The 72,089-nt window shown below is 40.3% G+C and overlaps 1 long non-coding RNA gene across 1 annotated transcript; it reads right to left on the reverse strand.

Annotated features, from left to right (window-relative positions):
- Positions 1–4,579: 4,579 nt before the first annotated feature.
- LOC142828956 (uncharacterized) lies at positions 4,580–54,258 on the reverse strand. The gene is made up of 3 exons (XR_012903141.1): positions 54,106–54,258; positions 45,603–45,753; positions 4,580–4,923 (listed from the first exon to the last, which is right to left on the reverse strand). It is a non-coding gene; the product is annotated as an uncharacterized LOC142828956 (long non-coding RNA).
- Between the last annotated feature and the right edge of the window lie 17,831 nt (positions 54,259–72,089).

Consider the following 72,089-nt stretch of genomic DNA (forward strand, 5'->3'; position numbering starts at 1 on the left):
ATAGAACTGGGTCCTAGTGTACAAAAGTTGTAATCATCAAGTCAAATGCAGGTACATTGGAATAATGTAGTTTTGTATAAATAAACCCCTATCCTTTGTCTTTCCCATACTGGAGTGTTACTGATTTAATTAAGCATGGGAAGGAGGTGCGTGGGGGAGCATGCCTAAGTAATGTGATTACTGTGTTATATTTTATACAGCAATGCCAGGGCAATTTGCCAACTTGTTCTATTAGGTAGTCATACTGGGCTAACACTCTCAGGCCCCCTTGTCTATATGCTCATATGCTGCTTATTGCCTTAAAGACATCATCAATTTAATTTAAATTAACCTACAAACATAAATGAACTAACTGTTTTTCTTGCTGAAAATAAAGAAAAGAGAATTTAGTTTTACTGATCAATTAAAGATTTATTAAAGTTAATTTGAAAAAAAAGGGGTGATATTTATTGCACAGCTGTGAACTGGTTGTTATTTGTTTTATCTTGGAAGGGTCATGTTCCATGCCTAATGATGTTTAAATACAAAGAATTGTATTATTTAGCTTTTATAGTTATTTATTACAAAACTTACTGGTTATAGTGAAGGGCAGGGAGCAAGTTTGTAAAACACCATAAAAAAGAGGCAAAAATAAATGGAATGGAAAATTAATTTTACAAGTGTATTTTTCAATTTATTTTATGCATTATTTACACTAACAGTAAAACATATTGATTGTAGCAAACTGGAAGTGTTGATACACCAGTAATGACATTCAATAAAGATAAAGGTATTAATTATCAATTAGGAGATTTTGCAGCTACTAAGCCTGGGGTGGGACAGCAACTTACTGGTCAGGAATAGAGTTGTGTAAATTATCATTAATTTTTTTATATGTCTGCCTCATACGAAATAAAAAAAAAGTATCAGGAATTTAATTACTAAATACATCTAAGATATTGTTCTTTTAATCATTTGAGGGAAGAATATTGATCCCTTAGAAGATTTTTGCCCTTTTCTATAGATAACAAATAAAATTAACTAACAAAGCTCAATTATTCTATTAATGAGGAATCTTCCCTCCCCACCAGCATGAATTCAGTTTAAATGTTTTGTTTCCCCATCAAACATCTTGTATTCTATTATCAACCAAATATCTTTTCACTGCATAATCAAGAAATCTTGGTAGAAGGAAAGACAGGTTGGAACTGATGTCAAATACAGTGGTTTTCTGATAACCACTGCCTGTCATGCATATAGCCGTACTAATGACTAAGGAAATAGGGAGGTATGTACCTTTTCTAGGAAAGGCAACAATACACCGCCAAGTTAAGGACATTTAAGGATAACTTAATCATATATCCTATGCAGTTAACTGTATGTCAGTCAAAGTGCAAGATAAATATGTAGCTTTGTTGCTTTAGCCCAGTGGTGTGTCTTTAAACATTACTACTTTATAACTTTGAAAACCAGGTAAGATTTTCAACAATAAGTGCCCAAACTTAAGCTTCTCAGTCTCTATTTAAGAAGCCTCAATGGCCTTTCGATTTATTTCAAGGAAAAGAAGCAATGCCATCAGACTTACATGAACAAGCAATTAGCAAGAGTAACAGTTCTGAAGCAACTAATAGTCTGAAATTTGCAGCTAATAGTCTGAAATTTGTTTTTGTACATGATTTCATGAATACTTACAAATAATGTATACATTTTTAAGAAATAGTGACCAGTGCACAAATGATTCATGAATAATCTACAGAACTAAATTTGATAACATTTTAATCACCCCAAATATTTGGATTGTCTTGACCTAATCTCAACACCTTGAATAGCATTTGAGAATGAATTGTGTCCTGAACAAGGATTTATATTGGATTCAAAATTAAGTAAGCCAGCAACTGCATTCTGTACCAGCTGAAGTTTCTGAGAAATGTACAAATGTAGTTCTAAGAAAAATGGATTGGAATAATCCGTCTTGGATGTGGTATATGCATAGATGACGTTAGGGTATCAAGAAAGAACTGAAGATTTAAAAGGACCCCTGAAATCCAGAAAAGACAGGCGAATCTCTAGATACTCGTTTCTTGGTTCCCTGCACTATATCTATCTACCAAATTTAAGCTTGAGTAAGACAATTCTTATCTAAGCCTGCTTCAAAGATATTTTAACACCAGACTTGAAAGAGAATCCTCTGATTGTCATTCATGCTTAAATTTGACACTTTACACCTAGGTCTGAACAAATACATTATTTACCTTACCCATTACAAAGATAGCTTCCCCAATTATCACCTCTAATATCATTAGCTCACAGACATTTACCTCCCCTCTCCCCCCATCTCCCTTCTGTTCTGAAATTTGATTTGTCTTTTTCATATGTGTTCATTTTTTTGATTGTATCCTTTGGTATATATGGTCATGCCAATTTTCTTCCACTATTTGATCTGAGGAAGTGGGTCCACGAAAGCTCATCACCTAATAAACCATCTTGTTAGTCAAATAGTTCTGCAGCACCTTAGAGACTAACATCAAATGTAAATGATATCATGAGCTTTCATAGGCAAAACCCACTTCTTTAGATGAATGGAGTTAAGGAGTCCAGGTTCCAAAAAAAATTAGCTTGAAGTTCTCCAATCATGTTGTATTATAAAATGAATATATAATAAAAATGTGTTTATATGGTATATGTTTTCTTTATGGGTTAAAGATAGGAACTTTTATGGTAGCCAGAGTGAAAACAGGCAGAACTTTCAGAGACACAACCTCAATCCTGGATATTATGAGATCTGCCTCTGCACTGTACTTTAGTGCCAAAGAAATGGAACAAATTGACACCCCCAGAAAAAATATTTTTTCTCAGTAAAGTAGATACAGCATAAGAAGCAGTGGGGAATCACGGTTAGCCACATTACCTTATCAAAATATCTTACTCCTGACTTGGAAGGAAAATCTCTAGATGTAAAAGAATAATTCACTCTCTATGGTCCAGTCACATTTTTGGTAAGTGTAGCAACAAGGGGGCTAATTATAGTGTGTGTATATGTACATGTACATGTGCATGTACTTATGTGTTGGGAGCTGGACCTAAACATTTAATCTAGGCCTCACAACAAGAAATTGCCTGCTTGTGAGAAGGTATAGAAGAAGAAAAGTTATTTTTTATGGTGAAAAGCTAGAAAGATGAAATTCACAGGAAGAGTAATGTCCCTGGAGACTTGAATCATATTTGATACTTCACTTGACGTCTGACTGAGTCAATACAAAACTGAATTAATATAATAAAAATAGTATTGATTTATTTTTGGAATACACACTGACCCAGTTCTCATTGGTAGAAGATCTGTGAACAAGTGCAACACTAGTTACTGCATAATATTGCTTATTATAGCTAGAACAAGACAGGTTTCCTGGATATGTAGATTTGCTAACATGGTTTATGCAATTCAGTAGTAATGCCAGGAATGGAAAACAATATGTCAAAAATAACTAGAATTACATTTTTTGCATGATTCAGTAACCATAAATAAGCCATTATTACTAAAGAAATGAATCAGCCAGCCTCTGGCCACAGAGACATATCGGCAGATAAAATTCACCCTAGCTATCATGAAGGTTCCTATCTTTCACCCATAAAGAAAACATATACAACATGAAAAGGATGTTTCTGGGCCTCTCGCTGGTGGGACTTGACTTGTGATGAACCTCTAACCTAAACATTAAAATCTTAAGAAGAAATCATAACTTATTTCTGAGAATGTGAACAAGGTTATTCAAAACACTAAAACACGTTTTTATTATGAGTTCATTGTGAAAAAAATGTGGAAACTTTTAGCTCATCCCTGAACTTTGTTTCAATAGAGGTTTTTTCCCCTCAGTGCATATTTTTTTAAATAAAAGGGCTTAAGAAAATTCATGACCCAACACTAGGCAAAAGGTGCAGGTATCCTGAGAGGGAGGTAAAGATAACTAAGGATAAGGAGACTTGTTTTGCCTAACTTGGAAAGCATGTAAACATAGTAGCTCACACTAAAAAGTCATGGCCAGTTGCCACTGATTTAAAAAGAATGCGCAGCAGCCTAATTCTTAGGACAGCTCTAAGCAGCCATACATTGGAGCAGTTGGGAGGAAACTTGCAAATATTTTAATGAACCCACCCTGAGTTTCAGGTTTGTGATAAAAAGACTAAATCAGACAAATGTTGTTTGTCTAGGGTTTTGTTGGTTAATCTTAGGTTTTCTTGCTAACATTTCACCCAGCTCTACCAATGACCTGTGAATAATGTTTTATTAAAGGGTAATGGCCATTTAACAACAGGTGGGGATTTTACATTGGCTTTTATTAATGCTAGGTCTGTAGCTGGCTGTGAGAGAGAGAGAGAGATTCATCATTCTTCCTTGCACTCCCAACTCTGTATAGTATTGGGATAGAGCAGCAAAAATAGGGCCAGGAAGAAGTGCTTTTAGGTAAATAATATAACTCTCTCTCTCTCTCTCTCTCTCTCTCTCTCTCTCTCTCTCTCTCTCTATATATATATATATATATATATATATATATATAAAACTAAACAATGTAGCTAAATATAGAGGTCCAAATTATTTCCAGGTGTAAATGGTGTAAACAGTTGATTTACACTTGAAGGGAATTGGGCCCATTTCCTACAGAGTATATGAATGACCTTGTTTGGTACATCTAAACACAAAAAAACCTTTTTTTCTACATATGAAAAAAATCAGCAGTATGATTTTATCTTTTTTTCCCCTTTGCTTTATGAAAAATAGTGGAAAGAGGAAAGGCTCCTTCACATAAACAAGAAATAACGTAAGGTTAGGTGCAGATACGCAGGGCTAGAATGTTAATAATGTGGAGCTATGGACTCTGGAGAATAGTCATTCCTCTCTTGATTGAAGATGAGGTGCCAGAGGTGGTTTGTTATGGTGCACTCTCATAGCTGTAATGAAAGAGAGAGATAAAAATATATATACATTAGTAGGAGCAACGACCGGAATACATTAATGAAGAAGAGGTGATAGCCCTAAGAGGTGTAATAGATAGTCTCTGTTTTCTCTAAAAGAGGCTGGATTTTGATAGCTTAGTAAAATGTTGTCTAGGTAAAATTATATTCAAAACCTATATGCCCTTAAGTGCTTCATTAATATATTCATAGGGGTTGTGAAAACATATAGGGATAGAGAGAAGCCAAAAATGAGGCATACCTGACCCTTTAGTATTTATCATACCAGTATGGCTTCAAAACTGTGAGATTACACAAGTGTCTAATGTAAAGCCTTACCTTTTTTGAGCAATAAAGGAAATACATTGTTAAATAGCAAGTAATATTGAGCATTTGTGATGAGCCACACAGTTTTTGGGTCAAACCCAGATATTTTGGCCGAGTTCTAAAAGGGCTCACAGACACTTTATATTACTACTTCATCCGACTTTGATATGATAGTGAATGAAAACAATTTCTAAATATTAGGTTTTGAATGAATTGGGATATCAGTGATTTAGGGCACATTTTATACAGACCAGTAGGCTCAAGGGTTGTTGAGAGCCATAAGTTCATTAGCTAAAAGTTTGGCCCACAAAATAAGCACTGGACCGTAGCTCAGTAGACTGGTCCAGGAACAACTTTCTCATGGGATTTGTGGGAGTAAATAATTTAGTTCATCTTAACAGAGTAAGGCAAATGTAGAAGTATAGTGGTATGACTGACTGGCTTGGGAAGGTGGGGAATTGCTCTTTGTGGTTTATATCTTATGTTCCAAATAACCTCATGCTTCAGGGTTTCCTTCTGCCACTGGTTAGGGTCAGGAAGGAATTTCTTCTCTCTCCCACCCTCCGCCCCATATTTTCAGAAGAGGGTTTTTTTTATTAATGTCCTTCCCCTGAAGCTTCAGGGATGCCCAGGTATGGAAACAAGGCCGGGTGGACTGCCAAGGATGGAATATTGGGAGAGTGGGGGAGACAGCAGCTGTGCTCCCTGGGACATGACTTGCTTTTCATCCCATTCCCCAGATGCTAAAGGAGTGAAGGGAAAGTACTTGAATTCTGTGCATGCCTCTCACATCTGGCTGGTGAGCTCCCTTCACTGGCCAGGTGTGAGAGGCATACAAGAACTTTCCCCTAACTCCCTTAGCATCTGGGAAACCAGATGAGAAGCAAGCCGTGTCCTAGAGCACATGGCTGCTGCCCCCCCCCCCACCCTCCCAAAATTCTGCCCTTGCGCATGTAATTATTTCTGTCCCATTGCAGGGGGTTCAAGCACCAGTGAACCTTGATTCTTCCTATTGTCTACTTGTGGCACATAATCTAGTCTTCTTGGGTCTCATTTATTTTGGTCTCATTTCCATGCTGGGGTAAAATGCAGGGACTGTATGGCTGAGGCAAGAATGTAGGGGATATATGGTGTTGGTGGCCAGTGGTAGGCAAGTTCAGAGCAAATGATCTGGTGGTTCCTTTTGGCCTTATACTCTATGACTATGAATCCTTTAACTCTGTTACATACTTCCTGTGTAATTTTGGGCAACAAGTATAATTTCTCTGTGTTTTAGTTCCCCATCTATTAAAAAAATGGAAATAATAATACTTCCATTCTCCCATGTTTTGTCAATAGTGCTTGTAGTAGGCACCAACCCTAGAGCCTCTAGAAGAGAAGTTGTTGTTTCTGCAGTTAACCATAAAAAAGGCTGTTCTGAAATTCATCTGAAAACTAGGGATAACAATTCTGAAGGCCCTGTTCTATATGTGGGACTCAGCAGGCACTGAATGCTGTTGAGTTATTCAGGATTAGACAATGTGCAACCTCAGTAAGAAACTGATCATCAGAGGATAGAATTGAACCTGTAACTTCTGGAGCTTAAGACATGAACCTGTACTGTATGAGCTAAAAGCCAGCTGTGTATTAACTAAGGCTTTGTGTAAACTCATCAGTCTCTCTGTAAATGATCCCAGTGCCACTTATTGAGACTATACAACACCCAGAAGGTGTGTGGGTTACAAAAGAACAATGGAAACAATGAGGAAATTATTCTTTTTTACTTGGACTTCTCTTGCCAGATCTAGGTGCCTTTCAATGTAGACCAGAATGCTATGGTATAGACATGGACAACATCCCTTCTCAATATAAATTCATTGACCTCAGCCACTTTCTTCTCCACCTATATATCTTCATTTAAATAACTGCAAATACTCTCCTTCCTAGTACAAGTGACTCTGCTTTAGGCTACCAAATGCCTTCTTACGTAGGATATATTCTCCACCTATCCAGCTCCAACAACCCTCTCTAAAGTAGTGATGTTCTTAGTCAGACTATCCCTTCCTCTTCACATCCTCCCAGTTTGTGGCTCTTATCCATTTTAGGATATGTCTAACACATCAAAGTTATTTTGAAATAACAGCCCTTATTTCGAAATAACTTTCCTAGCGTCTACACAGCCAAACCGCTATTTTGAAATAAATTTGAAATAGCGGATACTGACAGCCCCCCGATGGACCTCCCAGATGGCAGCCTGCAGAAAGTGCAGTCAGGCTCTCAGTAACGCATCCAAGAGAAGCACCAGAGTGCCCAGGGGCAGCTCTGTCTCCATGTTGCAGAGTGCTGTGGTGTCCCGAGTGAGGGCAATCAGAGCACGCAGAGACAAAATGCTTTGCTGTCCCTCATCAAGGGAGACAAGAAAGCAGGGAAACCTGTAAACTGGCTGTCTGGGAGAGTCCCTTTAAGCACAGACCTCAGATCGCCTCAGGCATCAGCCCCACACAGTAAGTCCTGACCTGGTGCCCTGCCAGAACTGGTTCCAGCCAGCCTTAAATGCAAATCAGAGCCCACTCAGTGTGGATGTGCTATTTCGAAATAGCAAAATGCTATTTCGAAATGCATTTTCTGTGTAGATGCATTATTTTGAAATAAGCTATTTCGAAATAAGTATTTTGAAATAAGATATTTCAAAATAACACTGTATTGTAGACATAACCTTAGCGTGAGGAGGCACACTCCTACTCCTCCCCTTCAGATGTCTGCAGGTAGATACATAGTGTCATTGTCTACAAATGCTGGTCTTTGGTGGTCAGTGTGGGAGAACAAGGAAATGGTAGCAGGGAGTAGCACTTTCCCTTCTGTGTGTCTCAAAGCCGAACTTACAAATTCATCCTTCGTCCTACAAAGTTAGTATGTGTGTTTCTGCTTACTTTTCCAAGAAACATACAACACCATCCTAGTAAAAGGCCTTTCTTTTTTCCTGGCCAAGCATGATTATTATGCCCAGCCCCACAAAACTATCAGGTTTATCAGATAGTTCAAAATGTTTTCAGCATCTAAAACATTGTGAGCCAGTCTATTCCTAGTTACAATACAAAGGACTTCAGTTCCAGGCTCCCCAGGGAGAATGGAGATATTTATTGTGGGAGGCCTTTGTGCAGTCTTAGGGTATGTCTACACTACAGTGCTAATTCGAACTAACTTAGTTCGAATTAGTTAATTTGAACTAAGCTAATTCAAATTAGCGCAGCTAGACTTAAAAACTAGTTCGAATTAGCGTTTTGCTAATTTGAACTAGAATGTCCACACAGAGTGGACCCTGAACAGAGGTTAAGGATGGCCGGAAGCAGTGCCGGCAGGGCATCAGATAAGGACTTAGAGCGTGGAGCTACTGTCTCAGGTTAGCCGAGGGCTGTGCTTAAAGGGACCCGACCCCCACCCCAGACAGGCAGTTCTCAGGGTTCCCCGCTTGCAAAGCAGTCCTGGCTTGGAGTGCCCTAGGTGCCCACACGTGGAACATCACAGCACTCGACCATCACCCCGGCTGCACTTGCCACAGGCTGCCATCCGGGGGGAGGGGGCAATTGGGGGGCTGCAGGAGAACTTCCACCCTGAGAAGCCTGCAGAGCCAGCCCAGTCCTCCCCATCGGGGGCGCGTACCCCATTCCTCCCTCACCTCCTTCCACTTACCCTTCCCTAGCCCCCCTTCCTGATGTACAAAATAAAGGACACGTGTGTTCAAAAATAGAATCTCTCTTTATTGAACAAAACTGGGGGAGACTGGGAAAAAGAGGTGGGAGAGGGGAAGAGAGAGGCTGGGAGAGGGGAGGGCAACTAAAATGATCAGGGGTTTGGAACAGGTCCCATATGAAGAGAGGCTAAAGAGACTGGGACTTTTCAGCTTAGAGAAGAGGAGACGGAGGGGGGATATGATAGAGGTCTATAAAAGCAAGAGTGGTGTGGAGAGGGTGCATAAAGAAAAGTTCTACATTAGTTCCCATAACAGAAGGACTAGAGGACACCAAAGGAAAGGAATGGGTAGCAGGCTTCAAACTAGTAACAGAAAGTTGTTCTTCACAAAGCAAAGAGTCAACCTGTGGAACTCCTTGCTGCAGGAGGCTGTGAAGGCTAGAACTAGAACAGAGATTAAAGAGAAGTTAGATCAAGTCATGGAGGTTGGGTCCATGGAGTGGTATTAGCCAGGGGGTAGAAATGGTGTCCCTGCCCAAAGTTTGTGGAAGGCTGGAGATGGATGGCACGAGACAAATGGCTTGGTCACTGTCTTAGGTCCATCCCCTCCAGGGTACCTAGGGTTGGCTGCTGTCAGCAGACAGGCTACTGGACTAGATGGACCTTTGGCTGACCCAGTATGGCCATTCTAAGCTCAGGGCTCAGGGTCGGGGGGGTCTCAGTGGACCACCTTGATTTTCATGCATACCTGCTCCTGGGTGGCCAGGCTGGCAGCTCTCCTGCCCTAGACGGCCACTTTCCTGTGCCTAGTGCGGAGTTCGTGGACGAGGTCCACGATGTCTTCACTAGACCAGGCGGGTGACCGCCTCTTGCGGTCCTGGCCAGGCTCCCGAGAGCCTCCAGCCTGGTCCCGGGAAGAGGCGGAGGGCTGGGGGGCATCGGGTGGCTGGCTCATGGCGTGCCAGGTGCAGGGTCTGCTGGCTGGGTGCTGGCAGGCTTGCACCTGGCACGGGCACCGTAGCCAGCCCGTGCCCCTTTAAGGGCTCCAGGGCCGGGAGGGGGGCATACGAGTTTCCCTGGTGGTGCCCAGAGTGGCCACCAGGGAAAGCTGGGGAGGGCTAGCCTCCCACTAATTCGAATTAAGGGGCTACACAGCTCTTAATTCGAACTAGTAAGTTCGAACTAGGCTTAGTCCTCGTGAAATGAGGTTTACCTAGTTCGAACTAAGTGCTCTGCTAGTTCGAATTAAGTTCGAACTAGCGGAGCGCTAGTGTAGCGCCTATGAAAGTTAATTCGAACTAACGTCCGTTAGTTCGAATTAACTTTGTAGTGTAGACATACCCTTATGGAGGAGAGAGGTGAGGTCTTCTTCTTGATCCATGCATACCCCTTTTCAGGGCCCCTCACAATCTGTTAGATAGAGAAAGGGAGTAAGGTCTTTTATTGGACCAAATTCTGCTTTCTCTATTACCATCAGAAGTTGGTCCAATAAAAGGTATTACCTGACCCATCTTCTGTCTCCAATATTCTAGGACTGATACCGCTACAACAGCTCTGCATACAGTCTGACTGTTGAAATGCTCACTCTTGCTATTTGTCACAAGCACTGGCTATTGAATATAACCCGTGATTTGACTTTTCTGTTAGGGCCTGATTCTCCTCATATATTTCCTTGTTTTATACTCATGGAATACCTTTCACTTATCTGGAGTTACTCCTGATTTAGACTCGAATAAGCCAGAGCAGAATTAAGTTCCCTGATTTAACTGGACTTATTTTTATCAATCAGGCAATCTTACCGGACTGGTGATGGGGGAGAATATTTATTTTACCATTGCAGTGCAGTAATATTGTTCATTTATACCATTATGCAGCAGTAGAATTATTTAACAGAACTATTTAAGAGAGGGCCACACATTTCGTATGACAGTTACAATGCTTTAATGCTTTCTTCACATTATTTTAGTGCAGGGGTTACAAATTCCTAGCCAATAGGCCAATCCCAGCCAGAATGATTGTGTAATCCAGTCCAGGACTTCCAGCGGTCTATGGGGTCCTGTCTGTTACTGACCCACAAACTCCACCCCTTTCCTGCCATCACCCCATCCTCTCTCCCCGCTCCCCCCCATGGCACCCTATCCCCCCAAGAATGCAACTTTGGGAATCACTGTGTGGGACTTAGTCCCATCTGGTGGCCGCAGTTGTGACCCTTCACCTCCACACTTCCAAAGGAGGCAAGAGCCGCAGGGGAAGCAGAACACACTGTGGGGAAGCACTCACTCTTCTGCACTCCACTTCCCTGCAGCTCCTACTGCTGTGGGGAGTGCAAGAGAGCACAACTACTGCCACCACAAGGCATTAGGCCCCACCCCCTCCCCCCCGACAACTTCCAAAGCAGTATGCTCAGGGATGCAATGCCATGGGGGGAGAGGACGGGGCGATGGTGGTGAGGGGCAAGACTTGTGGGCTTGAAATAGACAGATCCCCCCACTGGGTCTGCTGAGAGTCCCAGCTACAATTGCTCTGGCTGGGACTGGCCAGTGGGCCAGGAGTTTGAAACTCCTATTTTAATGCATTGAGATGCCATGCATTATTTTATAATCAAATGCAACACTACAGTGCACTGGAGTACTTGTGTTTTTACTGTTATCAGCTGGTACATAAGCTGACAACATTCAAGAACTGTTTTCAAACTATGGGGGGCAAGGGAGCCTGGCAGTCATGTTTTCTCGTGGCTCTGTCTGAGGCTGATGAAGTATTTTACTGTCATCCACAGAGCTGACATGCTCTCGATCCCAGTGCATTAAATAAATCTCATTGTGACATGTTAATAAATGATGTTAAAGGCATTTATTTGAGGCCAAAGTCTGGAAGAAATACAGAACATGTTCCAACAGTACTGCTTGTACACCTGGATAGTAACCTCTTTAATGCCCTATGGACATATGGCACCTGTCCAGAATAACAGCACCTGTAGTTCCCTGTGGATGTCTATCATACATCCATCCTCATTTTGCAGAAAACTTTTATATGACATGTTAAGCATAGTTGGAAGCATTGTGACTCCAGTCACGGAGTTTATCAGTTCTCCTGGAGAAAGTGGGCTAATCAAGGTAGTTAGGGCAAAAAACCCTGTTCATTTAAAGTTTGCCTGATTAATAAATTAGGTTTCAATTTAGCCTGTTCATATCCTTTATTAGTCATTGCTCCCGAACACTGGTATATTCCTACAAACATTCACAAACAGCAGATTTGGGTCATAGCCAAGATGAATGCAATCAGAAAACAAAATCTGTTTCCTGACAAAACAAAATTCATTTGGGGAGAAAGCAGTAGTTACAAAGAATAGATCATCTAATCAGCAAACAGAAATAATGCCATGTGACCAGTTACAAAGCTCAGATAGAAAATTCAAACTATCAAATATTCAGCTGAATATTTACAAGAACTACCCAGTGCTGGCCAAGGTGAAAATTAACGATTTGGAAATCAAGAGAAAAGCAAAATTCTGGTGCTGTGCAGATTAACAGATTAAATCTACTAAAGAGAGGGGTATTTCACATTCAAACATCACAGAAATTATTAGTAAATAACTGGTGCTTTTTAGGGGGGAGTGTTACAATTTACCAAAAGCCATTTAATTTTTCTCTCTCTTTTTCTCTATTTGTAAGAAAAAAAAACATCTCTGGGGTTATTTTTTCAGTCTTTCATGGTTCAGTGTTTTCTTTTGCTGCTACTTCAGATGGACATTGCTGTCCCTTTAAGTAATATATATATATATATTTTTCTCCACAAAAAATGTGAAGCCTTGTTTGCAATCAATGCATATTCCCCTTTTGTGTAACAATAACAGATGTTGATAGAAATAGCCATTGGGTTTGTAAAGAACCCATTTCATGTGTCAGAATAGTTGTGCCTCTTCTAGATGAAATGTCAAAAGCAGGCAGATATCTCAATGTGAAATGACCTTAAGAAAAACCCGACCTCGCCAAAGATGACCTTTTTCCAGCAAGAAACATTAAAATTACAACCATATTCATGCTTCAGCTTCAAAAACAATATGTATATCTTTTTCTGTACTTTTCTGTCTTGGCATCCTACGTATTTTAAATAAAGATGTGCAGTGGCCCTCTATATAACACATTCTACTGGGATGATATATTTCTATGTGTGTGTGTATCCATATGTACATGAGTGTTCATGAATATGTTTCTATAAATATATATTATTCACATATGTTCATATACATAACTATACATATTCAAAGAGAATCAAGCACAATTGTTCTAATTCCTCAAGAGGCTTAATTTTTGTTGTAGTTGTCCTTGTTACATTAATAGAATGTATTAGTTACTGTAACTGAAATAATCCTTTCACAGTGTCTTCCTTTTATAAATTTTAACAAATCCTCATAGCCTTCCTTTCTGCAGGTAACGTATATGTCTTTTCAGTGTGTTAATCAAACTGAAGCATCTAAGGTTCTTATAAAGTCGTAGGAGAGTAGTAGTCATGTATAACACTGCATGTGCATGCATGTGCCATGGCTTATTAGTGCCAGGCAGTGTCTCCTTTTTTTGCCAGGAAAAAAAAATCAATGTTATACACTGAAAATGTAGAATTTCTTTTTGGTGGTGATGCTGAAAGTCCACCCCATTTCTCTTCTTAGTAGAGGTCATAGTTAAAGTCCTTCACATTGAAGATTTTAAGAGGTTCTGGAAGATTTTTCCCCCCTGTGGATATGATGATTATAAAGTACACAAGAGTATATGAAGTCTGGAATGTCAAGTGTTTGTCCAAAGCATGCCCATATTAGTAAAAACTTTTTTGAGTGCCCATTTTGCATCTTCAGCAGACCGTAGCTCCCTCTATCTTACAGAATCCCTCCACTTCCCATCCCACGATACATTTTCTTCCATTAATCTTCGAAGTTGTGTCACTAGAGCTGCTCTGCCCCCACTTTCCTTCAGTATCTGTTCTGTGACGAGCCATCTCCTTCTCAGCAGGTCTCCTTTTAGAAGAGTGTTACAAGATGCTTTAGTCCCCATCACCTCCTGGCAGAGATTTCTGTACAGATGAGGTTGGGATGCTTCCATTTGTGAAAATATAAGGGTGACATTTTTTAAACCATTTTTTTCTTTCAGACACCTCTTGACTTCTTGGTTCCAGCCAGGACCAGAAACATATCAAGTACTGAAAATCAGTGAGAAAGGCTTTCTTCTGATATCATCTGCCCTGACTGCAGTGCAAATTACCAGGTATCTGATACTCATGAGATTTTCATCCCAATCATGCAGAACCATCAGGTTCAGGGAGCTTAAATAAATCTCTGCAGTTTGGGGTGACCATCTGAACTATCAATAAGCCTCCTTCACCACAGGCGGCAAGTTAATAGGCGCATGGTGCCCGTGCTCCACCAATATTCAGGAAAGTGAGCCTCGTTCCACCTCCAATGTTTGGCCTAATATTTTCAGAGCTCTTTTGTGGATTCCTGTGTTTCATAGGGCCATGGGATTCAAGGTGGCCTGGGAGGTTACCAAAGGGTCTGGCACTGGCAGCAGCAAGTGATCTGACCCTAGGCCACTCAGCCTGCCCTGCCCTGTTCCACTCTGCCCTGCCCACACTCTACCTCTTCCCCCAAATCCCTGCTCTGCCTCCTCCTGCCTCTGCTTTGCCGTTGCCCTGCCTTCCCTCTCCCAAGTGACATCAGGAGCCAGCAGAGTGGGTGGCTGCTGCTGGTGCCAGGCCCTCATTCATCCCTCAGGCCACCCTGATCCCAGTGTTCCCCTGAAGTGCCAGGTCCCCTAAAAATTAGGGCCTATTGTGGTTGTCATGGTCTGGCCAATGGACCAGACAGTTCTGCCTGGACCCATTCTGGGCACCAACAAAAATTATACCAATCTGGCTCACATGTCCTTCACTGTAGTTTCCATTTCAAGGTATGGGCTCTGCAGCAGGCACTACAGCAGTCAATTTCATTTAAGTAGCACTTGAAATCTCTACCTTTGTTACTTATTGGTATCTTTATTACAGCACATACTATTGTAACCCACCTGCCTGCTGGATATGGTGTTCTGTCCCATCAAGATGGGGAGGGGAGGGGAAGAGAGGAGAGCAGAGAGAGAGAGGGTGCCTCTGTAACCCACATCCGTTACACATCGGGTGGATCCTCCCACAGTCTTGAGGCTGCCTGGAAGTCCATTCATCCTCACATAAAGTACAGGAGACTCAGGGTTCCTTTAAATTCTACCAGCTTATAATAACTCCTGAGGGGGCATTATACTAGGGAATAATTTCAGAGTGCAAGGCACTTGTGTCCTGGTTTCCTCTAATACCAGAAACTCCTGCTCCCTTAAAACAATTCTATATGGTGGAATTGATGGCAGAGACTGGTGTAGACCAGTGGCATGCAACCTGTGGGGGTTGCAGATGACTTTCTAGGGGGCCACCAATGGCCGGGCCCAGTGCCTGGATGGCTGGATCTAAGTGCTGTGCCACACTGTGGAGCCACCAATGGTCGGGCCCAGCCCCTGGCAGCCTGGATCTAAGCGTTGCGCCACATTGCAGGGCCCAGTCCTTGGCCACCTGGATCTAAGCACTGCACCGTATTGCTCAAATTATCTTGAGGCTCACAACATGAGTATATGGGGGTTATGGTTGAAAAAAGGTTGCGCATCACTGGTGTAGACTGATTATCTATTTCAGCATAATCCTGAGTCATCCTTTTGGGACAGCTTTAAAGACAGTTTGGTAGCACAAAATTACTCTAACTCAGGGCAGAATCTGTCCCTATGCCTTCAACTATTTTCTATTATGTTGTTATGGTGTGTGATTGGGCACCTAAATCACCTGTTTCTTCATCTTGACTGGATACCAGATTTTTTTTTTCAAAACAGGAGTGGGAAATCAGCAATTTCAAGATGGCCACCCAGGGTACAAGCTTTTGAGTGACATATTGTAATTCACAAACCTTCTGAATGTAGTTTACTGTCCCATCTAGAGGCGCCATTTACAGAGAGAAAGTATTAATCTGCTATACAGCCGTAGCTGAAAGCAAGATGGCTTTTATCTCATGCAGTAGAGACTCATAGAATCATAGAATACTAGAACTGGAAGAAACCTCAAGAGATTATCAAGTCCAGTCCCCTGCCCTCACAGCAGAAACAAGTACCATCTTGATCATCTCTGATAGATATATATCCATCTTGCTCTTAAATATCTCCGGTGATAGAGATTCTACAACTGGTAATTTATTCCAGTGTTTAACTACCTTGACAGTTAGGAAGTTTTTTCCTAATGTGCAACCTTTTTCCTCTCTTGATGCAATTTAAGCCCATTGCTTCTTGTTCTATGATTAGAGGCCAAGGAGAACAATTTTTCTCCCTCCTCCTTGTAACACTTTTAGATATTTGCAAACTGCTATCATTCCCCTCTCAGTTTTCTCTTTTCTACACTAACCAAGCCCAATTCCTTTAGTCTTCCCTCATATCTCATGTTTTCTAGACCTTTAATCATTTTTGTTGCTCTTCTCTGGACCGTCTCCAATTTCTTCACATCTTTCTTGAAATGTGGTGTCCAGAACTGAACACAGTAGTCCAACTGAGGCCTAATCAGCGCAGAGTAGAACAGAAGAATGACTTCTCTTGTCTTGCTCATAACATTCCTGTTAATCCATCCCAGAATCATGGTTTTTTGAGGGGTTTTGTGTGCAACAGTGTCATGCTGCTGACATATTTAGCTTGTGGTTCACTATAATCCCTAGATCCCTTTCTGCAGTACTCCTTTCTAGACAGTCACTTTTAGTTCCGTATGTGTGAAACTGATTGTTTCTTCCTAAGTGGAACACTTTGAATTTGTCCTTATTAAACTTCATCCTATTTATCTCAGATCATTTCTCTCGTTTGTCCAGATCATTTTCAACTGACCTTTTCTCCAAAGCACTTGCAACCCCTTCTAACTTGGTATCATCATCAAACGTAATAAGTGTACTTTCTATGTCATCATCTAAGTTGTGCACTAAGCTCCAGAGGGCCCAGGTTCAGTTCTGCCTGTTAGTGTTACAATAATACCTATAATATCTACTTACAGGCTTTCATTGCCTTAGTATCTGACCACATCCCTCCTAAGCCTTTGAATTGACAACTGGAGTTTTCCTGGCATAGGTTATGATTTGATCTAAGGTGTTCTATCTGCATTTCTATCTTTAAAGAATGCCTATTTAGCCTCAATGAAGCCTGCTTAACCATAGTTTTATTCTCACCATTTTACTTTGTTTTTGTGCTCGTGGATACACGAACCATCTGTGCCTCTAACACAATGTTCTTGAATAGCCTCCAGGATGAGTCTGTGGTTTAAAAAGTTTTTTACTTTGCCCTTCAGCCTGCTGTTCACCATTTTCCACATACTTTCAAAATCTGCCCTTTTAATGTTTGTCACTTTGTCCCCCTGGGTTGTTCTCTATAATGATATGAAACCTAATTGTGCAACAATTACTGTTACCCAGTGGAGCTCAGCTTTGTAGAGCTGGGGAGCCCTTGATATCAAGGTACCTAAAATAAATTAGAAAATAAAAAGAGAGAGAGAGAGGAGGAGGAGGAAATGGTGCTGGTGTTCCTTTATAAACTTTCCCCAGTGCTTAGAGCATTTGGCTAGGATGTAGGAGACCAGGTTTGAACCCCCACTCTGCCTGTTATGCAGCAGGATTTTGTGCCCTAATGACTGGACTCTGGGTGAATCTCTCCTGAAGAATCTGTTCTACTTTGTAAAATAAGTCATTGCAACAGTGGCTTGAGCTATGATCTTCCACACAGCCTCCTGGGGAGCTGAATCACAGGTCTTTATTCCTCATTTTTGGCCCCAATGACTGTTTTGAAATTAGGTCCCTAAATACCATTGAGGATCTAGCCTTCACAGTGTCAGGCCTCACCTAATATTGTCTGTATACTAATAATAAGTCACTTGGACTCAAAGAGGAAGGTTAGTCCAGTGGCGAAATCACAAGTCTGGGACTTGGCAAACCTCATTTCAATGTTCTATTCTGTCACAAACTCCTTAGGGGACCTTAGGAAACTGACATAGGCCCACATTCTCAAAGGTATTTAGGTGCCTAACTTTCCATGGATGTCAACAGAATTTAGGAGTCTCAATATCTTTGAGGATCCGGAGCTTATCTTCTCTCTACCTCAGTGCTCCATTATAAAAATAGAGATAATAGCTCATTAATGCCTTACAGGGCATTATAAACATAAATATGTTAACGATTGTGAGGTGCTCAGAAACTGTGGTAATAGGAGACATAGAAGTATCTGAGCATGACAGAACATTGCCTTCTGACTTGTAGGCATCAATACAAACTGCCCCAAAATATAGGCTTTTATGGTATGAATAAATAGTTTGTCAATCATGCTCTGATGTGTCCTGAGTTAGTTAATAGTGGAATAATTAAAACCACCCATTCTTATTGCCTAAACAAATACATTTTGTAACTTCTTACTAATTTTTGTTAATGTGCTAGAGTTCTTTTCATTTTTTCCTAGTGTGGGAAGAGGTGGCGGTTTTATACCTGCTGATGCTTTTAATTACTACACTGCTTAGTTCCAAAAGTGAGCTGAAGAGCAAAGTAAACCAGGAGCTCTACCCTACATATCTGACTCACACAAGGTATTCCATGAAAGTGGATGGGAATTTGTGTGTGTATATCTCTGTGTAATACCCACCCTGATAAGTAATTATTTCAGGATCAGACCTAGGATTAACAGAACAGATCATGTAAATTCTGCTTTGCTGTTCATTTGATACCTATAATTAGCCATGGGGAGTGAGGAATAGGTGGGGCAACCTAGAAAGTTGCCTGACAGATAAGGAACAAGCTCAATAGCAGATTGGCAATATGACGCAAGTGTAGGGGATCAAACCAAGCAGAGTTTAGCAGGAATCACTGGGTGATTGACAGTGTCATGTGATGGCGTTTAACCTCTTGTACCCTTAGCTCATGTCACATGACCGGATCAGACAACAAAGACCTTAGCAACACTTTTTTATTGCACAGAGGCATGAGCTGAGTTGCAGATTGGTGGGGAAAGTGATGTAAGGGAGCACATTTGAAGTGATTAGGAGTGTGCAGAGGATCAGTCTTCTTGTGCTTGAACTGCCCTGGGCTATGTCTATACTACAGATTTTTTTCTGAAAAAGGGACGTTTTTCCAAAAAAACTTCACTTACATCCACACTGCAATCACGTTCTTTCGAAGAGAAAAAAGAAAGAACAAAGGGGTTTTTCTGACATTGGTAAACATCTTTCTACAAGGAAGAAGCCTTTTTCCTGAAAGGCTGTGTCTACATTGGCACCCCTTTCCGGAAAAGGGATGCTAATGAGACCAGTCGGAATTGCAAATGCCGCGGGGGATATCTTTCAAGTAGGAATAAGGGATCTTCTGGAAAAGAGCTTATTTTCTGCAAGATCCCATCTAGACTGGCGCTTTTCGCCGGCAAAGCCCTGAGCCGGAAAAAAGCGGCAGCCATGTTCATGCAAATGCCGCGGGGGATATTTAAATCCCACGCGGCATTTGCAATTCCGAAGTGTCTCATTAGCATCCCTTTTACGGAAAAGAGTGACAGTGTAGACACAGCCAAAGAGTTCTTTCGGAAAAAGGCGTGTGTGGACAGGGAAGAGGGAGCTTTTTTCGAAAAAAGAGGAAAGAGGAAAAGCACAGGTGCCCTGGTGGCCACTCCATCCATAGTAATCACAGCTTAAATATGAGATAGCATCCATCCAGTGTGGATGCTATCTTTGGAAAAAGCAGATTGCTTTTTCGATGCGCTTTGGCAGTGTGGACTCTTTCTTTTGGAAGAAGTTTTTCAGAAGCTCTCTTCTAGAAAAGCTTCTTCCTAAAGAAGCCTGCAGTCTAGACATAGCCCTGGAGAAAAGGCTTGTCCAAGTGCTTTGCAAGATCCTAGTTGATATAAATCAGTGTGAATTCATTGAAGTCAGTGACACTTATCTTTCCTTTGTAGCAATCACCAGGGTTATAGAGGGGAAATTGGCTAACTCTGCTCTAGTTCCCTCAGAAAGATCTTTACATGAATTGGTTGGGGGGAGGGCAGAAAGCAGAGAAATCAGGCACAAAAAAGAGATAAGGAAAATATGGAAAAAATTAAATTGGGGGACAAATGGAAAATTAAATGCAAGTACAACCGGGGGGGGGGGGGGGGGGGAGGGAGAGAGAAAGCAGAGAGGCCAAGGAAAAATTAATGGGAGAGAGCCAAAATACAGAGAGAGAGTGTGAGGGAGGGAGAAGCAGATGGCGTGCATGGGAGGGTCAGATCCTCCCCTGAGAGGCCAGCTGGGATTCCCCTGCCACTGAGGAATAAGTATCACCAAATCCAAACATTTAAAAAACAAGTTAGGGCCCTTGAAATCCTGACATTGGTTTTAAAAATGAAATACATTTTGGGTGCTTGTTATTTCTTTATGAGGCTAAAAGATGACCTTGTGTCACAATGTTAAGTTTATCTCCCACCAGGGCTAGAAATAATATATTTTAGAAAAGATAAGAAAACACAGAAGTGATTCTAATGTAATCAGTTGACTTAAGGTGCTGGAGCTTTAAGTAAAACATTATATATTGTGAGATTCAGCCACACAGAAGTCAATGGTAGCACAGAGCTGGCCTTGCAGTTCAATAACATCTCTCCCCACATATACAGATCCCCCAGCACATGTACTGTGGGGTTATTGAAGAGAAAAGTGGTCTAGCTAGAGAAATCAATCCTGCCTAGCTGCTGCTATCGCTTTTTTGTCCCCACTTAGTTCTGGACCAAGTACATCCTGGTTTGATCCAAGGATAGGGATTGAGAGTGAAAAGAAAATGTTTGAGAGATGGTAAGAGCAGGAAGATGTGTATCAATCTGTGGGAGCAGTTTATGTGTATAGAAGGGAGAAAAAGGCAGATTGAGTAGGGAATTGTGGGCAGGGCACAACATGGGGGGCAGAAGTCAAAGAATTTTTTTTGTAGGAGACAAACATGAATATAAACTCATGTAAAGTTGCACATTTACAACTAATCAGACAGTGCATAAATGAAACTCTTAGGATTTCAATGATTTCTGTGTATGTCAAATAGTATAGAACCTTATCTATGAATAACTTTTCCCACACAATATTTTAGATGGAAATACTTCTGATCTACATAAATATTGTTATAGCAGACACTCCCTGGTGGAGATGTTACCCATAAGCTTCCAAGTTATTTTCTTACCATGTAAGCAAATGTTGAATCTTGGAAAAGATGAGTTCTCTGCATTATTGTTAGCTGTGATGTGCATGCAGAGGAAGCTGTCTGAGTAATGGGTGCATTTGTCTTGTGCCTTGATCTCTGATTAAAGTCAATTCCTGGTACCCCAGGCATTGGTGATGGACTGGCATTCCTAAAAGACAGCATTGCCTTCCATTCTGTTTTTGACCACCTCCGTTCCAAGACCAGTGTATGTGTGTAAGTAAACCATGTATATATTCTTAGTCTCCCAGTTACTGATTTCTCCTCTCCTAAAACCAGCCTCAAGGCCCTGCACACCTGGTATGCCTGGCAGTGAAATGCTGGTGTCAGAATGAGACATAATTTTGGAGGAAGGGGCAACACTATCAAAACATGACATATATATGAAATTTAAAAGGAACAGAGAAGGCAAAAGGGAAATATTGGGTTTATGGATGTGGCTAATATGTCTTAACCTAGAGAACTACCACATTACTTTACCACTTCTATTCTTTCTCCTCCAATTATATTAATATTTCCATTACCTTGGGGTTTTAATCAAAGATACTTCACTGCATATTTTCATTTTAGTGCTAGTGTTACAGAAATTCTTATTAGCACTATTAGTCAGAACCCTGCAAGTCACTGTTCTCTACTTTGCATCTTACTCTCTTATCACCTCAACCAAGTTACTTAACTTCTCTGAACTAGAAATCTAATCCCACTTACACCACGGTAAACCAGTAGAAATGCTATAGGAGTCAATGGAGTTGTATCAGGGTAAAACTAGATAAGATCAGAATGAAGCCCTCCCCTCTGTGCCACTATTTATTCTCCACATAGTCACCTCTACTACTTTGTTCATTGATAGCTGTAAAATACTGAAATACTCATATCAGAGTTGCTATATTAATACAAATAATTGTTTGTATGTATTATTGTTGTTTGTAGAGTGTCTCCTAGGTAATATTACCCTGGAAAACAGGCACAATTCATTCAGACATCTTGATACCCTTCCGCTGTCTGTTCCATAGAATTGTCCTTGAGGAGAGTGTGTAGAGTTACTATAAGGAGCAAGGATAACAACAGTGCATGAAAAGGAAATTCTTTTGCTTTGCATTGAATTTTTCACCACTGTATGTTTGCATATTACTGTAGACAGTTTAAGACTACAGGAGTTAGCATGCCTAGACAAACTAGATTCATCTCGTTACACATCCAATGCCTGATTTTCACAAGATAAAAAACAACAATACACATTGGAGCTGATTAATTGTACAATATGATGCAATAAGAGAAACATATCTTTGTGCCTTCATCAAGGGCTTAGATTACATTCTGAAACTAGAGTATTAAGAGGCCATACTAGCTGAATTTTGATCGTAAGAGGTAGGAAGAAATCCTTATAAATTGGTTAATTTGTTCATTCCCGAGCATCTCTTTTATTCTTTATTACATCAGAATGACCATATGATAGTTACTTGTATAGAATGGGGAGGGGTATAAATAACTAGAACTGGGAGATGATAGACTAAATTTTCAGTGGCAATTTAGCAACAAGATGATGTTTTGGACAGAGCCAACCAGAAATATGATTGAGTTTAGCTTTATTGACTTCTGTTTGCTTTTCAAGAGTAGTTGCCTGTCTTTCATTTATTTCAAACTAAAAATTATTAACAGAGATATGAGGCTGAAGAAGATGGGTTTTTTTGTTTTGTTTTTGTATTTGTGTGTGGTATGTTGTTTTTTAAAAGCTGAAATAAAGCCACAAAAACATGCTTTGGCTCTAAAATCACAAAGTGCATACTTAGAAACAGATTTTAATTTATTTTTCTAAAGATGCCTAAATTATATCCAAGTAAAGCCAGGCTACATTTTTAAAAACCCGAACAGCAGCTTTCAAATTTATTCAGACTAATGAGCTAGTCTAAATTTTGAGAATGCTAATTCACAGAAGTCAGTTCTGTGGTGGGAGAAACACAACAAGGTTGTCACTGCCTGTGAACAAAGTGAATTGGTTATATGACTGACAGTAAAGATTTCTTTTAACATCAGTAAAAAGAGGCTGAAGTGACAGGTAAAAGGACAGATGCAGAATTCTCCAGCTTTCTAAGAGTTTGTGTACTATCACTAAGGGACAAGTTGACTTGATACCAACTTAATAGGCTCAGCAGGGGCTAACCACAAGGGGATGGAGAATGTACATGGATGTAATAGGGCACCTATGCAGAACCAGCAGAAGCATAAAAACCATCTAACTGCTTTTGGTTGAGGAAATTAATCACATTACTTTTAAAGTCAAGCTTGTCTTTTAATCTAGGATCTGCTCAGTATACAATATTTCACAGGAAACATGCACATAATTTTAGTCACTTTTACTCATCTCAGAAATGAATTTAGCATCATCACAAGGCAGCTTAAATTCAACATCATCTCAGAGGAAATGATATACTGGAGAAAAACTATAAATGGAAAACTTGAAACCAAAGAAATATAAATGAGTGTACAGCATTTAACAGCCTGTGTAATCTGCATGCAATGATGTTTGCATAAGAAAAGGTAAAGCTTCTACACTTTCATTGGAGCATTTTCGGTCCAATCTGTAACAAGCTGGTTAAGACTGTGATGGCTACTGCTTTCAGTGTTAGGTGAATTAAGATGGAAGACGTCTTGCCATCAGAAATAATTCTATGGTGGAAAAAAATCCCACTGTGTGACCTCTTGGACAAACATGCTGTAATAAAAAGTGCTATTTGCTATGAGTGTATTGGGAGTTTTAAATCATCAAACTAAAGTACCCCAGGCTCTGACAGTAAAATTTTCATTCAAAGGAGGGCTCAGCTTCACAACATAATAAATTATATATGACTAGGACATATAAAACATTTAAAGATATACAGAAATTCACTGCATTTGTGTTCAGTAGGAGAGTTCAGCTCTTGATGTACTCTTTTATGTCAATCTTGCCAATTCAGATGAAGAGAAGGGGGTGGGGAATCTTTTTCACAGAACAAAAAGAAGCAAAACAAACTGGCCCTTTCCACCTCTGTGTCTTATGCAAGTGCTAGATTTTCGTTTTACTGGTGTGCATCTATATTGAAATTTCTAAGGGTGAGTCACAAAATGGGCCTTCAGCTGGAGAGCCTAGAATAACTAAACATTTAAATAAAGCAATCTTCCCCATTAAAAATAAAAGCAATTGCAATAACGCACAGGGGTGGTGTTTCTGCTGAAAATGTGCAATTATTCATGGGCTGCCTGATGGACTGGGCTCTTCTGTCTTAGATTTCTCTAGTACCTTGATTGGTGGAAGATGGAAAGACGAGAAAGGGCAGAGGGAAGTAAAAGACTAGAGAATCAGAAAAGGAAGAATCAATAGAGATGGGAAAGAACAGTTGGTCATTAGCAGTTAAATACTCCTTTGATGTCAAAAGGAGTTTGCTTGAGTGAAACCAACAAGATTTGGCCCAAAAACTCTTCAAAAGAATAGATGAGTCATGGTTTGGTTCACTCTATCCCATTGTTTCTCAAAGTGGTCTATGCAGATCCACTCTGAGAAACCTTCTAACTGGCCACACTGGTTTATTTATTTACCAACTCCCATTGGATCCGGTTTGCCATTTGCAGCCAAGGGGAGCTGTGGGAAGTGGCGTGGGCTGGGCCGCTGCTTCTCACAGCTCCCCTTCGCTGCAAATGGCAAACCAAAGCCAATGGGAGTTGCAAGGCTCCATGGTTCAGAGCCAGTAAATAAGTAAAATGGAGTAGCTAGTTAGCAGGTTTCTCAGAGTGGATCCATGGACCACTTTGAGAAACACTGCTCTATACCTCATTGCTACAAGTTTATATACAGCACAAATGAGCAGGGGAGCAACAAAGGTGTCTAAACCATTTTTATACCCTTTATAACTTAGCCTAGGACCTAATAAGACTCCTGATGTAAACTGCTCGCATGTTTATCCTCCCATGTGGAGGAGCCTACAAAGTATAACATGCAAACATAGTAAAATTATATTCAACAACTTAGACAATAGCACACAAATTTAACTGCAGTGTCTAAGTATGCAGACAGATTCATTCATGTGCATTTAACCTCTTGCCAAACCAACATTCCAGAGCAGGTATTCAGTTAATCACAGTTTGCACAGGAAATCTAGCCAAACCCTCAGGTAGCTTCATCATGATTTATTCTTTTATTTGCTATAATTCAGTATCCTCCACCTGTGGTGTCCTGAAACCAACATAATCAAACAGAGAAGCATGATAAGCTGGTCAAATAACTATTCTTTGATTTTTTTCCTCACATGTATGAAATTTAAAATTGTGCATACCCAACGTAAATTACAAAATATCAGAAATATAAGGGAAGCTGTAAAAACTGGCAAGAGACAGTGTGTGAAAAAGAGGGGTTTTTTTCATTTCATCAATGATTTCTTGTACTTACACTATTTATTCAGAAGAGGGGGTTTCCAACTATTTTTCTTTAGCTCAAATATTAAATCTACAATAAAATAGTTGTCTAAAAAATCAGTGACAGTTGTTAGTGTTTCAAGGAGGTCCTTCATCTATATTTTCTGGATAAATACAATTTATAGTGTATTCCGAAGGCAAAAGCAGAAATATGAAAGGACACAGTGATCTGTACTAAGCATGCAGCTCATAGGGATGTAAAATTAATGACTGGTATCAGAAAGAACAAGATTTTGGAGAGATTAGAAATGAATTAAAGTTGACATCCATTCTAGCCCACGTGTTTGACATGTGAGAAACTGGACAAAGAAAATTTAGTCCAAACTCAATGCCAGAGTATGAGGTAGTTTGCACACTTCCCATGCAACTGCTATTGCTTTGTGTTAAAACAGTAGCCACATCTCTGATTGCCAGCTGAGTGGGGTATTGGGACCACTGAAGCTATACAAGATGGAGCAGCAGCCCCATCCTCTTGTGCACCAGACTCTCATGGTAAAATAATTTAAACCGGTACAGAGACCCTTTACACAGTGTTCCCTTCCCTCCTCCGTGCTCCCCAAAATTCTTACATGGAATGATCTTGGCTTGGGTCAGCTCAGCACAGTTGAAGTTCATCCCAATCATAGTTTGATTAAAGAAAATCGAAGAGAATTAAAGGATACTTCATGCTGTCTCATGTATACAGGTCCACTAACAGTTGCCCCCCAGATCCAGCCCTTCAAAGGGCCCAGGGGCTTCTGGCTAAGGCACCACTAAGGCAACAACAGTGGTGGCCATGGTCCTAAGCCCTTTAAATGGCTGTTAAAGTCCCACAAGGTGCACTCTGGACAGCTCAGAGGGCTGCCTGGGAATGCGGGGGGGTCATGGCATAGTGCGCTCTGACTGGCCCTGACTGCTGGCTGCCCCAATCCATCCCCTTCCAGCCAAAGCCCTGCCTCTTCCCAGAGTGTGGATCTGCCCTCCCACTCTTTGCCAGGGTGCCTGGCAAGTCTGTTGGCCTGCAGCTCATATACCACATTCCAGACTGAAAGAAAAGGATACATATAACTGTGTACTTAGATATAGATGATCTATATGCCCAAATACCATTGTTTACATAATTTCTTTCTCAGCTGAAACTGGTAAGGGTATTCATACAACATAGAAATATATTATATTCATAATTTTAAATACAGTTTCCATCAAGTACTTCATTTTATTCCTGGAAGTCTTAAAAGCATTTAGAAAGTTGTTACTCTCTTTTAGGAAAAGAGACCACAATATGAATATGAATACTCAATTAACCATTAAGACTAATGTAACATGTTAATAATACAGCAGGTTCACACTGTTGGTTGCTTTTAATAACACAGCAATACACTGAAATTCATGCTACCTGGGAGAGATTCTATCCATAGTCTCATACAATCACATTTAGAAACTGCTTTTAGACTTTATTGACTTAATTGAAATGTTACAAAATAATAATAATAATGATTTGCTCTTACATAGCACCTTGTATGTGAGAATCTTGAGGTGCTTTATTTTCATATAATACAACCATTTTCTTTTTATATGATCTCTTTTCTTACCAATATTTGACTTCTTCTTCTGTTTATCTTTTGTCTTCTATCTGGCTTATATATATATATATATATATATATATATATATATATATATATATATATATATATATATATATATATATATATAAGATATTATATTATAGTGATCATGAGTGTATGAGTGTATACAATATTTATCATACCAAAATACAAATTCCATAACTCAAAAACATTCTGTTCAACATTATAAATATGTTTCCATAGCTTAAAATATTAAAACTCATCATTGACCACTGGTTGAGTAACTTTGATATGGAAGTTTGGTGTTCATCTATGCCTTCTAGTTAAGTAAGAAGAACAGCTATTGTCTTCAGATTGTAAGCTTTCTGGGGCTCGCTTGTTTACTATGCAGGAACACAGGAAATAGCATAATGGATTAGACCAATGTGGATCCAATCCAAGAGCGGATTCAAAGAAAGAAACTCTGTAATAAGTAGTTAGCAGTTATGGGATAACTTGCCTCATGAAGAAGTTTCCTCCTGATCGAACCCCAAATATTTAGCGAATGGCTAGTCCCTGAATCTTGATGATTTATATCCCTTCCAAAGCTCTTATTTAGGGTAACAGTAACTCTGGATAAGAATGTATAATCCTTTTTAAAATCCATTATGCACTTGGCTAATGATATCTTGTGGCAATGAGTTCCCTTTGTCTAACTATGTATCATGTAAAAAATTAATTGCTTTTATGTATTTTGAATTTGTTACATTTCATTTCCTTCAATGTCTCCTTGTTCTTGTGAGACAAGCAGGGTGAGGCAGTATCTTTTATTGAACCAACTTCTATGGGTAAGAGAGGCAAGTGTTTTAGCCATACAGAGACCTGAAGAAGAGCTCTGTGTAGCATGAAAGCTTGTTTCTCTTACCTCAGAAACTGGTCCAATAATAAAAGACATTACTGACCTGATCTCTCTAATATCTTGGAACTGACACGGCTACACCTATACTCTTTATTCTTGAGTTATAACACCAGATGAACAAAAGTTACTGATCTCTATCTTCCCACTGCAGCTAATAATAAATACATTTAATTTGCTTTTGCCTACTGTGCAGTGTTAAGCACTATAGAACACAGGTGTTATGTTAAAATTATTCTGCTACAAATCATTTCAGTCAAAAGGAGTAACTTGTGCAAGCCAAGTACCAATCACAAGAACAAAATATCACTGAATATCAGTTTGAAAAAGAACCTATAATCTTAACTTCTAATCAACACCCCTTTCAAATGTCAAGGGCTGGGGGAACTTCAGATTGGAATATCTGAATTTAAATAATTCCCTTGTGGACCAGATCCAAACTCAAAAGGGGTCTATTTTTGTGGCTAGGATTTTTGATATTATACAGATGAGATCCCTCAAGAACATTCTTGTTATGAGGTTTTGGCCCAAGAAGGCAGAATTCTTAAGAAAACCCCCCAGCAATCTAACAAGATTTCTGATATTCAATATGACAGAAACCTTACATATCAATTTGTCTCACATTCTGCCATTTGGGGTCAAAATCTCAGGAGAACAGCCTGCAAAATGTTAATGCTATGCAACTGAACCAAATCCCAGCAATGCTTTTTTCTCAGACTTACACTTTAAACCTAAGCCTAAACTGAATCAGGATGAAATCATACTCTGCAACAGACCATGTCTAGAATCTATCCATAATAATACAATAAAATTACTGACAAACATTCAAAGAAAGAATATGTCAAAAGAACAGTCTGGTTATAAGTCTGCTATTACTTTTTGTATCTCTGAACCACATTTACCATCTGATTAGAGATGTTCCAATGAGTTCTCAGTCATTGTATTGTGATGAGAAACATAGAAATGTCAGGGCTGGTAATATAGAAGAAGATCATTTTGGATTGTATAGCTACAGTAAGTTAAGGTGCCTGACACTGAGGTGGGTCTTAACCCAATATCCATTTACCTGCCTTCAATTTTGTGTGCACCAAAGGATTATAGTTAATAGATTATATGTCTTTCAATGGGCTTTGGCTCAGGCTTAAGTACTGACACATTTTGTATCATCTGTGCCTTTAAGTATCTGCACTCACAAATAAGGTAGCTGGCATCAAGTACATCTTCAATTATGAATCTCTGAAAGTTACAGGTGCAAAAAGTACAGTTGCCTAGCCAGGCTTCCAAAATCCCATTTTGTGAACAAGAATTACAGTGAATAATAGTAGGAATAGCTCCATTGACTTCAATGCTGATTTATACCACCTCTGGATCTAACTTATATTTGTATTGTACACATGCCCATTCTCAAATTATCTGAAAACAACACATTATGATTTAAAATGTCAGTTCTGGGATAAGATTTTTGCTAACATTTTGAAATTTTGTTAAAGCGAGACAACAAAGCATGAAACTTTTTTGCCAGATCTTTAAGTTATGAGCAAAAAGAGTAACTTAGAAGAAAATAGTATATCAGGCTCATGAGTGCAAGAGATATTTATGGCATGATTCATTTCAGCCTTGTACAATGAAAAAGGAGTAATAAAACGTGTGCAGAAGAGTGTGCAAACTGTTGCATACTCTGAATTTATTGAAGATGACGTGAAAAAGTTGTTTGGATGCTTTATTATGTGAGGATATTTTATGAAAATGCTAGAGTGTAGCTTGGAAGTAAAAGTGGTCAGAGATAAAGATGAGCATGATGGGGTTGACACTGCAATTAAACTTGAAAACCTTTTTTATGTACACATTAAAAATTACATTCAAACCAATAAACAGAATGAATAAGCATAGTATCATTGTATGTGTATTATGTTTCTATAAAAATAGAACACAAGATTTTCCTTATACTTTACTATTTCATCTGGATTTGATTTGTTATAAGAGACATATGACATTACAAGAAAGCTCTGGGTTAAGATAAACTTTACGGTAACACGTAGCATTAAAGTCACTCAAGTCATTAATATTGTCAAATCAGCCCCTTGTAGGAAAATTTAATTCACTTACATATATTTTTAAAGAAAAAAATAAATTGGGACTAAGAAGGGTCCAGCAGAAAGCAATAGAAATGATTAAGGAGCTGAGGTACATGACTTATGAGGAGAAGCTGAGGGAACTGGACTTATTTAGTCTGCAGAAGAGAAGAATGTGTGGGAGGAGGGTATGGGGGAGTTGATAGCAGCCTTCAACAACCTGAAGAGGAGGTTCCAAGGAGTATGGAGCGAGGACGTTCTTAGTGATGGCATCAACAGAACAAGGAGCAATGGTCTCAAGTTGCAACAGGGAAGGCCTAGGTTGGATATTAGGAACAATTATTTCACTATGAAGCTGGTGAACCACTGGAATGGGTTACCCAGAGTGATGATGGAATCTCCATCCTTAGAGGTCTTTAAGGCTTGACAAAGTCCTTGCTAGGTTGAGTTAGTTAGCATTGGACCTGCTTTTAGCAGGAAGTTGGACTACATGACCTCTTGAGGTCTCTTCCAGCTCTAGTCTTCTATGATTCTAAGATTTAAGACTCAGGTTTCATTATGTCTAGTCCTGTATGGGCCACGCTTATGGCTATGTCTAGACTATGGAGTTTTTCCAGGATACCTCTGGTATCCTGGAAAAGCTCACACGCATCCAGGGAATGCGTCTGCTCTTCCAACATTTTTTGCGGAAGAGCAGACGTGCTCTTTCGGAAGCCCTTGTGTCCCAGTGCAGGGTCCAGCTGTAGTGTGGCTGGAGAACTCATAGACTCATAGACGCATAGACTTTAAGGTCAGAAGGGACCATTATGATCATCTAGTCTGACCCCCTGCACAGTGCAGGCCACAGAATCTCAACCACCCCTCTGAGAATAATCCTCTCACCTATGTCTCAGATACTGAAGCCTTCAAATACTTTGAAGGCCCCAACATGCAGAGAGTCCTTCAGCTGTGATCTGTGCCCAATGCTACAGAGGAAGGCGAAAAACCTACAGGGCCTCTGCCAATCTACCCTGGAGGAAAATTCCTTCCTGACCCCAAATATGGCGATCAGCTAAACCCTGAGCATGTGGGCAAGACTCACCAGCCAGACACCCAGAAAGTTCCCTATAGCAGCTCCTATCATCCCTTCATTGACCTATTTCCAACTGATAATGAATGGTCAATTAGTTACCAAGATCATGTTATTTCATCCAACCATCCCCTTATCATAGAATCATAGAACTGGAAGAGACCTCAGAAGGTCGTCAAGTCCAGCCCCCCACTCTAGGCAGGACCAATCCCATCTAAATCAACCTGGCCAGGGCTTTGTCAAGCCGAGACTTAAACACCTCTAGGGATGGAGACTCCACTACTTCCCTAGGTAACCCATTCCAATGCTTCACCACCCTCCTAGTAAAATAGTTTTTCCTAATATCCAATCTGGACCTCTCCCACCACAACTTGAGACCATTGCTCCTTGTTCTGCCATCTGTTACTACTGAGAACAGCCTCTCTCCATCCTCTTTGGAACCTCCCTTCAGAAAGTTGAAGGCTGCTATCAAGTCCCCCCTCACTCTTCGCTTCTGCAGACTAAACAGACCCAAGTCCCTCAGCCTCTCCTCGTAGGTCATATGCTCCAGACCCCTAATCATTTTGGTTGCCCTCCGCTGGACCCTCTCCAATGCGTCCGCATCCTTTTTGTAGTGGGGGGCCCAGAACTGGACACAATACTCCAGATGTGGCCTCACCAAAGCCGAATAAAGGGGAATAATGACATCTCTGGATCTGCTGGCAATGCTCCTCTTAATGCATCCTAATATGCCATTAGCCTTCTTGGCTACAAGGGCACACTGCTGACTCATATCTAGCTTCTCATCCACTGTAACCCCCAGGTCCTTTTCTGCAGAACTACTACTTAACTGGTTGGTCCCCAGCCTGTAACTATGCTTGGGATTCTTCCCTCCCAAGTGCAGGACTCTACACTTGTCTTTGTTGAATCTCATGAGATTTCTAGTTGCCCAGTCCTCCAATTTGTCTAAGTCGCTCTGGACCCTATCTCTGCCCTTAAGCGTATCTACCTCTCCCCCAGCTTAGTGTCATCTGCAAACTTGCTGAGGGTGCAATCTATCCCCTCATCCAGGTCATTAATAAAGATATTGAACAAAACCGGTCCTAGAACCGAACCTTGGGGCACTCCATTAGAAACCGACCGCCATCCTGACATCGAACCGTTGATCACTACCCGCTGGGCCCGGCCTTCTAGCCATCTTTCTATCCATCTTACCGTCCATTTATCCAATCCACATTCCCTTAACTTGCTGGCAAGAATAGCGTGAGAGACCGTATCAAAAGCCTTGCTAAAGTCAAGGTATATAACATCCACTGACTTTCCCATGTCCACTGAGCCAGTTACCTCATCATAGAAGCTAATCAGATTGGTCAAGCACGACTTGCCCTTTGTGAATCCATGCTGACTATTCCTGATCAATTTCCTCTCATCCAAGTGTCTCAGAATGGATTCCTTTAGGATCCCTTCCATGATTTTTCCAGGAACCGAGGTAAGACTGACTGGCCTATAGTTCCCTGAATCGTCCTTCTTCCCTTTTTTGAAGATGGGCACTACATTTGCCTTTTTCCAATCATCCGGGATTTCGCCTGATCTCCATGACTTTTCAAAGATAATGGCCAAAGTCTCCTCAATGACATTTGCCAACTCCCTCAGTACCCTCGGGTACATTAAGTCTGGACCCATGGATTTGTGTACGTTCCTAACCTGTTCTTTACCCACCAAGGGCTGTCCATCTTCTTTTCGTCTTGCGTCACTTAGCACAGAAGTCTAGGAGCCGACCTTGTCCGTGAATACAGAGGCAAAGAAAGCATTGAGTACTTCAGCTTTCCCCACATCATCTGTCACTAGGTTACCTCCTTCATCCATTAGGGACTGCACACCCTCAGGCTATGTTACTTCATAGTTCCATTGAGAGCATCAGCCTGAGTTATCCAGCCACACTACAGCTGGACCCTGCCCTGGGATACTGCTGCTTTTTATCAAAATAGGTTTTCTGAAATTTGGCCCATCTTCACTGGGCCAAATATTGGAAAAACCTCCTCTTTCAGAAGAACCTTTCTTCCTCATGGCACGAGGAAGACAGGGCTTCAGAACGTGTGTGTCTGTTCTTCTGCAAAAAATGTTGGCAAAGAGGGCAGGGTATTGTGGAGCCAGGACTTAGATCCTGGCATGTCCAGCTAGTTATAAGTAGGTGGCTTACTGAATCTATATTGAAAAATGACACAACTACTACAGTGGTTTACACTCGCAGCTCCTTCAATTAATTCTAACTCAATCAGGCAGTATTTCTTCTAGGGTCTCCAGTTGTACCCACAACGGGTGAGCTGGAGAAGATCAGGGCCCACCGGAAGAATTCTGTGAATGGGACAGCCTGCAATAGCACTCCAGACACACAATCTCCTTCTGACCCTAGATACTGTCCTGACATTCCCCAATTACTGTAAAGGGGAGTGATATGGGGCTAGCCAAAATGGCTTTGAGCAATCTGAGGATTCCCCCGTTACTTCTTTGACCCTCCAGAATAAGGGTATAGAAGGATACTTATGTATGCAATTGATGGATTCATGCATGTGATTTTGCACACAGATCTCACCATGGATAGTTGGGAAATATTTTTCCCCCTAAAAATCTTGACAAAAATAGTCGCATTTTTCATTATTTTTTTCTTTGAAATTCCTCATTGAATAAAACCCCTAAACAAAAAGATTTTTTGGTCTTTCAACAGAAAACCAACCATATCAACAAAAATGGACCTTTTGTCATTACAATTTCCATTCTGTTCAAAAGCCATTATGTGTCAGAAAACTGTTAAAGTGGAAAATTTTTACCTTGCTCTAGTTTTCATCTATTGTGTGTTATGTAATAATTAATAATCTTAAGGAAAGATATGGTAATGTTGGTAACTTCACACTGAATTTTATAGCCAAACTGATTGTTGTGTAATATGTAACTGTATTGTGTTGCATGCAGCATTTAAAAATATCTATTCATACATAATATATAGAAACAATGATTTTAAAAATACTGTTTTAGCTTTTTTCCCATTAAAAATTCCATATGTCAGGCATGTTAATTGAAGCGGATGCAAGTGAAATGCAACCCTTGGATTTTATTATGTGAATTTAATACCGAGAGGGGACTGGGGAAGAAACAGCTCAACAAATTGTTGTGGATTTATTTTCTTCATTTATATTAGGTTACACAGAATGAAAAGCTGCCCAATGGATGTTAGATATAATAGCTAGAGAGTTTAATATGATTTCTGCTGCAAGAAAAACTGGACCAGATAAAAAATCCATATCTTAATGATAGGTAAATAATCCTTTAGTATCTCAGATGTACATGCTACAGGCAGGAACTCTCTATTCATGAAAACTCTTTTATTCTTGTATGCTATTACTGCAGAGATATTGCTATATTGGTAGATATATTCCTACACTGATAAATAGACTGCATAAACAATATGCCCCCCTGTAAGCAAGATAATGCTAGTACATTCTAACAATAATAGCTCCCCTGCAGGAGGCTAGATTTTCCCCTTTTTCTAAATGCTAACAAGAAATGCTCTAAGGTTATTCACGTAATGAAAAATGGGTAAAATAAGTGTAGTGCATAGAACTCTCTTTCCCTCGCCCCTTCCATCTCAGGTGAAAATGTTGCAGATTTCTTTATCCCCATGTATTCTGATGGCATGCGTGTATATGTGTGTGTGTGTGCGCGCGTGTGTATCCATATATAAAGTATTTTTATTTAAAAATAAATAAACAAATGTAGAATTCTCAGATATCAGTGAAGTTTTAGCTACCTGTGAGATCCCTGCATATATTGGAAGCTACTTCATTTGAAAGGCTCTGATGAAGTCCATAATCCAAGAGAATGTAGCACAAGTCCCTGCATGATGTACTGTAGGGTAAGCTGCTAAGAATCACTTGCAGCTCTGCATGGAGCCATATAGTTCTCTTTGATAAGTTGCCCGACCTGAGAAAGCTGAAAATATGTCCATTATTGTGAAGGCTGTCGAAAGGATACTGGATTATTAGTCTAGATAGTGACAAGATCTTGGCGGCTGATTTAGTTAATACACATCAGTGACCATCTTTTTAAAAGGAGGAATCTTTTTTTTTTTTTAACTTATGAAAAGAATCTCTCAAGTAAGATTTTTTTCTCTTCTTTCTTGATGTGGCACATCTGTGAATTAGAATTTGCCTTTTTGCCTCAAACATAGCCTGCTCTGGAAAGATGCTGAGCATAGCGACAGCAGGCCGACACAAAGGGGCCCTCTGTCTAGTAGATTTGTCTCAATATACACCTATATGCTGCTGGTCCTTGTGCTATGAGGTGTATCCTGACTTGGAACTCCTGTGCAAAGGACCATCACACTGGTAACCACTATATTGCTCATTCCTAACTTTCTTTGGGCACTAGCCAGCACAAAGGGGCCAAGGAGGAATGTGAGCTGAGTTGAACTATCACACAGAACAGAGCATGTAACAGTCCCCTAGGGATAGTCCACCATATGCATTCTCTTTGACTCCATGTGCAGCTCCCAGATGTGCAGTGTTTCTGGGACAAGGACTTTGCCTTTTTATTGCTGTGAAATGCCTAGTGTGTTTGAGAGGAGTGCACATAAATTATTAATGATTAATATTAATAATATTAATAGGAATAGCAGGTCACAAGAACCTTTCATAATGCATCCTTTAATTTCTTTGTGGAAATGGTTTGCTTTAGGGCAGCTGGCATTATTACCAGCTGCCTTTCCCTGTCAAGGAAACAACAGTATCAAGCATCACTATTTATTGATTTGTGGGGTTTTTGGAGTTGAATTTTGTTTTCCTTAAGCATGGACCATACCATACCATACCACAAGAGAGCAGATGATAAAATGAAGAATGTCAACAAATGAGTTTTTGTCCAGTGTCATCATTCATCATAATAGGTAACTTGGTTTTTATAATAACTTTCATAAGACAGATATCCCCAAAATGGTTTATTGTATTACAACAACACAGTTGCATAGTTAAATAATAAAGAAGGGCAGAGAGAGAGGAGAGTTGAGAATTATAGGGCAAAGGAGGGCAAATATCATCTATGAGGTTAAATTTGGCAAAAGTTGACTATTGTGTTTGTGAAAGAGAAGGTGCCTGTTCCAGATGGCAGGGGCTGCAGAGAAGGCTCTTACCCCTCAATAATGGTGAGACTACACAAAAGATCCATGAGAAAGCCAGTGCTAGCTGACTAGAATGGGGGGTCTATACAGAAACATGGGCAAACTCATTCCTTAGATGATACCTCTCTACACTTGATGAGTTTGGCCTATGATTTCAACATTAGGGTTTAGCAAACAGGACATTTGGTTTGATATGGAGTGGCAGCACAAAGCTTTCATCAGCCACTCCCAAAAGCTTTCATCAGAAATCCCAAACTCAGCCTGTGTTCACCATAAAACTCCATATGCTTTTCAGTGAAGCAAGCCAACTTACTACCCCCAACAGGAACCTGGGCTACTCCCTTCATTTATACAGCCCTCTTGAGGTATAGGTTGAGCAGTGATCTGCAAATTCAATCTGCTGGCTGGCCTGCTCTTGCACATTCAGTGGCTGGAAACTAGCAGGTAGCCTTGCCAGAGGGTGAGCCATGCAATACGTTCTTCAGCAGTGAGGTAACTGGTCCCAGAGAACCAGCTGCATGGTCTGTTGAAGCTTTTGAGATTCTGCTTCTGCTGAATGGGAAGCAAAGCAGGATGCCTCCCTCACAAGAACTGCCTGGATAGTAGGAACAATATTTACTTGCACCTATCTCCCCTGAAATTAGACAATAACAAACATGGCTGTCAGATGGAAGCCTTAGCTGTAAGTTGCCAATAAAAGATTCTCCTCCAGACTGTGCTTTGACAAGGGGGTGCCCTATATAAGGTGTATGCAAAGCATGTGTTTATATTAGTATATCTTGCTCTTCTGCTATTTTCACAATCTCCCTGTGTTTTTTTTTTTCTCTGCTCCAATCTCTGCTCTGCTTCCCATCCCATGTTTTCAGTTAATTTTTTTCTTCTATGCTCTGTTTCTCACAGCCTCTCCACTAATCAGGATACAAACCTAGACCTAGCACCTAGATATTCTGGCATTAGGCACTGCAGAAATACCTACATGGAGAAAGATAATGCTTAAGCCCAGAGTCTGTGTTTAAAATTGAGCAAAATGAATTTGTTTATCCTGAGCTAGAATGCACATAACACAATCCCTGCATGATATTAAAGGGCAAAATTCCATCTCAAAGAATCTAAGGCAATCAGAAGTGAGGAAGGCATCCACTGGTCAAATGGCCACATACAGGAAGTAAGTATCCAAACACATCCCAGCCATGCCTTGACAGCCCTCTCTGTTGATTCTGTAGACAGCTCTAGCTATTCTTTTTTGGTAAATGCACTTTCATACACATGCAAGAGTAACATACCTTGACCATAAATGCTCCCAGGATGATAGGAATAACTGGAATAATTTACTTCAGATGTGAGCTCCCTATTTGAAAGGTTCCCCATGCGATCCCTCTGAAAAGTCAAAGCTATTCTGTGCTTCTCTTGTTTAAAACAATATTTTTCCTATCTATAATAAAATAAAGAGATGTGTGCAGCAGAGGTGTTTGATTTCATGAAGGATTTCAAGATTTTGAAATCTGGCTATGCTCTGACTTGGAATGAAAACTGAAAAGTTTGCAGTTCTTTGCAAAGGAAAACTCCAACAAAATGTTTAGTTCAGGTCATTTGAAATATCCCACAAAATCCAAAGGTTTCTTTTCAATTTTGACTTTTAACATTGAAAATTATATTACTATACTACAGTGGTCACCAACCAGTAGATCAGGATCTATTGATGTGGGATGGAAAGGGGGGGAGGGATGCTAATGTCAGGATGTCCTTCCTCCCTGCACTTCTGTACCCTACCTCCACACACAGAGAAGGGGATGGAGGGAGCTTGGCAAAGCAAATATCTGTCACTCTCACACACTGTGCGTGACTCTGTCATTCTCACAAACACACAGGCAATGTCTACACTGCACCCATTTGGCACAAGAAATATGCAAATGAGGCAAAGTGTGGAATATCGCCTCACCTCCTTTGCATAATTAATGAGGCTCTGTTTTTGCACAAGAGCTGTTCTTCCGCATTTTTTTCAGGAAGAATGGTTCTTGCGCAAAAGCCTCTTGTGCAAAAACGGAGCCTCATTAATTATGCAAAGGAGGTGCGGTGATATTCCACGCTTTGCCTCATTTATATTTCTTGCACCAAACGGGCGCAATGTAGACCTAGCCAGACTGTCCTTTGCTCTCATCTCCTGACCCAAAACATAGGTGGGGGGGTTGTTGTTACTTCTTTTAATGCTTGCAAAATTTGTTAGTTTGGTTTTTGACTGGTCTGTGCATTTCATCATTTTAATTTCTCTCCTACACTTACTTTTAATTTTTTGAGTAGTGAGTTCTAAAATATCTAATCTAGCGTGGCTGCAGTATTTCTCCCTGTAGTAATTGCTGCTCCTGGAAGTGGCTGGCATGTCCCTGCAGCCCCTAAGAAAGGCAGAGCAGGGGATCTCCACATGCTGTCCTTGCCTGCAGACACTTTCCTGCAGCTCCCATTGGTGAATAACAATAAACAGTGGCCAGTAGAAGCTGTGGGCTCAATGCCTGTAGCTGGCACACGGGCCCATGGATCCACTGCTATACATGCCAGCTGTTTTCAGCAGTGGTGCAGGGCCAGGGCAGGAGTAAGCCTTCCTTAACTTCATTGTTTGAGCACCTGGAAGCCATCTCAGTTTAACAGTGCACAGCCAGAGCCTGCTTCCTGAACCCCTGTCCCAGCCCTGAACCTCCTCCTACACCCCTAACCTCCTGCCCCAGATGTGAGTCCTCCTGCGCCCACACTCCTTCCCAGAGCTTGCACCCTGAAACCCCTCCTGGACCCCAATCACCCAGCTTGGGCTAAACCCAAAGCCCCCCTACTCCAAACTCCTTGGTCTAAGACCAGAGCCTGCACCCCAGCCCAAACTCCTACCCCAGCCTGGTGAAAAATGAGGGAGAAAGGAGGATAGGGTGAGCAGGAGCAGGGCCTCAAAGAAGTAGCGGGAAGGAAGCGGAGCAAGGGTTTGAGGTAGATCTTATATTGCACTTGAATTAAAAAAGTGATCTTGTGGTTAAGAAGGTTTGAGACCACTGCTATACAATATATGGTATGGTCAACATTCAAAATGAAAAGTTGTTTCAAAACAAAATATTGAAACATCTTATTCTGAAAATGATAAAATGGGACATTTTTACATCATTGGACCCTTTCACCCCACAGTTTTTCCCAAAGCTGAATGCCAGTGAAACTGAACTGATATTGCAAAGTCTTTCAGTTTCAATAGAGCCACATATTCTAATGACATATAGTTCTATGAAAAGTTCTTGAACCAGCCCTAAAATAATGTGTTCTTCAAACTATTAATGTTGCCTGGGTGTCTTATCATAGCTAATAAAATAGAATCAGCTCTTCTGTTGTTTCCTTCCATGAGTTTCATCTATACTTGTCAGTATCTCCTGGCAGCAGGAACTGTGCAAGACACCTCTTGTCATACAAGGTGCTCAGTCAACAATGGAAGCTGCTGGCTCTTGTTTGCTCTTTTAGGCTGGCTCATAAATGCACTGGTGTTGTGGGGATGGGGAAGCAGACAGGAACACATTTCGATCAAGACACATAGAAGATGAGGTTTTCTCTTCTTACCTTATTCTTGATAGTCCACATCCTGAAAGCCTTCCTTAACGACTTCAGTGTGAGTCTTTCCCAAGCAAGGATCGAATAAAAGGAAAGAGGGACCAATATGACCCAATGGTACCAAAAGTGATCTTGTCTTTTAAGTATGCTGCTGTCTGCTTCCTCATCAGCACAGCACCTGTCCATTGTCCAGCAACAGCTAATGCAGGGGTGGGGAACCTTTTGAGGGTCAGGGGATGCTGACCCACAGAAAAATCAGGCAAGGGCTGCACACAAAAAAACCAAAACAAAATAAAACAAATAAACCCTCATTGAGGCAGCCTCTGACTGAGGAGAAAGACATTCTCCACATTCCCCTCACACACCAGAGCATTGGAGTGCCCAGGCTAGTAGATTTTGTGAACTCCAGTCCTGTGGGAAATGGCGGGGGGTTAGAGCACTAGCGTGGGCTCACCAATGTTGGGAGAGGAGGGAGTGGGGAGAGCTCCAAGCCTGGAGGACTGGATCCAGATAAGCCGGGGGTTGCATCCAGCCCTCAGGCCTTAGGTTCCCCACTCCTGACTGCTAATGGATTGGGTTGTGCTTGATAAATGTGCATGTAGATTAGTATGTCTCCACCTAGCAATTAAACGCAGTTAGCAGGAAAACTGAGATAAAATAGGCCTCCTTTTGAGGAAGTGAGATTGTAATAAGAAGGAACAGTACAGAGCCTGACACAGAGAAACAGAGATTGCTGTCTTTGGCACACATTCAGGGGGCACACTACACAGTTTTTTCAAAAAAAGTGGCCTTTTTTCGAAAAAACTTCCCCTGCGTCTAGACTGCTACCACATTCTTTCAAAAGTAAATCGAAAGATTGTGGCAGTTTTATTTGATCACAGAAAACCTAGTTTTACGAGGAAGAACGCCTTTTTTCGAAAGTGCTTGTTCGAAAAAAGGCTCTATGTAATGTAAACTGTGTTTTTTCGAAAAAGAGCATCCAGACTGCTGGGGTGCTCTCTTCTGAAAAAGCGGCTTGCTTTTTCAAAAGTACTGGTTGTAGTCTAGACGCTCTTTTTTGAAAGAGGCTTTTTCGAAAGTATCTTTCGAAAAAGCCCCTTTTGAAAGAGGCTTGCCATCTAGACGTTGTGTCAGAGTGGTTGTTCTTTGAAAACCAAGTCATTCGTTTTTCTTTCTTTTTCTGTTGCTCAAAATATTTCACATTAACAGTTTGAGTAGTTTCAGTCTATAATGGCAGCATTTGGGATTCTACACTTCAGTAGCTATAATGCAATATAAACAGGGATACAGTAACAAGGGAGTGTGAAGTAGTGATGACAAGGACAGTGAGATGTGTGTGGTGCTTTTGAAGAGGTAAGGAAAAGCTCTAGGAACTTGTTCAGTCTGCTGTAATAAAACCTTAGGTCAGGGATGTCATAGTAATAATAATATGCATTTGCATGGCAAATTTCACAAAAGATTGCAAAGAGATTTATAAACATAAATTAATCAATAGTGCACAAACACCCCTTTGAGGTAGGTAAATGCAACTGAATGTGCCCTGTGTTTACACCCTACACATGATTATAATAATCCTTGTACAAAGTATGCTTTGTAAGGCAGAAGTTGAAAACTCATAATTTGCTGGTCGGTATTATCCTGATGAAATATGTGTGAAAATGATGTAAATGAAATCATAAGATTTCCCTCTGTGGTGTTAATAACACACCCCAAACACAAGTTGGCAAACAGGTCTGTCCTAAACAAAGGAATGTGTGTTCCACCTAATTTGCATTTAAGCAGTAAACAGAATCATCAAGCAGGAAGGAAAGCAAAGAAAGCTCAAACAGCAGTAAAAAAGCCAGCAGAAGACATCCTTCCAGATAGACCCTTTGTTTCCTAGTGCCAAGCTGTACATGTTTTTGAAGAGAGGAACAGAAACTATAAAAAGCAGAGCAAACACCTGAGAGGTGCACTCTTTCTCTTTCTCTCTCTCTCTCCATCCATCAAATTCACCGTAATTAAAGGGACAATGGAAGTATGGAAACAGTCACTGGCTCTGCGGGGAGAGTTCTGATGTACAGAATTTGATCAGCTGGTTATGATAAATTTTGTTTGAATCTCATGTAGTTTGTTCAGTTAGGTCTCAGTAAACATGTTGTGTTTTTTTTCTTAGAACCATTTCTGATTTTTATACTTCATTACTAGTACTCACTTAAAATCTATCTTCTTGTAGTTAATAAACTTTTACTGTTTCATTTAGTCCATTGTCTTTAAAATGAAGTGTAACTATTTGAGATAATTATTTGAGATAATAAACTGGCATAGTAATTCTTTGTAGGAAAAACAGACTTAAAATGCTTCGTACAGTTCAAGAGAGGGCTGGGCAGTACAGGACACATATTGCTGGCAGGAAATCTAGGACTCTGAGGCTACATCTACACTGCAGGCTTCTTGCGCAAGAAGCCTTTTGCGCAAACACTTCTTGCGCAAGAGCACGTCCACACCTCAAAGCGCATTGCTTTCGGGATGAGCTTTTGTGCAAGAGAGCGTCCACACTGCATGGACACTCTTGTGAAAGAAAGCTCTGATGTCATTCACAGAATGGTCATCAGAGCACCTGTGCTTTTTCGGATAGGCTCTTTTTGCGCAAGAAACCCCTGTGGAACGTCCACACTTGCTTTTTTGTGCAATAATTGTAACACAAAAAAGAGTTATGTGTAAAAGGAGGTTTACCTACGCCAGAAAAAGCCCTCTGTTCTGCCGTTTTACTGCTGATTTACTTGGGCAAAAGCACATTTGAGGTGTGGACGCTCTGCAGGTTTTTGTGCAAAAACCTTGCAGTGTAGATGTAGCCTGAGTGTATTGGCATCACCCTGCAGTATAATCAAGGCTTGTGAAAGCCAGAGTGTAATTCACACACAGATACTAGGGATGTTAATTATCAATTAATTAACTAACTGAGTAGTTGATAGACTTTCCATCAACTACTCAATTAGTCGATAAGGGGGGCATTTCTGCTGCAGCTCTGCACCCTAAATGGAGTAAGAGCCACTGGGATCTTACTACATTTAGGGTGCATCTACACAGCAGCATTATTTCAGAATAAAAGCCATTATTCTGAAATAACAATGCAAGCATCTACACAGCAATTCAGTTATTCTGAAATAATTTTGAAATAATGGACGTCTTATTCCGACTTCTGTAAACCTCATTCTATGAGAAATAATGCCTATTCTGAAATAGCTATTTTGAAATAGCTGTACTGTGTATGCTCCACTGCTGCTATTTCAAAATAGCTCCTCCACAGGGCCATTCAAACTAATTACTCCCTAATGCCTCCTGGGGCACTAAATCAAGGTAGTGTGTCCATATTAGGGAAGCCTGCCTCGGACTAATTTTGAAGCTTCTCTGTAGTATAGACAAGCTATTTTGAAATAAACTATTTCATAGTATTTCGTCCGGGATAGCTTATTTCAAAATAAGTGGCAGTGTACATGTACTTTTACGGTGCATCTACACTGCGGGGCTTAACTCAAAATAAGCTATGCAAATTGAGCTACTTCAATTGCATAGCTTATTTTGAAATAGGCAGCCTCTACACAGCACTTATTTCAAAATAGAGCACTCTTCCTCTGACTTCCCTCATTCCTTGTACAATGAAGGTTACAGGAGTCGGAGGAAGAAGTCCTCTAGCTTGACAGTATTTTGACACAATTTTGAAATAACTGCCTGCTGTGGAGACGCAGACTAAGTTATTTTGGAATAGTGCTAGTTATTTTGAAATAGTGTTGCAGTTAGACGTACCCTCAAAGTGCAGAACAGCAGCAGTCCCAGGAGCTCGCACCGCTCCCAGGAACTTACCCCACTGTGGCTCTGCACTTTAAATGTAGTAAGAGCCTGGTGGGTTTTGCTACATTTAAAGTGCAGAGCTATAGCGGTCTTGGAGCTGCGGCTCATCCTCCTCTGCCTCTCACCCCCACACCACAGAGACAGTGCTGGGGGAGACCTGACTTTTAAGCTGGTTCCCCCCAGCTCCAGTTCTTGATCCTGTCCCTCCCCCACCTCTAATAGAGAGGCGAGAGGGGGGAAGTGAATAGTTGAGTAGTCACTTGACTAGGCTTATTGGGTAGTCGACTATTTGCGCAGCCACTTACATCCCTAACAGATACTGAGAGTATGGCTTTTATCCTGGAGGACTGTGAGCAGCCAAGGTTGAAGCTATTTCAGCAAGTCATTGTAAAGCACCCAAAGTTTCAGGGCACAAGTGACAAAGAAACTCTTTATTTTGACTTATACCCTGGTACATCATAGTAAATAACACTATTCCCATTATACAGGAGGAGGAACTGAAGCACAGAGAGGTATAACAACTTGCCTAAGACTGCACAGAAAGCCACTAATAAGGTTACAAACAAAATCCAAGAATCCTGTTTCCCAGTCTCCTGCTGTATCCATAAGAAAACACTTCAGAGTAGGTATCATATAGACATGCATAAACTTACATAGAGTGGCTTAGTTCCTGGTCCTGTCAACCAGGATCAGATTGCCACATGTGGCCAAAATCTCATGCAACAAAAATGGTCTTGTGAGATTGTGTCCCAAGATGGATGAAATGTGCAGGTAATAACCACCACTGGGAAATTTCTGTCTAATGTTGCAAGCAGTGTTCCCTGTAAGATGATCAGTTGGGCATCTACCAAGGAGAGAGTCAAGTGCCACCCAGCTGATTAGCAGAACACCCAGGCTGTTTCTACATTGGCAAGATTTAGGGCAAAAGCGACTGTCTACACTGGCCGTGAGTATTTGCGCAAGAACACTGACATTCTACTGTATGAAATCAGTGCTTCTTGTGTAAATACTCTGACGCTCCCACTCAGGGATAAGTCCTCTTGCGCAAGTGTTCTTGTGCAAGAGGCCACTGTAAACAGGTAACATCAATTACTTGCGCAAGAAAGCCTGACGGCTAAAATGGCCATCGGAGCTTTCTTGCGCAAGAGAGTGTCTACACTGGCACGGATGCTTTTGCGCAAAAGCAAATCTTTTGCAAAAAGGCACATGCCAGTATAGATGCTCTCTTACTCAAATATTCTAACACAAAAACTCTTGCGTTTAGAGTATTTGCGCTAAATCTTGCCAGTCTAGATGTAGCCCCACAGTGCCCACAGCCAGCAGCATGTGTTTCTACTGGTGGCACACATATGACCATAACTTAGTGCACATAACAACATTTATTCCACACATGAATGGAAAAAGTTAGAAGGAACTCTGCTTGCAAGAACAAATTATCTCATCAAATTTCTACAACAATCCTGCAAAATCACACATGAAAACCTTGTGAGATTTTGGCACCATTGACTCTGCACTCAGTTTCTAGGCCTGATTTGACCTTGATTTGACCTGTTGCAGGAATGAAAGCTTCTGCCCTGAATCTAAATACCATCTTCTTTCTGAAAAGAAAAATATAGGAACTTGAACTCTGATCGCCTACTGTTTACAGCAGAATTATAGGGTGAATCACTATTATAGGGTGAATATTGCAATGCAATATTGTGTTGGAACTTGGAAAAAGATGATTCATCATAGGTAAGAGAAAGACATGTTTAATTTAGGTTGTTATGTCACCTATAATATGTTTCAATACTCACAGGAAGTACTTACCACCCTTGTAGTTCTGTGAATTGCTGTGTGTTCTATGTATTCCTAATACATTCTTGTTAGCATCTGAACACTCTTGGGCTCTTGTACCTGCTGCCCTCAATTACTTCAACAAGGAACAGCTCTTTCTTGGCTCTGTTGCTATTTCTACCTGCTGGGATAGAGGGGAAAAATGTCACTGTATAGGTAAATGGGAGCCCTGAGATGTTTTCACTTATTGAGGCTGGACTACATCAGAAATCTCTACCTCTAGAAAACACTAGAGAACATAGCCCTTAAAATTCCTCCTTGAGGGGGACTCTCAGGGATATTTTTGGGGATAGGTCACAATATTGTCACCGCCTTTAGAGCTGGGTGGCTGCAGAATGGTGGCTGTGGCTCTGAAGGCAGCATCCCACAAGAGGCAGTGTAGAAGTAATGGTGGCAAGACCATACAATGTCATTCTCAATTCTGCACTGATGCTGATGGAATGCTGCCTTCAGAACTGGGATCCCAGCTAGCAGTCTCCACTTTCCAGTTGACCAGTTCTGATGGCAATGCCATTGCCTACATCAGAGGAGAAGTAAGGATAGCTTTACTGCAGCCTGCCTGCCTGCCCCACCGCTACAATAACCTTCAGACATCCTGACACAACTCCGTTTTGGGTTAGTGCCCCTACCATGAAATTTCAGATTTAAATGGCTGAAATCATTACATTTATGATTTTTTAAAATACTATGGCCAAAATGTACTGTAAATTTGGAAGTATCCTAATTATAACAGTACTGGCATCTTGATAACTTCCCTATAGATCCCAGGAGGGGAGCTGTGCCAGGGAAAGGGGTGGAATTAGAGCAACTTAGCTGTGCAAGTGGTTTGTGAGAGTGAATCCCATTTAGGGTAATACAGGCAGCAGTCATTCTATGAAAGTAGTTAGAAAGGCTATAGTATTGTCTGCCCCAAACATAGAAACATTATTAGTCAGGAATAATCTGGAATCACATGACTCCAAGAACCAAGACTTTAAAAATATATTATAGCTTGAGACTTAGGATAAAATCAGTATGGGAAAGCTGGCCACACCACTTACTCTGTGTGGAGAAAACATAAGGCAGGACAGACCCATGGAGAGTCTGAGAGAACTAAAAGTCCTCTTTGTGAGAATTGTGTGAAACATCACCTTTATACAGTAGCAGAGGGGTAGCCGAGTTAGTCTGTAACTTTAAAAACAAGTAGTCCTGTGGCACTTTAGAGATCAACAGAAATATATATAATATATGAGCTTTCATGGGCAAAACCCACTTCTTCAGATGAGATGATTTTATTCAGTTTAATTAGATCATGTGTCTTCTTTATCCTGGGAAAGATGACACTTGTGCTGGCATTATATAAAACTATTTAAGGGTGCGTCTACACAACACCCTAAACTCAAAATAAGATACGCCATTTGCACTACGCAAATGGCATATCATATTTAGAAACTATTTTGAAATTTGAAATTTGGCACATCTACACAGTTCCAAATTTCAAAATAGTGTGCTATTTTGAGCCATCCCTAGCCCTCGTGCAACGATGTTTATTGGGATGGTGAAACAGCATGACCATTATTTTGAAAAATATTTTGAAATAACAGGCGGCTTGTGTAGAAATAGCTGTGCAGTGTAGACGTATCCTGAGAGATGTACTGAGTCATAAAATGGCCTCAGCACTTCCTCCGATACTAGTTGATATGTAGGGGTGGATGGGTCTATGGCCACATGCGCTCCAAAACTTCCCAAACACACTTCCCTTGGGTTATTCAGCCCTCCCTCCCCCTCCCCCCCCCCCCCCCACTTTCCCTTATGCATTCTAGGAGCAAAAGCAAACAAATTGTAGCTACCCTCCTCATGCACTCTACTGCATGAAGGGATTATCCACATCTTCCTCACCTTGCTATGTGCCAATGCTGGGCAGTAGGAAGCATTTCCTGAAATAAGATGCTTAAGGGAAAGGCTTGCCCTTTCTATGAGGATTGGCAGTGAAATGAATTGATTAGCTAGTGATTCTTTTCCAACACTAATTTTGTGATTCTGTGAATTCTTCCTGCTGATGTGGTTTCCAGTGTGATGAATAACTCACAGGACCAGCTCCTTCAACCAGTTCTGGTATTACTATTCTCCATTGTTCCTGCTGCTGCTAGCTCATTTGCAGACCTGCTCCTACTGACATCTGTGCAGGAGGGGAAGATGGGGTTTCAAAGAGGGGGACAACCCTTTTACTTAAGGCAGGTAAGGAATTCAGGAGCTTGTGCCAGTCTCAACATTGCTTTGTTAGGGAAAGTCTCCTACGTTATTTTTATTGACACTTTTATTAAAACCGTTGTTATGCATGCCCTTGGGGGGAAGTACTTTGCCTTTTTTAAAAAGTCTAGGTATATGGGAGTGATATTTTTGATGATTTCAATGGGAGACGAGCATATTTCAGGATTGGATCCATAGAACTGCAACCAGTAAGAAAGCACAGACTGTGCACTTAACCTCAGAAATTTCCCTACACACTGTACCTGAGGAAAGGATTCATCTTAAATTTGAGGCATTTGCACCACTCCATCTATAACCAGGAGGATAACATTTAATCTCTGAGGAGGAATTGAAAATCTTACTATTTTAACTAAAGAATTAGGAAAAGTTATAACATATCTACTGTATTCACAAAAAGAAAAAGTGAATAATTTAAATTTAGAAGCAAACAAAAATTAGATCAAAAGTAAGAATTTGAGACTTAGGAATGAGTGGAGAATATCAATATTCTGGTGGAACAGGAGAGTTGTGTTAAAGAAAGAGCTAGAAAAATTCATGGAGGTTAGGTCCATAAAAGGCCAGGGGGTAAGGAATGGTGCCCCTGGCCTCAGTTTGTCAAAGGCTGGAGAAGGATGGCAGGAGACAAATTGCTTGATCATTGTCTTTGGTCCACTCCCTCTGGGGCACCTGGCACTGGTCACTTTTGGCCAGAAGGATACTGGGCTAGATGGACCTTTGGTCTGACCCAGTATGGCCGTTCTTATGTTCTTATTATCCTACAAGGCTCTGGTATTGATAAGTGTTATCATTACCACTTGCTTTCCTTTATAATCCCCCCATTTTCTACTAATCTCAAGTCCCTGAATCTTTTACTTTTTCAGGGGCAAGTTTTCTAGATTGAGGTTCTTAAGTAAGCATACTTTTTTATTAAGTAAATTATTTTTTGCAAGAACTTATAGAAGCCCAACATTATTTTATATTTTAAACATGTAAAGCACACAACATTTTCTTTTGCAGCTTTAGATTACATGGTTTTCCTGCAATTTACCAGTGAGCCTGAACAGTTAGTCTGGCCCAACTTGCTTTCTTTCCATGCTGGCCAGTTCCAGTCACATAGACTTCCTTAAATGTCTGCTCTCCAGGGTGAAAATGAGAATACTTGCCATTGAGGAATTCATCTGGCTGGATCAGGTAGCACATTTTATTCCCCTTGGTAATTTTAGATGGGCTCAACTTTTCTTTTTCTTTTATATGATTCTACAAGAAAAATCTAGGATGTTAGGCAGATTTCGGTATAAAACCTGGAAGAAGAGCTTGATGCTTTTTGACAGATGATCCTATTAAGCATTTTTATTTTTCAGATTTTATATAATTTAGAAGGCAGGATGAAGATATCATCAGATTTTGATACTTCATTTCAATGTGATTTTTATCTTTTGATAGCCTATGTTGTTTATTGTATATTGACTTTAGTCCTAAGGCTCATTGGATTTGTGATAATTGTTTCCAAGATTTATGTGTCATTTTTAGGACAACACTATGTTGTTTCCCTTTTGTGAGGGGTAAATTTCTGGTTTTTCAAACCTCTATAGACAGAATAAGTACAGCATCTTAGTGTTTTCCCTCTCAATTTCTCTATTGGTTACTTGGTGTGACATTTGTTTTGAATCTTATATTCTGTTTTGTACATTGTGTGTGATATCTGGGGCAATAACAGCCTGCACATGTCCTGTTCCTAATTTCAGAAAATAAGCAGGACAGGCTTTTTTAGTGCATGGATGGGACATTACGTGGGTGTTATCTTTCTAAGCACTGTGGTATGCAGGGTACTTTCAAATAATATTTCTGTGCCATACAGCCCAGCATAAACCTTTCCAGATTTTCCAAAGTGCTTTGAGATCTGTGGAAATAAGTGGAAGGCTTTACAGGTAGACAGATTTAGGTGTACATTATTGTTGTTAGCTCCCATAATATGTATGTAAAAAGCACCTATTAAAATTAGGTCATTATCTTCATCAAGTCCAGTGATCATAGGGGCACATCTAAACTACATTCCTCTTTCGAACAAGGAATGTAAATGAGGCAAATCGAAAGTGCAAATGAAGTGTGGATTTAAATATCCTGTGGTTCATTTGCATATTTGTGTCTGAGAGCTTTTTCGAAAAAGGGTTTTTCGAAAGTGAAAGCGCAGTCTAGACAGGGTTCTTTAAAAAAAATCCGTTTTTGAAAGAACCCATATTCCTGAAAAAAATGAGGAGTACGGGTTCTTTCAAAAAAGGTTTTTTTTTCCCAAAAGAATCCCGTCTAGATTGCACTTTCAATTTTGAAAACCCCCTTTTTCAAAAAAGCACTTGGACAAGAATATGCACATGAAGCACAGGATATTTAAATCCGTGCTTCATTTGCACTTTCGATTTGCCTCATTTACATTCCTCTTTCGAAAGAGGAATGTAGTCTAGATGCGGCCCACGGGAATACAAAGGATGGACATCTGTCCTGACATTTCCTAGCATGTGGATCACTCGATGCCCTCCCATTTGCGATCATATAACTGCCCTGTGGCAACTGCAGTAATTGCCTATATGTAAAAACACCATTAGGGAAGTATTTAATGTATTTTAGCTGTCTTTTAAGGCTGCTCCATAATTAAAGTAATTTGTAGAATGTATTAAATATTATTAAATTAGTTCTGTGTTCTGGGTTTTTTATGATTTTTTAGAGGAAACATGAACAAGAAGAAAATCACTAAATTAATTAACAACATCAATTCAAACCAGTGGCATTGCTATGACAGGAAAAATGGGTGGGCTCCACTTTTAGGTAAAAGGGCTTCGATGGAGGGCAGGGAAGAGGGATGGAGGACCCTGAGGGTATGTCTACACTGCATGGCTCCGTCGACGGAGCCATGCAGTGTAGACATACCCTCGGGGGCAGGAAGGATTGGATGTGCAAGGGGGATCCAGTTCCAGTGGGAGGGATCCAGTGCTCTGGGGGGGCAAGAACAGGAGGGAGTGCAGAAGAGGTCTGGTGCCCTGGGGAAAAGGGCAAGAGGAGTCAGGAGGAATGGGGGACCTGCCTCCCCAACACCACTCTTACTGCTCAGCAGGCAGCCCTGCCAAACTGTTGTCCTGCCCGAATGCCGTAAGTTACTACCTCAGGGTATGTCTACACTACCTCGCTAGTTCGAACTAGTGGGATAATGTATGCATACTGAACGTGCAAATGAAGCCCGGGATTTGAATTTCCCGGGCTTTATTTGCATAAGCCGGCCGGCGCCATTTTTAAATGCCGGCTTGTTCGAACCCCGTGCCGCGCGGCTACACGCGGCACGGGCTAGATAGTTCGAACTAGCTAGCCATTCCGAACTATCTGTACGCCTCGTTCCATCTGTACGACCTATCCCCCATGAATTTAGCTCTTTTTTGAATCCTGTTATAGTCTTTGACTTCACAACGTCCACTGACAAGGAGTGCCACAGATTGTGCATTGTATGAAGAACTACTTCCTTTTGTTTGTTACAAACCTGCTACCTAATAATCTCATTTGGTGACTCCCTGGTTCCTGTGCAATAGGAAGGAGTAAATAGCTCTTCTTTATTCACTTTTTAAGTTCTCCCTATGCCATTCAGCTAACATCCTTCCTGACTGCGTACAACCCCCGTTATCCAAAAGATCCTGTGACCCTCCTAATCCAGTTTCAACACAATCCACATCCAGTACTTTGAAATCTCTTTTCGCCCCTGCTGGCACCCAACACAAGTTTTTCTTAAAGGTCAAGTTTTCTGGTCTTACAGCTCTCTCACACATCTGAGGCTTTATGGACAACTTGATGTGTTTACCCCTAGTTCATATTCTAAGGCCTTTCCCAAGGCATTTTTTAAACTTAATGATTCTATCCCTACCAGAAAAGCATTCATCCAAATGTTTCAAACCCACAAAAGTCTTGATTCAAGTCAAAGTTTTAGTGATAAGCTAGGGAGTTTTGTATCCATTCTAATTGAAATTGTTGTGTAGTGATGGTCCTGAACTGGGACATTATAGCAAAACCTTCCAAAATTTAAAGGAGGTACAAGTTATGTGCATGTAGTCCCATTACAGAGACCCAAATGAAAGGAATGGCGTGGACCTATATCTCTCTATTTCTTCTCCAGTTTGTCATTTTAGATTTTATTGACAAATGGTGACTTGGGAGTAAGATTTGTTAGGTGAGTAGGAAACTATCATCTCATTGCCTTTCTACAAAAGGATCAAGAATAAGGATGTGCCATCAGTTTAGCAAGGACTGTGTGAGAGAGAATTAAATTGGTTCACTTTTAGCCCCTAAAGTATGCTACTAGCTTGCAAAGAAAGAGAGAGAGTCACTGTTAAATTTTTCCACTAATCTGATGAGAAGAGAGAGAGACAGACAGAGAGAGTTCACTTGGCTAATTTTCTAGCCAGCAGCTACAGCAATGCTTCCATTAGGAGATATGAAAAGAGACAAAGAGTTATAATAACTATAGATCGGCTTTGTTGGCCAGAAGAAGTTCTAACTATGCTGGGGGAGATAGAGAGGGGAGTGGAGAGGTATGAAGGCATGCTCCCAAGGGACATTTTTTGTTTTAATATCATCATTTTGGTGCATCTCTATCTGCACATTCAATTAACACTGAATGAAAATAAAGGGTTATTTTACATCACACTGCCTATCCAGTTAAGCGCGAATAAAAGCTAGAATTTTTCATTGACCCTGTATTATTCTCCTTTGTGAGCACTTGCAAGAACAAATTTTGTGGGCCCAATATTTCAGGGAAAATAATCCCTAGAAAAATACATTTCTTTCCTCTTTTTTTCTTTCCCAGTGTTGTAATTCTTTTTAGTACAGCCAAGTTGAATACATGCCAGTTTTGCTTATATGTTGCCCAGTTCTCCAATGTTAGGATTACTAGCAAACTATTCGTCAAATCCCTTATACCATCCTTCCTTCTTACGCTAATTCACTCTAAACAGAAACTACATGACTTGTCTCTTTCTCTTTCTTTCTTACATTAAATCAGTTAATGCTTCCCAAAGCACAAGCAGTTGAGAGTTATGCATTTTCACATTTCTCATCTACGTTAATTCCAAGATTGTTTTGTCCCACCCTAACCTCCTTCTCCTCTGAGTGCTTTCTTGGATAAAAACAACAGTGCCTGAAGCAAATACTTTCATAACCTTGTATATTGGGATGATTACACTAGAGCGCCTAACATGAGGGAACACATTTCTAGGAATGGGTGTGTGCCTGAAAAAAAAAAACAGGGAGTACTGGGAATCCTGCAAGAAAGCCTGTTTTCTTGAGATAGCTGAACTTGATTTTAAGAAGTAAGCAGTTTGACATGGTTTTGATGAAAAGTCTCAGAGGGATAGCCATGTTAGTCCGTAACTTTAAAAACAATGAGTAGTCTTGTGGCACCTTAGGGTGCATCTACACAGCAGGGCTAAAGTGGAAATAAGCTATGCAAATTGAACTATGTAACTTAATTTTAAATAGTTTATTTTGGCTTTTGGAACTGTCTACACAGCTGGAAGTCCAAGAAAGGGCACTCTCCCTCTACTTCCCTTTTTCCTGGTAAAATGAAGGTTTCTTCCATTAGATATACAAACATTATTATAACAATTACATTTATTTTATTAAATATTCCTCTGAAGAAAGCAAGCACTCAAGATTTTGAGGCAATCCAATGGAGTGATAATAGCCTTCTTTTCCACATCTGTATGTAGATTTTACAATGAGCATAATGCATCCAGCATTGCATGGTGCAATAGGCCAGGTACTGGAAATGATATGGACTGATCTTCAGCTGTGGTAAATTGGCATATGTTAACTTAAATAGAATGTTGCCAATTTACCCCAGCTAAAGATCCACCCCTGTATTTTAATTCTCACTTTTTTATTTCAAAATGTTGTAATCTAATTCTGCAAGAAAGTAATTCAGGGTCATGTGTGGATGCATGTTAGGGAGTCCAGCCAGCCATCAGCCATTAAAATACAAAGAACAACAACTGCAAGTCACAACAGAAGCAGAACTGAGGCCCTTTCCCCATGCAATATGTAGTTCCTGGATTTAAAAAAAACCCACCTCAAATCCTTGCATTGAGACACACACGTGCACATACTTGAGCATTCTGAAATCTGTTTTGCTCAAAATGAGGACAGCAGAAAGGAAATATACATCTTTAATTACTATCCTATTGTTGGTAGAATTTATAAATGATGATATTGTTACCTGAGGGCTTGCTGACAGACTGCTTCAGTTCTCCTCAGTCTGGCTCTAATCCCAGTTGCTATTTTCTCTATTGAATCCTGGAATGCAGACAGAAAAGGGTTTTCCTTCCATAAACCAACTTGTCTGAACCCAGATTACTGTGCTGTGTCACTACAAAAGAGCGCACCACTAATGCCACTCGGCTTTTAACTGACAATAAAAATACCTGCTTTATTTACTACTCTTCTCCCCAGATAATGGGGGCTATTTAACATATTGACTCTTACAAAAATTCAGCAGAGCTCAGCCTAGGATTGAAAGAATTGACTTGCTTGGGTACTGTACCCGCAGTTATGGGGCATCTGCCCTGTACTAGCTCTTTAAGGGTTAAAACCCAGATCTGGGCGAGGGCTGGAATAGTGGAGCAGTGGAGCCAGCAGCTGTGGAAATAATTAGCCAATTAGGTTCCAGCTGAGGGCAGTATAAATAAAGGCTCTTGGAAAAATGGAGAGAGACTCACTCTTGCTCTAGGTGTGGAACAGGAGGGACTTATCTGTCAGGGAAGCTAGAGGCTTCCTGACTTAAGAGCAGGAAAAGATAGGTAGAACTGGGGAAGCTCTGGCCAAGCAAGCTCCCAGGCTGCAGGGCCTGAAGCAAGACCTGAGGGTACTAAGAGACAGAGCCAGGACAGGCAAAGGGAGCAGGTCCATACCACCTTGCCAATGATGATTTGCCATTTCAAACTGCCGTTTGCTCGCTGATTACATCTCTGAAACAAGACCTGAGCTCTAACTTATATCCTTAGTCAGGTAAGCTAGCCTGAGTTTTATGGACCTCCCAAATAAAATCCAGATGAGAGGGTATTTTTTTTTCTGGATGGGTGGCAGGTATGTTTCTGTGAAAGAGTCCAGGTTAATTGTGCAGTGGGAACATTCCCTTGAAAAACAGTAAGTTGTCAAGATTTGACTATCTAGCATCCTGTTGAATGAGCAATTTATTATAAAAACTACCACTGATTAATCTATACTAATTCCAATACACTAAGGAGAAAATACAAATGTCTGAGGAAGGCAAAAGGAGAATACTGAGAAGAAACAATAATGGCAGCTGGAGAAGAAGTAAAAAGAAAGAGGGCATTACTCATGAGGACATCAGTTCTTGATTCTAGGGCACCCTGGGCATGACTACACTAGGAAATTATTTTGAAATAGTTATTTCAAATTGGCTGTGTCTACACTGGCATGAATTTCCGGAAATGCTTAAAACAGAATAGTTTTCGTTATAAGTATTTCCGGAAAAAGAGCATTTACACTGGCAGGCTGCTTTTCCGGAAAAGCGTCCGTGGCCAATGTAGACGCGCTTTTCTGGAAAAGAGCCCCAATAGTCATTTCCGCGATTGGGGCTTTTTTCCGGAAAAGACTACTGGGCTGTCTACACTGGCCCTTTTCCAGAACAGTGTTCCGGAATAAGGACTTATGCCCGAGCGGGAGCAGAATAGTTTTTCCGGAATAGCGGCTGATTTTGTACAGTTCAACATCGTTGCTTTTCCAGAAATTCAAGGGCCAGTGTAGACAGCTCGCAGCTTATTCTGGAAAAGCGGCTGATTTTCCATAATAAGTGGCCCAGTGTAGACACAGCCATTTAGTTTTTCAAAATAAGCTTATTCCCTGAGGGTATGTCTACACTTACACCCTAATTCAAACTAGGGATGTAAATGTAGGCATTTGAAATAGACAATGAAGTGGGGATTTAAATATCTCGTGCTTCATTAGCATGATCTCGCTGGCGCATTACTCCGATCACCAGCTGTTGAAAAAACATTTTTTGAGTAATGTTAGTTCTAACCAAGGGGTTTGGTTCGAACTAACACGTCCCGGCTCGCACTTTCACTTTTGAAACAGCTGGTGATCAGAGTAGCGTGCCAGCAAGATCATGTTAATGAAACGTGGGATATTTAAATCCCCACTTCATTGACTATTTCAAACGCCTACATTTGCATCACTAGTTCAAACGAGGGTGCAAGTGTAGACCTACCCTGAGGCTGCGTCTAAACTACACGCCTGTCGGCAGAGGGATGTAAATTAGATACATCGAAAGTGCAAATGAAGCGGGGATTTAAATATCCTATGCTTCATTTGCATAATCATGTCCTGGCACTGTTTCGAACAAGTGCCATTTCAAAACATGCGGTTTTTCCGAAAACAGGGAGTTTTTTAAAGATCTTGTACTCCTTATTTTTTGAGAAGTACCGGGTCTTTCGAAAAATCTCCCCGTTGTTGAAAAAACTGAGTCTAAACTGCGCTTTCAGTTTTGAAATGCCACTTGTTCGAAACAGCACCAGGATGCGTTTATGCAAATGAAGCGTGGGATATTTAAATCCCCGCTTCATTTGCACTTTCGATGTGTCTAATTTACATCCCTCTTCCAACAGAGGGGTGTAGTTTAGACACACCGTGAGGAAAGCAGGAATACAGAGATTGAAATAACCAGCTCATTATTTTGAAATAATGGATGTGATAGTGGGTGAACGCTTCACTTATTATTTTGAAATAAGATGTGTGTCTGTGTGTGGGGGGGAGGGGGGGGGATATTTCAAAATAACTCCATAGTGTAGACCAGAGCCCTGTGTAGTTATCTCTCTGCATCTCATGGGAAAACCGTGCCTTCTGTACAGTTACAGGATTAAAGATATCCTGCAGGAACTTTTCAACTAGGAGAAGCAGTGTGTGAAGTGTGGTAGAGTGTTGTCAGTGCATGAGACAGTTTTCAATGACACATCCTCATTTACTTGTATTAAGATGTTGTTAAAGTATATAGAATAAGTAGGGCTGGGCTTGGTCACTCCTTGAATGAAGGACTGCCAGAAAAAACAGAGTTCTGTGAGATGAGATTTACTCAGTAAATAGAACTTTTCACTCTAAGTCAATACCAAAATATACTGGAGTTAGAACCACAAATGCTGTTAAGAGTGTTATCATTGAGATGAGACATAACCACAGATGTGACATATATTCCTTAAAGATAACATATTTGCAAGAGTAGATGTATCAATTCCAGTCAAATTCCATTTTGATTAATTACATGCTAGCTTATATACTTTTTTCTACCAGAAAGCGTACTATTCATTGCATAAAACTTAACATTCACATTCACACACGCTGGCAGTAATTATGTTGTATTCTTAAATGTAGAATAGAAGATGCTATGGTACCACAGTGAATTGGTTTTCACTGGAACTTATTACCGTATTAGCACTGCCAGTGTCACCCAAATTATACTTATATTGTTGTGTTATTGGAGGAGTCTTCTTTCCTGAGAACTTCTAGCCCAGAAAAATTAAAAGCTTTTCCACACAACTGAGAAACAACATAGCATTAGCTGAAAACAAATTCAAACTCTACACTCTAGAAAGATAACACAGAGAAACAGGTGGTCTAATAGGGGGCATAAAGGGTGACTCTTCTTCCCCGGCAGCCTTTCGTGTATGCGTGCTGACTTCTCATCCTGAGCTGGAAAAAGAACCTACCTCCCTCAGCCAGCAGTGATAGCTCCTGTCCTGACTGGGTGGGTCCAGCTCCCCACCACCAGTGTTGCAACAAGGCGCACACGGTCACATGGCAGTGCGACCCCATTATTTTGTGTCACACCATTCATTCCTCCCCTTCACACTGGGCTGGGATTTGGACTATAATGCCAGCATGTAGAATGCCACTGAGAGAGGTCAGTTCCTTTCTTCTTGAAAAACTCGGCTCCACTGCTGCCATTGAAAATAATTAGATGAAAATGGTCCAAATAGACAACTTTATAAAAACTGAGGACAACTGTCCCCAACTACACTGCAGACAGTTACTTAGAATCAGTAGATACAAATTACTGGGTTGCTGTCTTTGTAGTTCAAAGTCTTAGCAGCTAAATGCATAGAATTTGGGTAACTTGGAATTCCCTGGGCTCCCATAGAACTGAAATGTATCCATATCCCGTAATGTAGTTTCTCTGTATAAATGTACCAACCTCCCACTAAGAAAATTAGCTCTTTAATCACTTGAATCCAAATAAAGTGTTGTTATATCCTAAAGGCACTGAAGTTCTGTGCTTCTGAGAGAGTGCCTGAACATTTCCCAAACACAGTTAGGGGTGTGGGGGGAAGCACTTTTATTTAATTTTCTATAATTAAGAAAGAAGTCAGACAGAAGCCAAAATTGCATTTGTGGTGTTGCTTACTAAAAACCTGCCTTCAGCCAATTTTTTTTAAGGTAAATCAGGGTGGGAATGGTGATGGTGGGGAGAAAAATGTAAATGTCCAACATCAAAGAAGAAAAGAGAGAACAGTCTGAAACCTCTCCATTGTTTTCCCCAAAAAAGGAAACTCTGTGCTCAGACAGCTAACGATACCTCATGTTCTACATCTGCAGTGATTTATGGGGCTTAGGATACAAGTTTAGCTTTTCTGACTTGCAGTTAAATGCTCAGATTTTCCATCAATAACCTGAATCAAATGACTCCCTCATTCATACTTAGAACTTGCTGACCGAGGCAATAAATTAGATATGCAAAGGCGAGTTGTAAAGGGAATATCTTTGCAAGTCCTTAAGTGACCTCTTCCAACTTCCTACAAGCCCCAGCAGATTCTACAATCAAATCATCTTCATAACATCCCTCTTAAATAAGCACCCTGCTGATAAGAAGCATTCCAAAGGGAGTCTCCATTGTCCTGATATATTGATATGAAACTAATAATAAAGGAGCTGTCTTTTTTGATGAGTCCCTCACAAGTTTGGCTGGTGATGGATTTCATCACAGGCTACTACCTTCAGCGGTTTCTCCTATCCCAACCGTGCTGGGACTACCTTCAAGTTTTACTCAAGGACTTTCTATCCTCATTCCTTTTAGTGATTTTTTAAAAATAATTTTAATAAAGAAACAAAAACAGGAAAGGTAAATGACCCACAGCTTGTGTATGTTACCAAATACTGCATACTTCCCAGGATATCCATTGAGGGGGGGATGGCTCCTTGTCCTGGAAGTGGCAGAACCTTGGACAGAAGGAGCGGGGAGGGGACAGCCAGTCCTCTGTATCACCTGAAACACACCGTGCTGGCCCTCCTTATCCCACACAGCCAGTCCTGAGGGCTGCCAGGAGCATGACACTCCTGAGGCAATTTAAAGGAGCAATAGTGGTAGTCAGGAGCCATGGACCCCATGAATCACCAGGCCCCAGGGCAACTGCCTCCTGGGCCTCTCCTCCCCATGAGCGGGCCTGATAATAATCATAAAAAGAACACCAAACACAAATAGGCAAAAATGGGAAGGAGGGAACCAGAGTGACTGGGTGAGGCAAAGAAGCAGAGCAGTAACTCAGATAGTGTGGCTTCCTTTCCCTCTATCTCAGCATTCTTTATCCAAATGTGCCAAGAAACAGTTTCTTTGTATTTAGATTAGGGTTGTAAAATCCAATTTAATTAGTTAACAGGTTAAACATTTTAAGGGTGATGCTTACTGGTTTACCAGTTAAACATTCACATCCCTAATTCAAATAAATACTTCCTACATCATTATATTTTTTATTTTGCTGCTAACTCAGGGTACGTCCACATTACATGCTTATTTCAGAATAAGCTGTTCTGGAACATGTATTCCAAAATATCTTATTTCAAAATAAAGAGTGCACAATACAGAGAAGCCTCAAAATCAGTTTGAAGCAAGCCTCCCCTAATGTGGATGTGATAATTCGGTTTAGAGTCTCAGGAAGCACTGGGGAGAAATGACTTAGAATGGCTCTGGTAAGGAGCTATTTCTAAATAGCAGCCGTGGAGCATCCACACTGCAGCTATTTTGAAATAGCTATTTTGGTAGAGGAGTTATTCCTCATGGAATGAGGTTTCCAAAAGTCAGAATAAACCACCCATTATTTCAATATTATTTTAAAGTAACGGAATTGCTGTGAAGATGCTCTCATTGTTATTTTGGAATAATGCAAGTTATTCTGAAATAACGGTGCAATGTAGATGCACCCTAGAGTATAATTTCCAGTGGGGGTTTGGTGACTGAAGCCAAGCACTTTTTGCTCTTCTGTCTACCTCTTCCGAGTTTCCTGATGGTTGTACAATCCCACAGCATATGCATCAGATAACAGCTGTTTTAATATGAATATCAATTTAGGTTTAACTCCTGTCAGTGTCACTGACATAATGTGTGACCTTGGGCAAGTCACTTCATCTCTATATTCTTCTGTTTTCTTCCTCTCCGTTAGAATGTAAGCTGTATATTAGAAGGACTGGCCCTTGCTATTGTACAGTGTCTGGAACAATGGGGACTCTGAGCTTGATTGGGACTTCTGGATGCAATTATAATATAAATAATAAAAATAGATCTTGTGTGCATATTTTCTATTGGCAGTCGCTTGGGTCTCTGGGCCCGGGTAGAAGAGCTGCATCCAGAGTCACCTGCTCCCATATCATATGTGAATCCCAATTATGCCATATGTTTTCAAAGAGGTGTTGATACATTCAATGAAAAAATACTTGAGGAGATGCCATGTTCTATGGCTATGGCCTCTGAGCTAGTTGCAGTTTGGAACCCCTCCTCCAGATCTGCTGACTTATGCTCCCCTTTGCTAGTAAATGAAGTGAAATATATGGTTCAAAGCCATGTTTTTTCTAGTATTAATGGCTTGATCCAATACCCACTGACATCAATGACAAAGACTCGCATTGGCTTCTTTGGAGGGGGAGCTTGAACCCATTGTATATATTGTTCTGAAATGTCACAAAATCACAAACATTTGTGTGTCTCACCCTAAGTTCTGTTTCCAGTAAAAAATTACATGAACATTAAGATGATAGATAGATAAATCCCACTCTTTACTCCTGGGACTGTTGATCTCTTTTCTTTTTTTAACTTCCAAAATCAGAGACTGATTTTTTAATCCAGGTTTAGTTAAACTTCCTCTACTGCTTCTGGCACTTGTCGTCAAAAATAAAAGAGTCGAATAGAGGGGGTGGAAATGCTAATTAGCCCCTGTCACAATTCATGCTGCTGTTGTAAGAATTCACAGTATGCAAATCAGGTTAAAGCTACCCTAAGAGTGTCAGACCCTGCTACTGCTGATAGAAATTGACAATCCCAGGGTTAAAAGGTAAAGGAGGTGCTCCCCTTTCTTCTCCACAATGAAGTATCTTTTTGTTCAGTCCAGGCTAAGGTACACACATTAGTAAAAAGACAATAGAAAGGTGAGGAGATGGAGTGGGCTTTTTTATTAATAACACACACTTTGCTCTACAATACTGCTACTATATTCACAGTAAAAAAGAGAGAGTGATTTTGTAAAAAATTAACCTGCCCTGCAACTCAGTGTAAATGTCACAGTAGAAAATATAAAACATGGTTAATTTCTAAGTTAAACATGGTGCTTTCTAACATTTATTATCATTGGATCTGATAGGCTACTCTTCATTTGAATTAAGAGTAATTTAGATAATCCAAAGTAATCACTGACTAGATAGCCCAAAATTATACCCAGAGGTCAAAGAGAAATGAGCACAATCAGGAATTATATTGTTTCATTTAAGCATTTGTTGTATGTTACTAAATGTTCTCAGAGGAGTAGCCACGTTAGTCTGCAACTTTAAAAACAATGAGTAGTCCTGTGGCACCTTAGAGACTACAAAAAAAGAAAGTATCGTGAGCTTTCATGGGCAAACCCCACTTCATCAAATGAGCTTGATCCAAAGAGGTGGTTTTTCCCATGAAAGCTCATGAGACTATATATTTTTGTTAGTCTCTGAGGGTACATCTACACTGCTGTGCTATTTTGGGATACTTCTGGTATTCTGAAATAGTTTTTCCATGTCTTGACAGTGCGCCCATTATTTAAAAATATAATTGAAATAACGGGTGCGCTATTCCGACATCCCGATAAACCTCATTCCATGAGGATGAAGGGACTTGATGGATTAGCGGTCTATTTTGAAATTTGGTACTATATTGACAGTGCAGAATTTTGAAATAGACTATCTTGAAATAAGGTATGCAATTTTGAGCTAGCGCCACAGTGTAGACACACCCTAAGGTCCCACAGGACTACTCATTCTTACTAAATATGGATACATTCCCAAAAGAAATAAGCTGGCACAGATATTTTGAAAAGAGCAACTTTTACTGTGCTCACTCCTGCAATCTTCTTACAAGAAGTAACTTTTGACTAAGGAAATGGAACCTAAGTTCCTGTAACTGCCACCAACAGGATTTGAACCTGGAACCTCTGGCGCTTACCATAAGAGCCTGTAGCACTTGAGCTAAAAGCCAACTGGCTCTCATCTTAGGCTGTAGCGCTCCAATGTTCTTATCTCTTGTTGTAAGTGGGCTAAGTGCCACTACACTCATGCATCTGACGAAGTGGGTCTTTGCCCACAAAAGCTTATGCTCCTACACTTCAGTTAGTCTATAAGGTGCCACAGGACTCCTCGTCGCTTTTGCAGATTCAGACTAACACGGCTACCCCTCTGATACATAGGACAGTGAACCACATTAGTTGTACATCTAATGTGGAAGCACTATCTCGATTTAGAGCCCCAGGTTTAGAATAGCCTTGGCGAGGAGCTATTTTGACGTAGCAGTGGTGGATTGTAGAGAAATATTATAATAGAATCATAGAGCTGGAAGAGACCTCAGAAGGTCATCAAGTCCAGCCCCCAGCCCAAGGCAGGACCAATCCCAACTAAATCAACCCAGCCAGGGCTTTGTCAAGCTGAGACTACCCAAGAAAGATTTATCCACAGAAAAATTACATTTGCCTTACTGCAACAGAGCCCTTCGATTTTCAGAGAACTTCACAGTGAAAACAAAAAAGGGTTGAGGGGGGAGGTTGGGTGAACTTACACTATCAGTGTTTTCTGATGAGTATTTCTTTTCACACCTTTCCCTGTGCAGGTATCATTGTGCTCAGTTTAAAATCTGATATTCTAAATGGCCATCAGGTGCAAGTGTAAATTACACACCTACTATACAATGTTGGCAGTATGTGTCATCGCCATGTTACTGTTGTGCAAAGATCAGGATGTGACTGAAGAGAGAAAAAATCATTCTCCATTTTGGAAGGTGAGATTCTCGATTGCTTGGCTCAGAACAGAATATGTCAGACTGATGTTCACTATAGGCTCTTATTGTTGTGTTTTGTAATGATTATGTAAAAATAATGCCATTGTTAGACAAACTTTCCATACTTAAATAAGAACAACACTGCAGTGAGACTGAGTGTCACAATTAATGCCCCAGTCTACTCATCTTTGACATCTTTGATATAATGAACTCTGGAAAAAGTTCTTCAAAGAACAGATCTCTGCCACTCAAACTAAAGGAACAATTCTATTTTTGACAGCAGTAGTAGGGCCATATTTTTTTATATAGACCAGTCACAAAAGAGAGATGTAACACACATTGAACTGGTTAATGTACAGTCTCTTTTGGTCATGTGGCCAGTTCCTCAGGCCAACCACTCCTATTTGACTTAAATAAGTTGCACTATATTACACTATTTAACTTAAACCAGGATAACAGGTTTATCTGCCTTAGAAACTTACAGTTTACAGAAAAGGTTCACAGAAGTTATTGAATTTGCAGTCTCACCAACATTATACACTATTAATTCTCTTTAATTATATGGCTTGAACCCTTGCCACTATCTGGCAAAATGTTGTCCTCTCCCTCCCTCTGGTGGATCACTAAACAAGATAATTTAGAAAGTCAACGCACACACAAAATATGTCACAAACATTATAGTACAAGGTGTAAGAGCCAAAGTGTTCATAAAAGATCAAGATAGATGAATTTTCTTAATAAGTGGCTTAAACATCCTCAGAGTTTCCGGAGCTATTTTGCTGCTCAAGGGTTTTCAGTATGATGCTCTGATGATAGAAGAACCACTTCTATCAAATATTAAGCTACTGTAAATTTACTATAATTGAATAATTTGCCTCTTAGCTTTGGTTCACTAAAACTGTAACAAGGTTCTCATCTCTAAGTGATCGTTCCACAGTCTGTTTCAATATATGTCATGTCAGACAAGGCTCATATATAGTACCATTTGAGATTTAGTAATTCCAAAGCCAAGGGACCTTGTAAAAGATCTGGATGATTGACCATAAAGTATGTACGTATTTAGTCATATTAAATTGTGATTAGAGTTTCAAGCTCCATATTTAAACACAAAATTGTTGGATAAATCTTTGCTGCTTTAGAGAAATAGAGAAATCTCATGAATTCAGATGAATAAAGCAAATTCTACAGAAATTCAAAGCAAAAGGAAAGGTGGAATCTTTCAGTGTTCATAGATATTTATACACAACACACACAATTGGTGAGATTTCTGTCTCCTGTGGGAGAATTCTGGAGGACATGATTATAAGGGGAAGCTAACTGTGAGGTAACTCTCTGTAGGGGCTCAAACTTGCAAGGTGCCAAGTGGCCTCAAACCCCAGTGAAATTAAGGGCTCATAACACATTCTGGAGGTACTCAGCACGTCATGGTATCAAGACCTAAGTCTTCCCCAAACTGTTTTGTTAGTATGAATGATTTGCCCTCCCTCTTCATGGAAGAAAAAGAAGGTTCTGACCGTAGAAAATGAAAATCTGTGCAGAGCTACCAGAAATCAGGTTCTAGCTTTAGAAATCACCTTAGGTACTCTCCTGCTTCTTTCTGAGTTTCATTGGCTCTGCAAGACCATGGATAATTTCATCTACTGTTGTCCATAGAAGGCTTAGACTTTAGAGGGACCTGATGTGGAGGAAATAAAATATTCTGCTCAGACCATTTCCAGCCTAAATGAGAAATACTGGAAATCTCCTGAAAAAACTTACTGCTATGAAGCTTTCTACTCTCTTACTACTATGAGATTTCCAGTTCATTTTTAAAAAAACAAAGTGCTTGAATAGTTACAGGAGATACTGATACCTATTCAAGCTTCAGAGAGGTTCTCCACGTGTACTCCCTCTCCCACCTCCACCACCCCAAAAAAAGAAATAACAACAAGCAACAGTTTTCAGGGTTCATCATTGCTATATTAAAAGCAATAATGCCATATGCAATCCCTCAATTTGAGGATGATCTCTACCACAGATTTACACATGGATCATATGGAGAGGACTCAGGAGTCTAATCCTGGATCCACAGATCTGCCTGCAGTAGGTACAGACATTTCTTGGGACAACTGCCTATTGGGAGAAACTTCTTTCTTTTTTTCTTCCTTCTCTCTTTTCAGCTTTAAGGACAAGGTACTTCTCCTAAAGCAATAATGTATGGTGGATCTAATTAATCTTTAGGATTCCTCAACTAATACATAAATAATAACAACATGGAAGCTGCTTTGTGGACTACTGTCATTGTTTCCATTGTTAAGGGTGAAAATTAAACAGAAATGACAGCAGGTGACATTTATTTATCAGGCAACAAATAAACATAAATGATAACAGGCACCATTAATAATTAGAGGCATTTTATCAGACTTAATTTCATGGTTAGTTCATTAGACCTAGTCTCCAGTCTGGCCCAACTGTACTTGAGATAAGAGTGAGAAAGAGAGGTCAAAGGTGGAATAAGGCACACACCATACAACAGTCCTGATACTGTAAGAGGTCATTCCAGAAGGTGAGATTTGTCGGGTGTAGAGATGCCCCACTCCTATATCCATGGCCACAAGGGCTCCTTAGATAACTGATTAACCTGGAATCACAGCTTAAATTGTGAGTCACTCTGGGAAATTATTGAAAAAAAATTATGAAAATATTCACATAGAACTTTCAGTGGATTCATTTGGTTGGCCTGCTTATGTGTTGTCTGAAAATACTCCAAGAACAACAGAGGCAGAGGGGTTACAAAAACAATGAATAGCAAATGTGGGAGAATAGTTAGAAAAGTAGTTGCTGAATTTGTTAATGTGAGGATTTGCACCAGAAACATGGTTGTAGACATGCTGCTCTTCCAATCGGGGAACTAAGAATCTGTAGTCAAATCTAAACAGATTACATTTTAAATATCAAATACAATCTACCTGTAATCATGCTTGTTCTCTCCTATATTATTTCCTTAAAACTTTAATTGTGCTATACTACTGGGATATAAAACAGTTTGGTATATTATCCTCTTTTTATTTATCATAATCATAGTTACTATACACAACTCCTTATGCTTCCATTTTGAGGAACTATCTGTAAGTGGTTAAATGAAGCTCGTCTTCCAAAGGTAACGTGTTAAGCTGGGCAGAAGATAAATGAATAGCTCTGTGAGGAAAGTTCATGGGCATGTTTGTGTTTTGCATCATAGATGTCAACTTCCTTTTCATTAGATAGTTGTTATTTTCTGACTGCTGTGTAGTGGTGTTAAACAATTACCGAGTTATTTGTTTTGTTTTAGAAAACAAAATCTTTTGATGCTTATCCATTAAAATCTTGCTTGCCATTTATTGCAATGTCTCACTCTGCAGAGACATCTTTTTTTCATTTTTAAACACAGACGGCTGCTTTCGCTTTAGCTTTAAAATACATCGTTGAAAGTATCAGCATTGTTTCCATCAGTGCCTTTCAGATCCCACAGCTGCATTAAGTCAATGAAGCAGTCTATCTTGTCTTAAGAAATTTTGATGTAATCAAGAACTGTGTTGTAACACTCTTGACTGCACTTGTGTTTCTCTCATAGTAGCATTAGGCTTTTTTATTTTTGAAATAGCATACACACAACCATTTCTACAGCACTGCTGGTGCTAAAAAAAAAAAAAGTAGTCAGGAGCCAAATTCTGCCAAAGATATGGCTTCAAATCTGGAGTTAATTCCAATAACGTCAACAGAGTTACTCCGAATTTGTGCTGAAGTAACTCAGAGCTGGAAAAGGGGTTTTATATACAACACCGTGCAACAGGACATCATAATGTCTTTCTGACAAGTCCTCTTCTCATTTTTACTCTAGAAAGTCAGGAATATCTCATTGTGTTCCCAAACAAAAATAAAACCATCTTACTTACTCACAGCTTACTTACTCACATGGGGAAAAATTCTTCTATCAGCTATATTTGTGTGAAGTAATTGCACTGATTTCATTGGATTTTCACCCTTATAACTAAGGCTACGTCTATACTGCAGAGTTTTTGCACAAAAGCTCACAGAGTTCACACCTCAAGTGTGTTTGTGTGCAAGAAAATGTACAGTGAATCAACAGAACAGAGGGGTTTTTGCAGTATAGGCATTCCTCTTTCTATGAGGAACAACTCCTTTTTGCATAAGAGCTCTTGTGCAAAAAGGTGTGTGAAGACAGGAAACAGGGTTATTTTGCACAAAACCAGAAAAAAGCACAAGTACCCTGGTGCCCCTTCTGTTAATGGTAATCAGAGTTGGACGCTCTCTTGCACAAAAGCGCATCACTTTTCCGATGCGCTTTTGCAGTGTGGTCTCACTTTTGTGCAAGCAGGTTTTGTGGAAGATCTCTTCCACAAAAAGCTTTTTGTTCAAGAAGCTTGCAGTGTAGAGAGGCACCTACAGCTATCTAAATTATGATGGGGCCAATCTAGCTCTCTGAGTACCCCATGATCAATAGGGTGCAAAGGCAACTTAAAGCCACTATAGTCCCTGTTAACTGCAAGTTGCAAGTTTTCTGGTAGGCCTTCACAGTCACAGAACAGAATACCACTCCAGGCTTTTACTCTCGAGTTTTTCATACGCTAACTGTGTGACCCTGAAGCAAATTTCTTCATCTCTTTGTATTTCAGTTTTCACATCTGTGAATTGGGGACAATGGTACTTTACTTTAAGAGTGTTATAAAGCTTCATTCATTAATTTTTATAAAGCACTTTGAGATTGTTGAAGGGAAGTTTTCAAAAAAAGTACTAAATGTAATTGTTACAACTTTACTTTTTCCAAGATAATAGACTCCTGCAAGGAAAACTCCATCATTCATTTGGATTTACATGCATGTACATTCTACAACATCAAGCCCAAAATTAGTCCGCTAAAATATTGAATGAAAGTCAGCATGCAGCAAAACTCTCATGCAAAATTGATTTACTATTCTCTTCCCCCACAAATATTGTTCTCTCTCCTGTAAACTGGGTGTTTAGTTATATTGTTATGATGGTATAATACAAAAATACAGATTTAATTTTATTTTTCTGTGGTTCTGTTTTTTTTTCAGTTGCTCTGATTCAATCTTGTTGTAATCTCCTAAAATTTCAAATGCTGAAGCATTTATGTCTAGCCCAAAATCCAAACCAAAATATTAATGTGAATAATCTAAACAATCATCTGAATTTCATGATTTCTCTGTTTAAAAAACCCCCACACACTTTGGGTGTACATGGTGAAATTCTATAGACTCTGTTTCCTAGTCTCAAAGGCCCTTTATTGCATTTAGGTAAAGATCACTACAGTCTTGAAAGAAAACTCACAATGATCATTTAGTCACCAGAAAGTGGAGTTATAATACTAAAATCCATTTTTGAAGGGATGTAAAAGGGCTATGACCATTGACAAAGGGCTGCTATTCAGCTGTCTTTAGTGCTGAAATTCTTGCATTGAAAAGGGTTAATTGCCTATTACATAAAGTTTTGAAAGAATGCCAGTCTTCTGTGTCAAATCCTATTTTCATCCCACTCAACCTTATTTTAATGACATAGAACTGGACAAATGGGGAAAAACACCCATGGCACAATTTCTTCCAATGAATATTTCAGCAGGTGCCTTTTGGCTAAAAGTCTAGATAAAAGCCTTGCTTCAGGCAAATTAAGAATGGAAGAAAAGACTTCTAAGTACTGAGAGCTTATGAGAAAAGAACCAGCATAGAACCCTAGATATGATCCCTTCAATTGAAAACCCAGAGATCACAGCAACAGGCAATTACAGTGGCTCCTCCCTTGTGTTAGTAGACTGTATTTTGCTGTCGTGTACATCTAAAGTTTCAAGCTAAGAGAAATGCTAAGCCTCATATATCATTTCAGTTGCTAAGTTATATTTGTTACAAACAGTATTTTCTCTTTGTCAGAATGTAGGCAAGTCAAAGCACACTGTGCAAATAAATACAATACAAAGACCTGTGTTTTTAAAGTAGGCCAGGACACAAAACAGGTGAGTGTTGTAATAGCCTGACAGTGATATCAGTGCTGGCCAGGATACGATCCTGAAAATTCTTACTGTGGGATGAAGACCTTTCTCCCACATGTAGTGCCAATTCTGGACAGCATGCCAATCTATTACATTGCTGCCTTCAGTGCAGAGAGATTCCCCAGGTGGTAGAGGGCCAGCAGGGGAGCTATGGACTGGAGTAAGAGTGACAGAACAGGGAGAACACTGGGGAGTAGGAAAGCCAAAGCTGAGAAGCCATGGGGGAGCAGGGACAGGGTCAGAGGTTGTGAGTGTACAGAGAAGAGGTGGGAAGGCTGGAGCTGGGAAATGCCTTGGCAGTGGTGGGAGACAGCCCTGGGAGCGCACAGGGGAGCAGAAGTGGGGGCAGAGCTGAGAGAGCACAGAGCAACTGGTGGGTGGGAAGAGGACAGAGCATGGGGGATAGAGCTGGGGGAGCAGAGAGAAGTGGGGTATGGACAGAAGCAGGAGAGCACAGGGGAGCTTTGCCAGCGTGAGTCAGGGCACAGAGGAGCTATGCAGAAACAGAGCATGGTGAAGAGGGGTAACTGAGAGGACAGAAAGAAATACACAGTTGGAGCCTCCTCTTTATTTCCCATTATTTGGAGAAAAATAAGACACTTTTGGTGTGTGCCCTATCCTCTCCGTTCTGGAGCAGGTGTAGGGGCATGGTGAATTTCTGACTTGTATGCCCAGGGTCATTTTGCAGGACATCAGGACATGGATATTACAGACATATGTTGAACCCAATTGGCGTGACAAGCTGAACAGGCACATTGGCATGCTTTAAATAAAAATGTCCGCCGCTTTTTTCCAGCTTTTAGAAAAGCCGGAAAAGAGCGTCTACACTGGCCCCGATCCTCCGGAATAAGATCCTCCAGAAAAGGGCATTTTTCCGGAGGATCGGGGCCAGTGTAGACGCTCTTTTCCGGCTTTTCTAAAAGCCGGAAAAAAGCGGCGGACATTTTTATTTAAATGCTGTGGGGGATATTTAAATCCCTCGTGGATTTCCCTATTACGATCTCTGAAATTAACATGCCCCTTTCGGAAAAGGGGCCAATGTAGACGAGCCCCAGATGTTCAAAAGTAGTAATTGTGCCACCATAACTGCCATTCTATTAAAAGCCATTTTATATTCAAAATACATTTCATTAACACCTTTTTAATCTGCTGTCCTCAAATACTCTTTCCACTTTTCCCCACCTTAGGTCACTTCCTAATCCTTCTCAGAACCATTGTTCTCTGCATCTTAGCACATCCTCCTCCTTTCGCATTTCAACACTCCCACACGCCTCATTTTTCAATATTTTGTGCTCTGCACTGCTCCCCCATTCTGCAGGGAAATTGTGGTAGGGATTGGTTTACGGGGAAAAGGAAGATCATCAATTCTTGCTCAATGCTAGGTGATTATGCTTTATTTTTATATCATCTATATTAACCATAATCTTAAAAGACTCCTATCAACAACGTCGGCTGAGATCTGGCAGTGGTGTTGAAGGTCCTAAAGATAAATCTAGACTACAGAATTGCGTTATGATAGTTGGAGTAAATTTTAATTTTTATAGGAGCTAATAAAACTGATTACATTTAGATGGACTTTTAATGTAGCATAGCTTTAAGAGCCAAAACAGTACTCAGTATTTTATTTTTAACAAGAGTCAAGATTAAAATATAGTTCCAATGAAACATTATTAGGGACTAACCCTCTGGGAAGACATAGTAGAATAACTGTTCTTAAATTTTAATTTCTTTAAGGCAGTAATGTAACTATTGCTAATACTCCACAAAAGGACAGAGACTTGCTGAGGTTCAAGTTAGTCAAACAAAGCTAAAAAGTGACGACTTTAGGTTTCTTTATGACCACTCTTCCAATGCCTTTCTGTGAAAGTGACTCACAAACAGTCTCAGAAGGCATGGAAGGTAATTGTTGGTCTTATATTTGTATATAATTCAATAATCAATAATTTCTGTGAACACCTGTTGGATAAATTACACCAGTTTCTCTACATATAGAGTGTGTCTACACTGCTGTCAATTGATATCTTGGTATCTGAAAGCTACCATTTTATGATGTGAAATGGATGAAATGTGCTACAGAAACAAACTGCTGCCTCGTGGAGGCTTTATTTTTGCTCACTCTTACCTTTTTACTTACCTAAATATAAAAGATAACTCTTTTTTTAAAATATAAAGGGTTCACCTTTGGGCACCATTCTTTGGATGCACGAAGAAAACAGAAAAACAAAACCCCTCTACATTTTGCTGCATTAGGAACTTTGGAGGTTCACCCTAATTAACACAGTACTTTCTATGGCACTGCACATCTAATCTCTTAACAATTAAATGTAGTTTTTTCAAGTGCAGGAGCTACAGTTATTTTTGAGACATTAGTGCAGTTTTTTCTTGCCAGTGTTCAATATTCCTGGTACATTAAGCACCTCAATATATTGCCTCTTATTTGTTCCACATTGGTTGCCTATGGCACATTCTAAATACTGCTTATCTGAGCAGCAGAGCACTCCTGTCGCAATATGCAAAGGTCCTGAGCCTGCTCACTGTCACACAAAGGAGTTAGGGACAGATTTTCAAAGGTTTTCAGGCATCTAAAGTTATAGATAGATACCTATTGGAATTTTCAAGAGTCCCGTACGCAATTAGGTACCTAGGCCTAAATTCTCAAAGATATTTAGACTCCTAACTTCCAGTAACTTCACTGGAATTTAGGACTATAAATACTTGAGAGGATTTAAGCTCTAACTCTGATTGGATTGTTTTATGGTATTAATTACCTCTTGCAACCTCCTTTTCTTTTTCTTCATGTGACGTCTCCAATATGGAGGTTATCGGTCACCATCTTCCAACTTTCTCAGTAGCAACAGAGTTATCA

Source organism: Pelodiscus sinensis, chromosome 4 (assembly GCF_049634645.1).
Source record: "Pelodiscus sinensis isolate JC-2024 chromosome 4, ASM4963464v1, whole genome shotgun sequence".
Classification (NCBI taxonomy): Eukaryota; Metazoa; Chordata; order Testudines; family Trionychidae; genus Pelodiscus; species Pelodiscus sinensis.